The sequence below is a fragment of the Notamacropus eugenii genome, chromosome 6 (assembly GCF_028372415.1).
Source record: "Notamacropus eugenii isolate mMacEug1 chromosome 6, mMacEug1.pri_v2, whole genome shotgun sequence".
Classification (NCBI taxonomy): domain Eukaryota; kingdom Metazoa; phylum Chordata; class Mammalia; order Diprotodontia; family Macropodidae; genus Notamacropus; species Notamacropus eugenii.
The window spans coordinates 216,905,283-216,974,327 of record NC_092877.1 but is presented as its reverse complement, the minus strand read 5'-3'; the positions used below and the strand labels follow the sequence as shown (position 1 = coordinate 216,974,327).

The window sequence follows — 69,045 nt, the reverse complement described above, 5'->3', positions numbered from 1 at the left end:
TTATTAGTGATTCGGAGCATCCCTTCTCCCCTCGCCCCACTCCAACATGGCTATTGACAGTTTACATTTCCTCCTTAGAAAACTACTTGTTCATTGGCTATTTCTCAATTAGGGGATGGCTCTTATTCTTAGAAATTGGAATCAGTTCCTTGTACAGCTTAGAAATGAGATCCTTATCATGAGGTTAAAAAAATAAAAACAAAACAAAACTTGTTGCAAAGATTTTCCCCCGGTTACAAGTTTCCTTTCTAATTTTATCCACACTGATCTTTTCATTTTACGTAATCAAAATTGTCCATTTCATCTTCTATGTTCATTTATCATTTATTGCAGTATGAGCTTTTATCTTATATATAATATATATTTGAAAAATTATTTATTCTTTGTTCTAATATATTTATGAAGCTATGCTTTAAATCTGTTATTTATATACTTGGTGGAGCTCTTGATATGCAGTATGATATGCTCATCTATATCTTATTTGTGCTTTTTAACTTACCTCGTAGTTTTTGTCAAATAGTGAGATTTTGATCCACAGTCTTTGAATTTGTCAAACACTAATTACTGAGCTTTGTTTCCTTTTATATGTTGTGTTCCTAACACTGATTAACTTCCCTGTTTCTTAACCACTACTAAATTATTTTGATGATTTCTGTTTTAGGTGTAACTTGATATTTGCTACTGCTAAGCCCCCCTCCCCTACTTCCATTATTTCTCCTGAGATTCTTGACCTTTTGTTCTTTCAAATGAATTTGACTAAGTTTTTTTCTTGCTCTATAAAGTAATTTTTTAGTAGCTTGATTGGTATGGCACGTATTGAATAAGTTAGTAATGTTATTTTTTCGTATTGACTTGGCCAAACTATGAAAAATAAATATTCCCCAATGATTTATGTCTATTTTTATTTACATAACAAGTGTTTTGTATTTGTTTTTAGATGGTTCCTGTGTATGTTTTAGTTGGTGTACTTACAAGTATTTTGTATTTTCTCTAATTATTTAAAATAAAATTTCCCTTTCTGTCTCTCCGCTAAGAGTTTGTTGGTAAATATAAAAATGCTGATTTTTTTCTTTGTCTTCACAACACCCAGTATGGTATCTTACAAAATGGTGAAAATGTGGAACAGATTTTTGTCCAGTTGAATTGTAACACATGTCCTTTGTGACTGAGAATATCTGAGTCATGCTACTTCGCTTGGGAGATAATTTTGATTGGACTTTAGCAACAAAAGCTTATGTTTATTTCACATTGTATGTGTTGTCAAGTATATCTTTCTCTGAGAGGCATTAAATGCTTTGGCCAAGTTTATCTACATAACTCATTTGATAGACTTAATACTTCAGATCAGGCCTTTGGACTCTAAGCCCATTAGCACATCACTTCTGTACTAGCCTCTGGCCTCAAACAAATTTTTTGTAGGTAGTATCTCTTCTATTCTCCATGCTTCCTTAACTACCTTATCAAACATACTACAGTGGTTCCACTTTTGAAGTTTGGTATTTACTGATGCTTCATTTTTGTTACCGTTATTGTTAAAACACTTCCTTCTTAAGCCCTGGAACTTTTTCAGCCAACTTCTTATTCACAGAAACTGTTTGTCCTCTGTACATTAAACACACACACACACACACACACACACATACATGCACACACACACACAAAAGTTCTTGAACAGTGTAAGGTCCAATTTCCTTGACCCACCCACTTTCTGGAGATAAGAAGAGGTCCTTCAGTCATTTTGTGACTCTGAGGTTTGATTAACTTGGTTGAAGATCAGAAAACTTTTGTCCTAATAGTAGCATTGGAGAAAAAATACCTATACTTTAGGAAAAGGGAGGTAATCTTGCTATCAGAAGATGACCACTGCTTCTTTTCATGTACTATACTATGGGGTCGGGGAAGACTTAGCTACAGGGAAACAGGGCTGTCACGACTGTGGCTGGTTTCTGAACAACTAGAGTAATTGTAAACATCCTGGGTGCATGACCCACATCTGTGGCAATGCTTCAATAATGATCTTTCGTTCACTCATTAGTTCGTTCATTCAAAAAGCATTAATTAAGCACCCATCATGTGCTAAGCATTTTCCTAAGTATTGCCAACAGTGTTTAACCACTTTTAAAAGTGAACTTAAAACACCATTCTGTGCTGACTCTAGAATCTGGCCACTTTTCAAACTAATACAGCCATGTGCAGAACTGTATCTCTGAGTGATAAAGTGTTAGGGATCTCATATTTGCTTTTTTTTTTTAAACTGTGAAGCTGGACCCTCCCAATGTTCTGTGGCCAGGCCCCCTTCTGTGTTATGAGTTTGTGTGCTTCCTATGACTCACGATTTTGGGCTCTGTTCCAAGGAAGATGAATCTCATCTTTCATATCTCAAGGGAGGAGAAGTTCTTTTACAGGTCAATATTTGTCTGTGAGGATCTGTGTGAGGCCAGGGAGATCTGGTGCCAGATACTTCATGGTTCAAGTTACTGGGGATTGGCAGTGACTCATGACAGGTGCTAGTCCATAGATTTAATAGGTTTCCAGTTGGAAGAAAACTTAGCTATCATCTCATCCAATACCCTCAGTTTTGTTGATGAGAAAACTGATATCCAGAAAGCTTATGTGACTTGTCCAAAGTCGCAGAAGGAGTAAATGGAAGAGTCAGGATTTGAACTTAGGTCCCCTGACAGCAAATTCATTAGATTCTCTAGACCCCACCTGTGGAGAGAATAAATTGGGCAGGGGAGATAAAGTAACCTCACAGGTAGGAAGACTTCCTGTGTTAAGAGAGAAGGTTAAACTGTTATTTTTATATAAAGAATAATAAAAAACCCAGTATTAGACTTCTATTTAAAACATTGTAGGAAAAAAAAAGTTTAGTTCCAAAGCTTTAATTCCATGGAGTTTTTAATATTCACTAGGACTAAAATTCCCCTTTGGGTTATTTTCCTATCTGGCTCAAGGATTTTTCTTTTAGTAATTTTTTTTTTCCTTTCTTATCAGCTTGGCCACCCTTACAGCTATTGTAACTAAAATGTTAAAAAAAAAACCCTCGAAAACAAATTTTAAAAAGTGTTTTTTTTTTTGGCATGTTGCCTTCAAAGGGGTGCAACTCAATTAAACAAAGAGTAACACAACTCTCAAGAGTATAAGCTGTAGCAAAAATTGAAGGAGCTGTATTTATTATTTCTGGAAAAAAATATAATTTTAAGATGACCTAAAACATTTTCAGTGTTATCAAAGAAAATAATAAACTCCATATCTTGCATATCCAGGCTTACTATAGCAATTACTTCTGTAAGCTCTCTTTAAAATGTTTGCCTCAAGAATTTTTGGGAAGGCTCCCAACTTTCCTTATCACTGAGCCTATCCACCTATGCCTCAGTATGTCCTGCTGTTGTCATACTTCAGACAACGCTGTTTAGTGGAAATAGAACTAGACATATTGTCAGGAGACCTGGCGACCTGCTTTATATTCTCGTTCCTCTATGTGATGCAGTGGATAGAGCACCAGTGCAGGAGTCAGGAGGACCTGACTTCAAATCTCACCTCACACACTTGACACTCACTAGCTGTGTGACCTTGGGCAAGTCACTTAACCCCAACTGCCTCGTCCTGGGTCATCTCCAGTCATCCTGATGAACATGTGGTCACTGGATTCAGATGACTGTGGAGAAGTGAGGCTGGTGACCTACACAGCCCTCCCTCACTCAAAACAAAGTCAAGTGCAAGTCATGTCATTATTTCTCTGATGGCATGGTCGTCTTTGGCAACGAAGGATGAACACAAAGCCACAAACACATCTCTTATCCTCTACATCTGTTTCTTGATCTGTCAAATGGGTATTATAAAACTTTTATTACCTAACCCACAATTTGGTTCTGATGAAATCACAATGGGAACCTTATGGTACTTTATAAATGGGAGTTAAGTGGAATGGTGGCTAGAGTGCTAAACATGGCTACAAAAGACCTGAGTTCAAATTCTACCCCATATGCTTTCATCTGTGTGATGCCATCCAAGTCATTAGACCTTTCTCTGTTTGTTTTATCATCTGAAAAAGGATAATACTAGCTCCTATCCCACAGGGTTGTGAGAATCAGATGAGAAGGTGTATATCAAGCAGTTTCTTCAATTTAAAGTCAAGTCAACAAATAATTGTTCACACTTTAACAAGTGTTCCAAGCACCATGTGAAGGTGTAAGGGATGCAAAGAAAGGCAGAACTATTGGTTCTTCTATTCAAAGAACTCACATTCTAATGAAGGAGATAGGTGCTGTATAAATATTAGTCATTATCGATACTAATCTTACCTCATTCATAGCATTGTGTACACTGATGGGAGAAGGCCAAAAGCTTAGGATTATATAAATACTAGGACAGGCTCTTCACCAGGACAGAGGAATTTAGAGGGTCCAAACTCCATTGTCTCAGGGTACATTTCCTCTACCCAGTCTCTGAAACTTGATCTTTTGTCCTTCTGTGCTCAGGCCCTCACCCTCCAAATCTACCCCTCCCTTACCTTAGTCACAGAAATTCATAGACATGGCTCTTTAGAATGGATTTAGCAATATATCTGAGACTATCTTGCATATTATTGTGTATTACCTGGACATCTGAGAATGAGGGAAAAATGTGTTGGCTAAATGCCAGTAGAAGTAGGCCTCATTGTGAAATCTCTTCCAGTTATGACTGAATATTGTTTTTCAAACTAGTAGGAAGCCTTGTCCACACTTTGATTCATTGGTAGAGACTTCCCTGGAGCAAACTGTTGTAGTTGCTCTTTCCTAGGCATAGGCTTTTGTTTTTAATTTTTATTTTTTTAGACCCCACCTATAATTCTATTGGGAATTTCCAATGAGGAAGCTCTCTTGAACAGTGCACACCAGTACCTCTTATATAACATACAGTCTCAGAGAATTTTCTAGGATGCTAAGAGGTTATGGGACTTGCCTAGGGTCACATGGTGAGAATATTTGTATGGGGGTGGGAATCTTCTTGAACCTAAGGTCAATTCTTTATTCACTGTCATAATTATGTATTAAAATGAGAATATTATCTATCTAGAAAATTATGCCATGATATAGACCAGAGTGAGAGCCATGGAATAACCCCAAGGGTTATGTGATCAACGAATGGCAGAAGCTCACATATGAACTTCCCAGTGATAGTGAATTATAAGCATGTATCTCTGACACAACTACATCCATTCATTCCCTAAACTTCTGTTATCTTCCTATTATCCTTTACTAAGACAACACCAGCTATTCCTCCTTCTAACCTAAGTATAAGTGTTGGAATGTAGTTCTAACTTAACTACTCTCCAGGAATCCACAAAGGCAGTTGTACAGGTATACATTGGGAAAATTTCTGAGCCTCAGCATTTCTATTATTTATTCCTCCAGATCAGTTCATAGCTGAGGCAAGTGCCTTTTAGTGGGCAGGCTTTGACCTTCAACACAGAGACTGGTAAAAGACCTTCCTCTCTACTTTTCATTATGGATGGGAAAAAGTGAAATCTGTACAATGAGCATGTGAAGATAAATTATGATGTATGTAGCAGGACTCTACTGTATCTTTTGCCTAAAACATATCCCTTCCCCAAACTTCCATGTTACTATAGAGGGGAACCCTTATCTTTGCAGTCACCAAAGTTCTCAACTCTGGTATTATTTTCACTGCCTTCCTCTCCCTCACTCCACAGATATAGTCAATTACCAATTTTTGTAATTTCTCCCTCCAAGGTATCTCCCTCCCTCTTCCCTCTACTCACGGAGCTGCAACCCTAGTTCAGAACCTTATCACCTATTTCCACCTGGATTATTGTAATAGCCCCTAATTGGCGTGCTTTCCTCAAGTCTTTGCTTTCTCCAATCCATTCTCCATATAGCGACCAATGTGATTTTTATAAAGTGCAGGTCCTCATGTCACTTTTCTACTTGATCAACTCTAGGAGGTCCCTATTGACTCTAGGATCATATGTTATTTCCTCCTCCCATTCTTTTTTGTCATTTTAATTTTTTTGTGTGAGTTTTATACTGTACATAATAATCGTATGTGCATATTTATACATTCACAATAACAATTTTATTATTTTATAAGTAAATGTAAATATATTAGGGTATATGTACCCACAATTTTACTGATAGGGTGAAAAGTAAGGGAACTGAAATATCACGGATATGGAGAATGTTGTGTATTTTGTGTTCTATAACTAGAAGTGGTCATAGTTATGGTTTATAGAAAACATTTTTCTATATTGTATGTATATGAACTCACATATTAGCATACATTGTTTTCTCAAGTTGTGTCTGCTACCTTTGCAAAGTTAAATATGGAAAAGAATCAGATAATCAGGGCCATTAAAAAATAATCAAGTCAAAGGGTTTCATTTTTGTACATTGACATTGTTTTTCAAATTGTTTTGACAATCGTAGTGTGTGCACATGTGTGTGTGTGTGTGCGTGTGTATTCCATGTAACTATTTTGGACAGGGTAAAGCCATTATATAAAAAAAAAAAATCCTACAAAGGATACTCAAATTACACACAGGCAAATTTATTCCAAAATAAAATTGATTTTTTTCCCCTAAAGTTTCAAGTAGGTTTTCCCCCCACCCAAGAAAATGGCATATTAAGTCAGCTGAAAAAAAATTAGACAACTTGAGTTGTTGTTTTGTCCTTGTTTTGAAAGATCACACTATCACTAAGGCGAGTCAAGAAGTTGGCAGACAGCTCGGCTTCTTAGGATCCTTATTTCATTCAAAGTTTGGCTCAAATATCATTGAGACTCAAGAAAGGCTCAAAGGTCTTTCCTGCTTCTTCCAGCTGCTAGTATCTGCCCTCCAAATTACCTGGTATTTCTTTTGTAGATATCCTGTAAACACATATACATTTGTGGGTGTATACACATACGTTGTTTCTCGTTTCATTTTTATAGTTGCATCCAAGATATCCAGCACATTGCCTGACTTGTACGCTTAAGATATTGTTATTTGTGCTTAAGAATTGTTTGTTGATTGATTGCTCTAGACCAGAAGTTTTCAAACTTTTTGTTCTTGGGACCCTTTTATGCTCTTAAAAATTATTAACAATTCTCCTCCCCCAAGAGCTTTTGTTTATTTAGGTTATATCTATTGATATTTATTCAGTTAGAAACAATGAAAGCATCTTAATGTTATTATGAAAATAGTTTTGACCTTGTGGATTTCTATGGTCTCCCAGTTGGAGGGGGAATTGCTTTGAGGACTTTGAGAAAAGCTGCTCCAGGCTGTTTATTGCTGTGTCTATGCAATGCCAAAACAGCTCATCAGCAAATTAAAAAAAAAAAATCCAAATGCTTATTTGACATAGCACAGCGAAAAATAAAGAAAGATTGGTTTGAATTCCATCTCTCTAACCTTCTTTCCTTTGCTGCTGTCCTTGGGCAAACACAAGCACATATCCATCCAAACACAAGTACATATCCATCCAACCTCTTTTGGTATATGTAGACATGGGATGATATTTATAAATGAAGAGGGAGAATCTTAGGCTTCAGATTTGCTTGGAAACTTTTGAAAATCACAAGGAAAAAGTTCAAACCCAAGCTCACAGAGAAAGTCTGTTTCCACTTTTCAATACTGGAGAAAACTGATACAAACAGAATAAGATTGCCACTGGATAGATGTTAGTTAATTATCTTGATTGGCACTTGTTCATATTCTTTCAAAGTATTATTTCATTCCTAAAAATCATCATGATACTGATTGACCAACTATGCTCCTGATGACCTACTATGTGGCAAGAGTTTTACAGTAGCTAATAAGAATGAATGCTTTACAGATATCAATCAAATCTCTGAGGTATAATTTCTCTGACTCATATTTCTATAATCCTTTAAAGTTATAAAATATTTTCTTCACAACAACTCTGTGAGCTAGGTACTACAAGTTTATTGTCCTCATTTCACTGACGATAAGACTGAGGCATAGAAGGGTTAAGCGAATTGGCCATGGTCACCTAGCTGATAAGTGTCAGTCAGGATTTAAGTGATGACCTCTACTAGTAGTAGTCATTTAAACAAAAGGAAATTTAAGCCTTTCATTATGACATGACCAAAGGCACACAAGAAATAAATCAATGGCAGATCTGGAATTGTTAGGCATAGCTCCTGGCAAGCTATTTTCCCTAAAAATCACGAGATAGTTTTATTCCTCTAAACTTTCAGAGTATATACAAGACTGCAAAACTGGCATATGGGTTTTATTTAACCCATATCAGTACTTCCAGATTTTTCTGTACATAGATTTTTCTGTACACATTTTGTGTACAACACAGCAAAAAGATCAACCACAAGCAGCCCATCTGATTAAGTCCTGTCAGGTTTAAATTAAGATTAGGTGCCTCCTACATCCCCACCAAGGTGCTATCACATTTTCCAGACAGAGAAACTTTGCTATTAATAAAACTGTGTTGGGCCCATCAAGCAGCTCATTGAATATTATGATGGCTGCCATATAATTTCACCACATTCTATCTAGCATTCATTGAAAAATCAGTAAGGGAGCAAGGATGAAATGACTTCTGGGGATAGAGTCAATGTTCTATCTGAAGGCTTTGTTCCGTCTGAGGGAAAAGTTGCATTCAGAGCATAAAGACCTAATTCAGAATTCTTTTCTGCTTGCAAAAAGCCCGTGGTGTTTGAAATGCTATCCCTTTCTTTTCCTCCTTTTAGGATTCATTTTATTAACCCTTCTTATCTATTTCATAGCCTAAGAACAGATATCTCACTGTCTTTTGTTTTACAGGTCTGACTGTAATTATATAAGGAAAGGCACGACTTTGGGTTGGTGCATGAGGTTAACAGCTTGTCTTCCCACAAAGGTGAATTTCATTTTTATCTGTATCATTGAATTACATTTAGATGCAGTGCAATCTCTTTAGCTGCTAACTTGGTTAATACACACACACACACACACACACACACACACACGTTGCCTTTTCTGTTGGAATGATACTTATATTAATAACATAACTTCACAATAGGTGAAATCTTATGTATTAAGAGCTGGGGAAGACCTAGGAGACCACCTGCTCCAAACTCATCTTTTAGGGATGCAGAAATTGAAGCTAGAGAGGTTAAGTAAGTTACTTATGGTCACACAGGTAGTAAGTAAGGTGGTATTTGAACTCAAGTCCACTGACTCCAAAATCCACCTTCACACCAATATAGCATTCTCAATTCCTTTTTGATGGTACTTTTCATTCTAATTTCTCCAAAGTCCAAATGAGATCAAAACACAGAGAAGTAGGCCAAAAATCTATTTTTTTTTTTTGATGGAGCATGGAGATGTGATTATCACCAAGGCTGACCTATAAATTTCAGGTTTACCTACGATTTCAGAGGCTTGTTATATATATATATAAGCTACTCTAAATGTCATGTTCTTTGAAAATCCTTCTAGAAAAAAAAAAGATTCTTTTGGATGATGACTGTCATATGAAAACTGTTCTAAGTATCACTTACAGTATTTTAAGACTATGTAAATAACCCTAAGCTTCCCAAGAATAAGTACTGGGAGCTACCTAACATGACTATTTTAGGCCTTGTCCATCAGGATATCTCTATTCCTAACCCCAATGTATGCTATTTTACCTTTCAAAGTGGGACAGCATTATTCTTTTGTGGGCATGGAAAGATAAAGTACTATTTTTATAAAGCTTATCTCTTTGTGAAGGAAGGTAGTGCTGTGATTATGGACAGACCTACAACAATTTGGTCTAAATTGGGCTCAAGTAGAAACCCTGGCCCAAATCCTGAGGGCCATTTGCAAACACAACAATCCACAGCTTATGTGTATCTGCAGACTATCTAATGTGGGCTGTCTGTTTACAAAACATACTTAGTTCCTTCTTAAGACTTCCTGAAGTCTTTGCATGGTGTTGGATTTCCAAGTCAGTGCAGACAATGCCTAGGAATTTTAAAAGTACCAGATTATCCATCCAGTTAAGCAAAAAGATATTGGTTACAACATAAGTAGAAAGAAAAAAATAATTTCAAGAGGTATCACTTTGGTTATCTGTATCCAGTATTTCTAGGAGGGAGAGGCTCCTACCTTTCATTTATTTTCATGGGAATGTCTATTCCAAGTAGGCTCTTTAAAAAGATATTGAACTAAATTACCTGCAGAGGTTAAAGGTCACAGTTTCCCCTAATACTTTCAATTCTAAGACTAGTCACTGATACCAACTGATCTCTTGAGAAAGTCCCTTGCTACCAGTTTCAAAACCGAGTTTTATTTTCAACTTGTTTGGGGTGACTAGATCACCCAGTACAGATACTACACTGCCTAAGGTAAAATTGGTTTCATTCAAATTTTTAAAGTTTGTTATCCTTAACAGGATGGTTTTAGTCAGTAAAACTTAAGATTTCCTTTTATACAACTTTCTTATTTGGAAATATTTGGATTTTTAGCTCTAATGTAAATACTCATAATGTTTTAATTCTTACCTAAGATTTTTCCTCATTAAGAAATTTTTAGTATATGGTCTCTGGGGAAAAAAATTTTGAGATAGGGTTTTATTTTTAAAAAATGGTTTTGCTTTAAAAATGTAGACACATTCACAGCAACTAATTGAAAAACTAAAAAAGAAATAAGGAGGTCACAGAAATCAATTAAAAACTCTTACCAACTACATTCTTTCACTTGTTCCTTCTTCACCAATACAGAAAGGAAATTGAAGGAAAAAAGGATAAATGTGTATTTTTTTCTTTTTTCAAAATCTTATTAAGGTCTTTATCACAAATCTCTTTTTGAGTCTATAAATTGTGCATAGGAAAAGTGAACAATTCAACATTCATCCATCCGTCTATCCACTGTATAAGTTCCTTAAGGGCAAGATCTTTTTCTTGCTTTTGCCTTTGTGTTACCTGTGCTTTGCACAGTGCCTAGCACATAGAAAGTGCTGATGACTGATGATTGATTCTACTAGTATGGACCAGGTACTGGTCCAAGTACTGAGAATATAAAGGCGCAAATGAAATTGTACTTGCTCTCAAGGAGTTTATATTGCTTTAGAGGGGAAAAACTCAAACACAGGTAAGTAAATATAGTCCCCCCACACCCCGCCCTCTCTCTCTTTCATATGCATATATACACACATATAAGATATAATCTGTGTCATCTACCTATCAGTAGATATATATGTATGTGTGTGTGTGCGTGTGTGTGTGTGTGCGTGTAAAATCTATTTATCTATATCTTTTTGAACTACTGAAGTGACTACATATGATTTCCCTGGAAATCACTTGGTGTTTAATATATGCATATGGATTAAATTTCATGTTTATATATGCACACATTAAACACCAAGTGATTTCTAGGAAAATCATATATAGTCACTTCAAAAGTTCAAGGATCTGTCAATTTATTAGCAATTTTATCAGCTCTTTCTATCAATATGACCTCTCCATAACATAGTAGATAGTCTTACAATGCTGCTGTGGTTAAAAAATTCATTATGATGTGACCAACATAGTGAAGAAATTGTCCAGGCTTAGCATGACTGGTCCTCAGCCAATGGGCCTATGGTTTATCCCAAAGCCCATACTCAAACCCTTCACAGCTCACTAGGACATGCCAAGGCAGATGTTCAGCTGGCACAGTATTTGTGCCCCTCTACCAGAGCTCAATTCTTCAGATTTCTTCCTTTGGTGGAGGAAGCAACAAGTATGTTTTAAAATACTTAAATTTTTGGCATCATGTAGCTAAAACACCTGGCTCATTGATGGAATTTCTTAAACAATGTCTGAATATGTGGATACTGTATGGGCTCAGCTTAAATGCGCACAGTGGAATGATACAGTAGCAGAAGTAATTTCTAAGAAGCACACATAAAAATGACCTTTATAGCAGTAACTATTTTACCAGCTTCAAAGTTTGGAGGACATTCTAGAATTAGATTCTATGATCAAGACTGATGTATTATTAAAAACAAAATGTTATAATGAGAAATGCCAGTTTCTATAAAAAATAATAAAATCAAAAAGAGGTTTCCTACTGTCTTACAGTCTGCCAGGTGGTTTTATTCACTTATGTAGGCACATCTGGTATTTGTCCAAAAGAGATGCCCATTATTAGATTTCAAATGTAGCGCCTGAGGGTTCCCCTTAACTAATGGGGTAGGTCTCCTATAGAACTGCTGCCCCAGGTTCAAGGTATTATGTGGGTCTCCATTTCCTAAAACCATAGCTCACCAGTCTCCACCAATATGTTTACTTTTAATGGTGGAGAATGTAATTAGCTCAAAGTTAATGCATTTAATGAAATGGCATAATAGGAAAAATAGCAGCAAAATATTTCCCCCATAAACTTGGGGAGAGAGAAAGGAAGTGCCCACAAATGCAAACAGCATCAGTGGGGAGAATGACTGCCCATAGGGAACACACATGAAGAGGCACACATAGGGAACATGTGAGGCCATGGCCCACACACAGAAGAGCACATTGAATGAGAACATGTGCCTTGGGCACATATGTGGAAGAGTGTGCATGGAGGAACACGTATGGCCAAGGCACAAGAAGGGAGGTAAAATTTACTCCTCTGACATCTTCTAGGAATAACATCATGTTGCTCCCCTTGGTCCTGTTCCCTTTAAGTTGACTTTTAAGTTTGACTTTTAAGTTGACTTTTAAGTTTGCCTTTAAAGTTCCCTTTAATTGACTTCATAGTCTTCATAGGATGCTGCAGGTACTGACACACTTGAGTATCAATCTTCTGGAAGCTGTACCACCAGAGTTTCTGTTGGACCTTGCTTGGCTACAGTCTCTACTGCCTACAATTTCTGGTCCACTTAAAATTCATGACTATGTCTTCCTTAGGAAAGAGGGAGGTTCTGCCATATTTAATTTTTTTTAAGCTTACATCCCACAGGTAAGCTTATTCTTGCTCTTTCATTAAAAGGCAAAAATATTTTCCTGTGAAAAAGCAAAAACAGCTTCTGCTCAGAGTTCAGTGATTCTCTGAAGAGCAAGGTTTTCCCACCTAGGTAATGCCCTTAGGCTAAATCTTTCCTTTGGACTCTTTTTGGTTTAGCTAGACTATAAACTAGATAATGGTTATTTGCCCAGTAATTACCAAATAGTCCTGCAGTTTGGGGTTCCCCAATTTTTATGCTCTAAGTTCAATTCTTCTGTGCAGTTTAGTGGGCAGGGAAAAGGTACAGAGATAATACCAAGCCTCAGGGAGTAAGGTCATTGTCTCTTCTACAACTCCCAGGAGCCACATTACTGGTCATTTCATATGTAGTTACATCTAGCCCTCAAAACTTGGTTGGGCTTTGAATGACACACCCTTATACAAAGATTCCAAATTTAATATTTCCAGGAAGTAGAAAAACGCTAGTTTGGCATAATGGCTAGAGAAGGTAGATCTTGGAGTCAGGAAGACTTGGTCCTGAATTCGATGCGTACCAGTTTGGTGATCATGGGTAAGTTACTTAACTTAATATCACAGATAGTTTGTAATACTTTAGCTGCAGGCAGATTGTCAGGATGCTTTGTTAGACTGAGTTTCCACATTGACAATGTGGGACCATAAGCCTAGATCAAAAATTAAAATGAAGGAAAAGAAAATAAAGAGCAACAAATTTCAAATATGAAAGCCTAAATATAATCATTTTCCCTCTTCCTTATTCAATTCTTCTCTATCAATTCCATAGGTTGAAAAAATTATCCCTGTAATTACAGAAAAAAGGATTGAGGAGAGTGTAGGGGGAAGGAGAGTTCTTTTTCCATGTCCTTCTCTACCAATTTCATTCAATTGGACTTATGACTCTTTCTCCTTTTTCCCTGCCTGAGGTAAACCCACAGAAGAATGCTCTCCACAAAATTTATGTGAACATGTCTTCCATCTCATGGGTCAGAAAATTGGGCTCAGTATGTTATATAAAGCTTCAGTAGTATTTTTGATTATATATATGTGGCTATAAAACTAAAGTATATACATGTGGTGAGGCAAAATTACAACTAGAAGTTCAATTTTAGTATTTCCTGACTTTGGTTGTTCAGATTTACAATCTCACCACAAGTTTTCAATTAAATTTTATGCTTTTTTTTAATAGAAAACAAAAGGGACAAGAAAAATCAGGGGGAAAGTCCATGAGTCCTTGCTAGGGGAATTATGAGTCATCAGTACAAGCCTTATGCCTTCTTTAAGTATATAAAGGTACATAAGCAACATGCATGAATTGCAAGAAATACATAGAAAAATAGTCTGAGAAAACACATCTGCAAATGTGTCTAAAGTATTCTCAAAAAATTGAATGAATTTACTAAACAGTGAGAGGTAAGACCTTACAATTTTTAAAAAGTACTCTACATGACAAAAAAATACTTTCAAATCAGTCTTCATTCCCCTTTTCATGGGGTCACCCTCTAAAGAGTTGAGGACCACTCTACTGTATCCCCTTAAGTTTCTTTTCTACAGTTCTTTGACATGACATGAGTTCCAGACAGAGTATAATGAATCTGGCTCAAATTGGCTCAAGAGAGCTGACTGTTAAATTTTCAGTGTATTTAAACCTCAGAAATTGGCAAGTGCTACAAATCAGGGCTTGATGTATTGTTTTGTTGATTGTCTAGACTTAAAAAAATATGGAGGAAAAGTTTATAATGGAGTTTAAACTTCAAAAGTATGTTGTGCACATATGTCCCCCTTCTCCCCCAAGAGCTAGTTGTAAGACATTTGCAAGTATCCCACTGCTTCTAGACCTCTCAGCAGCCTGATTACTTGATCTCCTATTCTCCTCTAAAAATATGACGTTTAGATTATAACATGAAGATCACATATATCAATGTACAGTGGGTCCATAACCTCCCATCATAGCATTCTATGCTGCCTATGATTGGATTAGCTTTTTGGCCATTGCCCTCCCTCAAACCTTTTGCCACTATGCTGACTCACATTGAACTCACACGACAGCTCTCTCCCCCTGTCCCGTCTCTTCCCCACATGAATCAGTGTCAAGCAAGCTATTAACACAACAGAGAAGTAGGAATGGTCTGTGGAAATTGGCAGGTGGAAAGGAGTTGGATCGAAGTTGTGAGGAAGGTGTCAAGTGCTCTCCCGTACCAGTTTGGTAATCACCCTGACTATTTAGGATGTAGGTAGAAACTCGAAATGTAGGTAAATATCTGGTCAGGAAATTAGCTTCCTCTCCATCTGGCAGGGTACCAGCATGAATGAGGGAAGTACCTTATTAGGGCCTGGATGCAATGGGAGGTATTTTTTTTAAGGAAAGGTAACAAGATTGACTCAGGAATTCAAGAGTTTCTTCTTTTTGTGACTGTGCTGCACCCCACCTAGATGTCTTGGGAAGAGTTTCTGCTTCTTCTGTTTAACTCTGAATTCCTGTTGAGGGGTAACTTGGGACCATGGACATGAAGCATGCCTTAGAGATCTCACTAGAGTGAAACCTTTCAGTAAGGTCAGGAAAAGCCATGTCCTTTGTACTTCATTCTGTCATGTCTATTTTTTTTCTTTTTTTTCTTTTTTGATTTTTTAAATTTATTTTTTGCTTATTTATCCACTCATTAATTTACTATTCACCTTCCTTTGTAATGTGTGCTTAGTGCTTTGTCAAATATGATAACAGCTTTCTCCCATCCTATATTTGTATAAATTATTTTTTAATATAAATAAAGGATTTTACATTTATCTTTTTTTTAAGATAAAAAGTTTAATTAGCAACAGTTCTTGGGCAGGTTGCCAGGAGGCTAGCAACTCCCCATTTATCTTTATTAAATTTCACCTTTTTGGTTTTAGCCTAGGATTCTACCCTGCTGAGATAATGGGGGATCTTTAGACTCTCATTTACTTTACAAGCAATCCTTCCCAGTTTTGCTCATCCTCAAATTGAAAAAGCATGCCTTCTATGTCTTTAGTCAAGTCATTGCTAAAAAATGTGTAGTGAGACAGAAGAGAGAACCTTATTAGAAACCACTATAATCTCCCCTCTAACATATTAAATTAACACATACTCTTTGGATAGTTTTTTAACTATCCACCTAATTGTACTGTCCTCTGGTCCAAATTTCTCCAACTTGTCAAATGATAAGATCTAGATATGTCATATTTGTGATATATCTCTGATTTACTTGCCTACTCTATCAAAAATAGAAATTTGGTTAGTTTGTCATACCTTGTTCTTAGTGGACACATACTGGTTCCTTGTAATCATAGAATTATTTTCTAGATGGTTACAAATCAATTTTTCTCCATCCATATCCAAGTAATTCTTTAAAGTTTACTTAATGAAACCAATCTCTCAAAAGACAACATGGAATTCCTTGTTGTTAAGTCAGTGGCATTTCTGAAATCATTTTTTCTCTGGATCTTGGGTCACTAAGCTTTGATTATTTTAGAACATTAAGCTGTGAGACTATCATGCTGACATGCCTTATTGAAAGGACTTTAGTCATAGACTGACCTTGTTACTTGATAATTTATTTAATCAGTGACCACTATCATTTTCCATATAGTTTCACAGAAATCTTCACCTGGATGCTTTCCAGTTCTGGCTTTCTCTTTTTTCCTCTGAAATGCTTCTGGTTGATTCCTTTCCTCTGATTTGACTTATCTTGGACTCATCTTTGTCTATCCTGAAAATGATCCTTTCTAGTAACTTCCCCATAATACACACATTCATACATGCTTATATACATACATACATACAAACACTCAGCTCCCTATTTGGTCCGTATTTGCCTTCAAAAGCTAAATTCCAGTCCCAGATCTCCAACTACTTACTGAATATTTCCACTTGGATATGTCATTGTCAACTGAAATTCAATAAGACTAGCATAGAATTTATTTCTTCTTCTTTGCCCCCAAAAAGAATTGAATCGATGATACCACTATTGGATCAAGCACACCATGGTCCCCAATACTTACTTCAAATCATCTTTGAATCATTGCTCCTCCAAATCCAGTCTGGCATCAAATGTTGTCAATTTTCCTTTCATGCATTCAACCTGAGTTCTCATATCTAGGTTTCTCTCTGTTCTCGTTGCCACCATCCTAGATGATGCTTTCCCCATTTCATTCCTAAATTAGTGCATTACTACTGAATCCAATCTTCTCCCCCTCCAATTCATCTTGGGTTTCACCGTCAAGTTAATTTTTCTGAAGTATACCTTTTGTCCAGTTGTCGCACTGTGGAAAAAAAATGATCACCCTTTCCTACCATGTTTTCAGTCTGTCATCCATGTTCAGCTCTCTGCAAGTCTATAGTTCTAAAACCTGATGATTCTGTGATACTTATCCAGCTTTATTCCTCATAATTCCTCAATACTGTTTCTGTTTTTCAGTAATTGTTACATCTTTTGTCTGCGATGTTCTTCCCTCTCTTCTCTGTATTACACCCATACTTTGAGAACCAGTCTCATTTCCAGAATTCCAATTAGTCTTCTTCATCACTGATTATTTTCCTTTTTTAAAATAAGTTCCTATATTTCCAGTCTGTTTCATACAATCTGGTAATTAATTCTAAGTCCTCTTGTTATGGCTATGATTTCATATGCGTGAACATTATATCTTCAATGGAATTATAAATTTCCAAAGGGCAGACAAAAATCTTCTATGTCTCCTGTATTCCTCACCATATCTAATGCAGTATTGAGCATATAGTAGAGTCTGAATATTTACGAAGTTTTTGATAACATGATATGCTAGCTTTTCATCATTTCAAATAGTATGAGAAAGCTTTATCATGCATTGCCTTATCTCCAAATCCCACAAACAACTAAACAACTGCAATGTCACTAGCACCGAGCTGGTGAGGGACATTTAAAGAAAAAGAGTAAGTCCAAGAGTTTCCATTCTTGAAGTATTGGCAATCTCTTTGGAAAAACTAGATGTGTATTTGCAACTCAAGGTCATAATTAGAGTGAATTCATGTATTTGTTTTGGGGAACTATGGAATTATCACATGTTGCTATGAATCTCCATTTGGATATAAAACTCTAGTGTAATAGGAACCTATGATAAGAGAAATTTGAGGTTGATTCTGTGTCTCTTGGGTACCTATGTTCAAACTCCACTGAAAGTGATGGGCTTTTCACTGCAACACATTAGGAAGGAAGGCTTGTTTGGGAGGTACGAAAACAAATTCTGAGACAAGAGTCAGTGAAACTTGTGGGCTTTGTCTTATTGAGGAGATAAGAGGTGTCAAGGAGCCTATAAGAACAGCTGTTAGACTAAGATAGCAGCAGCAGACAATGGACTGTTTGCAGAGGTTAGAACACAGAGGAGTGACTTACTTGTACGTGGAGTCAGTCCATTACGGGCTATTCAAGAAGAGAAGAGATGTCCAAATACTAGCAGCAATTTAATGAACCACCATCAGGCAGAACACAGGGTTAAGGAAAATCCAAGTCTGAGGAGGCCATGTCCCACACAATAAGTCTCCCTAGGAAGAAGTTCGTGATGAATTTCAAATTTTCCACATGCTCAATGAAAATTGCTCACATATTTGACTTATGGGTTTTAAAACTATTTTCAATAATTTCTCTTCTTTTCCCAGTATTCATGACTTCACTGTTGTAGTAAGGCAGTGAAGAAGACAGATATGTCCTCTGGTCAGAATTATCATTAACATATAAAACCACATTTAGGAAATTTCATCTCCAAATTATATATAAAAAGAAGCTGTTTTAAGAAGAAAAAATGAAGTTGTAAATGACAGAAAACATGGGTGGATCACGCAAAGCATTTTTTAAAAATCTGTACATGTAGTATTTGCTGCCACAAACACCATAATACATACTGCTCCCGGGCAGACTGAGTCTGAGCATAGTGTTGTGGAAATACTTATCACTCAACTTTATTCTTGGTTATAGTCTGGGTTTTTTTAAAGCATTTGAATTCAAGCTAAATTTAAGAAAATAGAATAGGTTTGTTTTTTTAAACAAATGCTTTCTATAGTGGCTTCTTTTCTTCTTTCTTTCTTTCTTTCTTTCTTTCTTTCTTTCTTTCTTTCTTTCTTTCTTTCTTTCTTTCTTTCTTTCTTTCCTTCTTTCTCCCTTTCTCTCTTTCCTGCCCCCTCAAGTATCTGTGGAGGCAAATTAATTAACATATAAAATGATAAATTTAATGTGGAAAATACCTTTTTGTTTAACAAGCATCTCTAGTCTGTTTTTAAAAAAACTGGCTGATTCCTCCTATTATCCCATGAGATGGGAAATCCTTATTTGACCCCCAGGTAAACTGGAGCACAGAGAGATTGCTTTAAAAATGTACCTTGAAAATCAATGGCAAAAATATTGAACTCATGCCTGGTCCCCCTGAAGAAATCCTTTTGTATTTTTAAAATAATTGTTCCTTCTCAGCTGTAGGGTACAAGAGAGCATTCCTTCTTATTTTTCAACTGGTTCCCCAAATGGTTAACCACTCCAATTGAGATATCTGTATCTGTTTAGATCTTATAACTACTGTGAATGAATGTCAACATTTTTCTGATCCTGTACATCAAGCAAATTAAGAGAAATAAACTCAACCTGTGGTCTTAAATATTTCCCAGCTGAGAAAATGAGTGACGCAGCATGGGGCTAATGGAGTGATATGTGAACTGATGATCTGGACCAGTCAGTTCACTCCATTTATCTAAACAATCATTAGTGAGTACACATAGCAGATAATTTCACAGCAACAAAATACATCCCTCCATTTCCCTCTGTGTCTTCTCTTTGTAATGTTATCCTGTATTACTGAGGGATATGTCTAAATGAGTCTTTTCCTGTGGATTTGTCCTTGTAGTTGTTACCTGTAATCATTTAGGGCTTATTTACCTACTTCCTTTACAAAGGTTTGTTTTAATATACATGGTTATCAGCAGCAACTATTATTCAAATGTAATTAGTAATTGTAGGAAATCCACTTAATGAACAGTGTAAGAGAAGGAAGAGATATTCACAACAACATTTATGACTTAAGTCACTAAGAGAAGTGTATACATACTTTTCTGGCATTGGGAAAAAACTGCAATGGAACTAGGAGATCCAGATTCTAATCCTATTTCAGTCACTCATGACCTTCAGTCACTATATGACCTTGGACAAATAATTTCACCTATCTGGACCTCAACCTTCTACTCTATAAAAAGAAGGGATTGGATTAAATGATCCAATTCATTCTAAATCAAATTCCCAGATCCACCAAGAAATCAGAACTTCTGTCACAAGAGCATCCTACCATCTGTTCTACTGGTGGCCCTCTTTTCACTAGATATAGTGGTCCTGTGATACTGGACCTAGAATACCATTCCCTGGACTTCCAGAAAACAAACCCACCAAGTGTGTCAGTTGGTGAGTAAGAACTCATCTTTCTAGTATATCTCCTTGGCCTCAACCTACGTATGCTTCACAACCCAGATATCCAGCTACCAGAAAACTAAGCTTTTCTAAAATAGGTATCTTTCCATCTAGTCATTCCTATGTGTAGCATCATCTCATAGTCCTTTTCACTTCTTGCTCTGGGAATATTAATCAAATAAATGCTATGAAAGCTATTGGCAAGGGTGTGATAGTTGAGTGTCCTATATGGCTCTACTCACAATCCCTGACACCCTGGACCAAAACTTCCTGTCCTTCAATTGCTTATATTTTTATTGCATTTCCCTATTAAAATATAAGTGCCTTGAAGAGAAAGACTTTAGTATCCTTGGTGCTTAGCACATTGCCTGAAATTTAGAAGAGACATTTCATTTGTTCAGTGGCTAGATGTTTTTTTAACGTTCTTTATAGTTTAACATTTAACAGTCATGATTCTAGCTATGTGTGTGTAGTAATGCAAATATCATAAGTATATATTTCATGGATAATGAAGATCATAATCCCTTCACATCCTAAGAGAAAATTTAGTGATTGTGAGATGTTGTGGCTGAAAAGAAAATCATGTAGTTGCTGACATTCTGGAAATGAGTCTTTCCGAACTTAGCAAGGTTAGTTCTTGTAAATGTCTTAGGAGAGCTGATCCATCTTGAAAGATGGCGGGTCTCCCTTCACTATAGACCTCCAATTTGGTCCATCTTGAAAATGGTGCATTCCCCCTCATGGGAAGTCTTCAGGTAGAGACTAGATTATCATTTGTCAGGTATGGCATGAAGGAAATTCCTTTTGGGTTAGCCACCAAAGTCCCTTTCAGCTCCAAAATTCTGTGATTCTGATCTCCAGACCTAGCAGAGCTCTGCTAGTTTTGGTAGAACTTGGTAGTGAGTGTGGTCTACAGAATATTTACTCCCTACCAGGTCATACTTATTATGTAATCTAGATATAAACTTTCCCTGGTTGAAAGGGGGTTTGCTAAATCTCTTGGACCATGATATTGATTTAATGATGTTTCATAAGAGCACTGCCTTGCAACCTCCAAATACCAACCCTGAAGCTTTTCTTGTACATTAAGCACATGATCATCAGCTCTGAAAACAGTTTTAAATATAATTAAGCTCATAAAAATTCCATCTGTTCTAAAACTTTGGCATTAGCCAACTCACATTTATTAATGCTGCTTTCTTATAAGGGAATCAGGCCCCTTAAGCCTGCTTACAGGAACTGGTAAGAGTTGATATGAGGGCTGGTAGGATGCTGAAATAACTAATTTAGTTTTGGTTTGAATTAAACTGGTGTCTAAGTGATTCCTTTCTTTGCAGAGTATACCAACTCAATCTACTTTTATTACTCTCTGTATTATCAGGCTAAATGAGCATATGTAACTCTTTTGCAAAGACAATTAGAATTCTCTTACAAACATGAGTTCTCAGGAAAGGCAAACAAAGTAACATAGAAGGACAAAGTTTTTGTGTGATATAGTGGAATTGATATGAATCAGAAATCTTGGGACCTAAGTTTTAATAACACCACTAACTTGCTAGGTAAGCTTTACTAAGTCATTTGACTTCTCTCTACCTCTCTTCATCTGTATATATAAACATTTTTTTGTTTACAAAGCACAATGCTTTTGCATGTCATTAATGCTTAATAAATGTGTTAACATGATTTTTTCATTTTTTGTTGATTTTTATGTTTTAATACCAAATAAATGTCCAATTAGATAAGTTATCCTTAAAGAAGAAAAAAATCAAAATAAAAAAATTCAGAAAAAACTAATCAAAAACATGATATAAATCTGACCATATATGCAGGATTCCATACTCATATTTCTCCAAGAAGGGAATATGTATTCCCATGCCTTTTTTTCATGGCCAGGCTTGGTTATTGTAATTACACATTGTTCAGTTTCTATTTTTTTTGTTTGTTCTGTGTCATTTGCATTGTACTTGTCATACTTTATATTGTTTTCTTGGCCCTGTTTACTTAACTCTGAATTAGATTATACATCCTCCCTCTTCCCTGTATTCATCATATTCATCTTTTCTCACAATATATTAATATTCAATTATCCTCACATAAAATAATTTGTTTAACCATTTCCCATCTTATGGGTATCTGTTTTATTTGCATTTCATTGTCACTATGGAAAAGGGCTGATAATTTCTTTTCTTGTCATTCTACATGGCTCCTTTCTTCATATATTTGATCTTTTGGGGATTATGTGTAAAGATGGGATCTCTAGGTCAAAGACTATGTATATTTTAATCACTTTCTTATCATAATTCCACAGGGCTTTTTTAGAGAGGGGTTGTACCATTTTCAAGTTTCACCAACAGTATTTCTGTTTCTTTTGTTATCATTGTCAATTTCCTAGACGTGTGGTAAAACCCAAAGTTGTTTGGATTTGCATTTCTCTTACAAGTGACTTGAGAACATGTTTTGTATTTTTGTTCAGTATTCTTCTTTTGAGAGCTCTTTGTGTTTAGTGCAAAGGAGGCACTAAATAAGGGCTTTATTTCCTCCCGTTCCATTAGAAATGGCTTTTAGTCATTCATATTTATTTTAGTTCTTTATATATCTTATATAAGGATAGTTTTTAAAACTGTGATTTCATTGCTATAGTATGCTCTCCATGAGAAACTTCTACTTTGTTATCTCTGTAACTTAGAGAATTGAACAATTAGAGATTAAGTGATTTGCCTTGTGTCACAGAGACAGTATAGATAAAATGCAGGACTTGAATCCAGCGCCTTCTGGTTTCAAGGTCAGTTTTCTGTCTACTATTCTATGTTGTAGCTCTGTTATGTAGATCCTTAACAGAGATTTTTGATGAAGGATTTTTCCCCCCAGTCAGTTACTTCCTTTCTTAGTATAGTTTCTTTAATTTTTTTCCTGTAGTTTAAAAAAAAATCATGTAATTTAAATTAATTTTCTTTTTGTAATCACCTATATCCCTTATTTAGTTAAGAATTCTCTCCTTAATGATAACTGCTAAAGGTGCTTAAACTGATTCTCTCCTATTTTTTTTAAAAAAAGATATGAACTTTAATGAACAGATAATGTATCCAATTTGAGTTTATTGTAGCATAGCATACAAGATGCTCTTCTAAATCTAATATTTGCAAAAGTCGTTTTCTTGTTTTTCCTATAATTCTTACCGCATAAAGAATTACTTACTAAGTAGTTTATATTGTATGGTTTACTGAACATTGGATTAGTGAGTTCAATTACTTTTGATTCTTCCTTATCAAGTCTGTTTCACTAGTTAACTTTTCTATTTTCTAATCAGCACTAAATAACTTTGATGATTACTGTTTGATAGTGTAATTTGAAGTCTAGAAATGCCATTCCCTGTTCAGTCTTACATTTTCCCATCATGTGACTTGAGATTCTAAACCTTCTGTTCTTCTGGATCAATTTTGTTATTATTTTGTTTAACTCCATAAAGGAATCCCTTGGTAGTTGGACTGATGTAACACTAAATATGCACATTGATTTAGGTAGTAGCATCAACTTTTATGTTATATTGGTGAAATTCACCCATGAGCTTTGAACCTCTTGCTAAATTTTCAAGTTGTTCTGTATTTCTTTAAAAAAATGTTTTAAAAATGTATCTACGCCAATTGGAGAGTGCCTTGGTAGATTGACTCTCAGATATTCTGTGTATTTTAAACTTATTTTAAAGCTTTTTTTTTTTTTTTTTAGAATTTTCTCCTGTGCTCTTCTACTGATATATAGAAATATTTTTCACTTTTGTGGGTTTATTTTGCATCCTGCTACTATACTGAAGACATTGTCTCAATTTTTCCCTCAAACTTCTGAGGTTTTAAAAGTAAAACATTATGTTACCAGCAAACATAGATAGTTTTTTCTCTTTGCATTGATGTTGTTAGCATTCCTAGAACTATGTCAAGTAACTGCAAGAATAGTGCCATCCTTACTTTACTCTTGTAATTACTGAGAGACTTTCTAGTATTTCTCACTGTAAATAATTTTAGCTTTTCGTTTCAGATATATACTTTTTAATCATTGAGAAATATAGGTTTCTCTATGATCTAGAGGATTTCTGGAATAAATGTCATGCTTTTCCTTCATCAATCATCATAATTATGAGGTTAAGGTCTTTTTGTTTTTAATATAATTAATTATGTTATTGTTTTCCTAATAATTCCAATGTCTTTGGCATAAAGCCAACTCAAATAAGTGATTTTTTTTTTATTGCTGTAGTTTTTTTTTTTTTGCCAGACTTTCACTTAAAATGTTTGTATCAATATTCCTTACTTACATTGATTTGTTAATCCCTGGTTAGCTATATTTGTCTCATTAAAGGAACTTGGTAGAGTGTTTGTATTCTCAATTTTTCCAGGAATACATGATCTTGAAGGGTCTCCTCTAGCTATAAAATCCTATGATTAAATATTTCTTTGATTTTTTTATCTGATTTCATAGGAACAACAATATAGAGTTAGAACAGACCTCAGAGGCATTGGTTAATCCCTTTATTTTGCATCTGAGAAAATTGAAGCCCAGGGAGTTGAAGAAGCTTGCCCAAATTCACACAGATAGTAAATGTCAGAGGCAAAATTTGCACTTTGATTCTCTAACTCCAGAACTAGTATTTCTTTACAAGGTATGCCACTGCCTCTAGTGTTTTCCTCATAGTAATAAGACAAGTATTATTCTCTCAGTTTTATAGATGTGCAAAGTAAGGTACAGGGACTCATCACCTGAGTGATTAGCAATTGGCAAAATTGACACTCTACCTTGTCTTAATTTTAACTTTAGCTCCTCAAAAATGCACCTAGATTTGGAACTAGATTTAGACTTTGGAGGTCATCTAAACAAGATGAAAAAACTAAGGAAAAGAAAGATTGAGTGATTTACTCAAAGAAAGGAAATTTGTGGTTTGTTACAAAGGTAGACCAATGGTAGACCAATATGGTAGACCAATATTTGAACCAAGTCCTCTGATTCCAAATTCTGTTCACTTTACATATGCTCTCTGCTTCAAGTACTGTCTTCATAATAATGCTGTGAGGTAGATACTACTCATAGATAGTATTATTATAATCCTTATATTCCAGATGAGAAAATGGAGGCTCTAAGAGATTAAATGACTTGTCCTGAGTCTTGGTTCATGTATTTAGAGCTTTAAGGGCCCTAAGAGGTGTCCTAGTCTAATTTTCTATTATTTTTTTACAGATAAAGAAACTGAGGCTTAAATAGCTGATGTGATTTGCCTAAGGTCACAAAAGTAGTAAGTGGCAGACACAGGGGCTATATACCCCATTCCTCTTACTCTGAATCTAGCAAGACCTTGGATGTGTAAAACTAATGTAAATGTTAAAAAAAGCTGATTTAAACTATAGTTATATAAATTCTGATTAGTTCCACATTTCTCTGGTACTAACTCTGCTCTTCCAGGCTTCAAAGTTCCTCAGCGTATTCATTTCCTTGAGGTTGAACCAATTGCCATGCATTTCTTAGAACGCTGGTCAGGTCACAGCTTACATATTAGTAAAGATATACCTTCTTTGCAGATAGCTCAATAAGTATGTGTGTGTGTGTGTGTGTGTGTGTGTGTGTATGCAAGATGAGAATTTCTTCTCCATAATATGATGGCTTGTAATGGTTCTCTATAGAGAGGCATACTTCCCATAAATACATCTACTTCTCTGACATATAGAAGCATTAGCTCATCCTAGGACATTTTCTTATGGGCGGTTAGGATTTGCCAAATTATTTTTTCTGCACATTTCCAAGGGATGAGTTGAGAAGTGTCAGAGATTGTAGCATTATAAATAGCTAGATCCAAGAGGGCAGTTCTGCCCTGAAGCTGAAAATATCTTTCATTAGTTCTCCATCAGAATATTGCTGCAAACACAAAGGGTGCTATTCCCTCTCGATCACAGAGGGCGCTATTCCTTCGCGGCACTGGAGAGCAGCCTGAGGAAGACAGCAGAACATGTTCTCTTTGTCAATAACTTGGCCTGGCATTAATGTTTCACAGTCATGTTTTGGAATAATTCTCATTTTGAAGCTTTTGCTCTACACTGGGTTTCTGAGCCTGAAGATGTTAAGAGATAATTTTGAAAATGGAGAGCTTAACATTTAGCCTCCAAGTTCCATTTTGACTATATAATGTGAGAAAGGTTGTTCTGTTTTTCTTTTGTTGTTTTAGAGAGAAGCTGGAAAAAAGGACTCATGGCAACCGAATGAGAGAACTGGTAAATGTAGTGAGAAGAATACTGAAATAAAAACATCTGTTCAGAGAACACTATGGATAATTCAATCACAAGAACAAAAGTGAGTCTGAGGCAGCCAAGCTAGAATGTCAAATTTATACTAGATCTTTGTAAAAATAATAGTGACTTTATTTCCTAAATACTCTATGTTCACACCTAATTTTTCTGTAATACCAAGGCTTTAGGCTAAATTTATATTTCTTTTATAGGTTTCATCCCCCCTTCCCCACTCCCCACCAGTCAAAGCCTGGGAAAGAGTATAAAGTGAAGTGAGGAAAATTGTTTTTCTCACAGGCTAGACACAATCAGCTTGACATTATCCTTCCTAATGGCAAAGGTAGTAGAATAGGGAAATCAAACTCTAGAATGCACATATTATTAAAAGAATATTTACCTGAATAATTAAGGTTCTTTTTTTAGTCAAATAGTTTGTATTCCCTGAGCACACACACCAACTGTGGCAGAATAGGAAGGCAATTAAGAAGTATGTTGAGATTAAGCATTTGCTGTGGGTGATCTACAAAATCCAAACACATGATGGTTTATTTAATTATATTAGTTTGAAAAGACATTTATTAAGCATGATTACATGAGATCCCTATGAGAGATGCTAAAGATACAAAGAAAAAAAATATTACACAGTTGCTACCCTTAAAAATTTTATGCAGGGATATAGGCAGAGTTAACATTTACACAAATAAATATGGTAGAAGGGAAAATTTGGTAGGGAACAGGAGAACAACAACGTACTCTTCAAAAAAAAATTAAGGAAGAAGAAATTTCTTTTAGATTGAAGCTAGAGAAAGGTTCATGGAAGGAGGTGGCACCTGGGTTTTGCCTTGAAATCAGAGAAGGTTTTCAACAAGTGGCAATGGACAGGAAGTGTATTCCAGACATGAGAAATGAACTGAGTACTGAGATGGGAAAGTGTAAGTCAGGGTACCATGTGACTAAAACAACCATGAACATCAGTCCATGAAAGGGAACAGTGTGAAAAAGGCTAAAAAGTTAGGTTGTATTCGGGTTTTGTAGGTTCCTTTAAAGCCTGACTGAAGAGTATTTTATTTTATAGGCAATTGGAATCCTTGGAAGTTTTTGAGTATGGAATTGACATGATCAGATCTGTTCATTAGAAGGATTATTTTGGCAGCCCTGTAAGGAATTTTGAGGTAGAAGAATAAATTAGTAGGTTGTTACAATAGTCCATGTGGGCAGTAATAAGCAACTGAAATAGGATATTGATATTATGGTTGAAAATGAAGGAATAGATGCTACAGATATGACTGGAGAATTGATAAGACTTGATATTGAGAGGTTATGATGGGAGAAGAATTGGGAAGAGTTGAGTATGACTTTGAGGTTGTGATAAAATTGAAGGATTGGAAGAAATAGGATAATTTGGAGAAGTGGTGGGTTGGAGGAAAGGGAGGTAAAGAATTCCCCTTTGTATGTGTTTCATTTGGGAAGCTAATCATACCTCCTAGTGGAAATGTCCAATACCTAGTTAGCAATTCAGAAATGAGTTTGAAGAGAGATATTAAAACTTGATGTACAGATGTGTAAGTCTTGGGAACTGAATAATTACTCAGAAAATGCACAGAGAGAGAGGAGAGTCCAGAATGGTGCCCTGGAGCACAATGGTACTTACTAAGTGTTTGGAAAATGGATAGTTCATCAAAGCAGATTAAGTAATATTTAGATAAATATGAGAACTGATGTCTTGGAAGGCAAGGGGGAATATCCAACAAGATAGAGTGATCAATAAAAACTCCAGAGAGATCAAGTGGAATTGGGACTAAGAAAAATATATCAGATTAAGTAAGTACTTAGGGCATTATTAGCAAACTGGGAGAGAAAAGTTATAGTTGAGTGATGGGGTTGAAATGTTGATGATAAGGGGTTGAGAAGTGAATGGGAACTAAGAAAATAGAAGCAATGATCAGTGGTTTTAATATCACTAAAGCATAAGGAAAAATTCATTTGCTGAGATTTGTAGTAGATTAGGAATGGGTTTAAGCTTTGAGAAGAGAGGGAAAGATTTGTAAGAACACCTGTGAGAGGAGTGTGATATGGATAAGGATATGGATTTCTGCTACTGTAGAAATCTGCACATAAAAGATCTTTCCAACATCAGTTTTCCTACTTAGGAAAGCAATATATAGTGTTACAAAATCCAGTATTATCCCTTGCAGTTCATTGCAATAAGATCTGAACTATTTGAGTCAGATCCTTTTATTCAACATTTATTTGAGGAAAGAGAACACTCTCTCTTCTAGGTGAAGTCAGTTATTACCCTCTTGATCCACAAACTGTGGATCTACACAGTCATAAGGGCTCAGTTGTATTTGAGTATAATGGATTTGGATTAGAAACAGTGCGTGTAGTTTTATGATTTACTCCAGCAACACTCAGATACTCAGTAGAGGGTAGAGGCAATATGTAGAGCATGTAAATAATCAAAGGCAGGAAAAGCATAGGGTTGATGGAGTCCAGGGCTGGAATGGAGAATAGTACCTGGTTCAAATACATGACTATAGGGTGATGACTGAGAAAAAAATGACATGAAAACCAAAGAAGAGTGATGGATTAGGAGAATAGAGAGGTATTGTGGAATGAGAGCTCACCATGAGGGTAAGAGCAGCTTAAGGAAGAGGTAGTTTCTTGGGGAACCTTGAAAGTAGTGTCATTTTGCTCCTGAATATGGGAATATTTTTCCCTAGAGATTATTTTTCTTTTAGATTACAATGAATTGAATATAGATGCCATTGAGAATGCAGCTAACTCGTGAGGTCCTTCCTTGCTTTTATGGCATCTTGAGTCACCTAGTCATCAGAAGAAAGGTAGATTACCAAAGCAAACATGCTGTTGTTAGTCTTTAGAGACATATCTGCCAGGGGGATCATAACTAAATGATAGCTGGATAAACAATGAAAGTCCTCTGACAGAAGGGAAATCTCTACTTGAGTTTGGTCTTTTGCTTTAAAATTATTTATTTATTTTTAGTTTACAACATTCAGTTCTACAAGCTTTTGAGGTTTAAATTTTCTCTCCTTCCCCCCCATTCCTTCCACAGCCGCATACAATTTGATATAGATGTAATGACAAGTAAAATAGGATTTTTTGCTGTTTTTGTTAAGTGTAATGCCTCTATTTGAATATGAATAAGGTGGATCTTTCCCACCCATAGTCAGGCTAGGGGAGATTTGTGAGAAAGTCCAAGCCTTTTATTAATGAGGCACTGGTTCTCAAGGGGTATGATGCCCTCTGGCTCTAAAAAGTGTATAAATTCTCTAAGGTGCCAGTTTTACTTGGGGGCTTATTGACTGAAACTGTTTGTTTGGCCAGATGCAGACACTGGGAAGCCTCTAAAGACCATTGAATTCAGAGAGAGGAATCTATGTCTATTGACTTTTAATTTCTTTGTTTTTTTTCTCTGAAGTTCAGGGTGCTGACTTTCCCCCCTGAACTAACTGAATGATATATGTGCTTGGTTAAAGGAATGATACATGTGTTTGATTAAAGTGATTGTTAGGGTAGAGCCAAGATGGCAGAGTAGAAAGACGCACATATTATAGGTCTTCCCATAGCCCATAAAATACCTCTAAAAAATGACTTTCAACAAATTCTAGAGCAGCAGAAGCCACAAAACGACAGAGTGAAAGAGATTTCCAGCCAAACGTAACCTGGAAGGCTGACAGAAAAGGTCTATCCCATGGGATGCTGAGTGGAGCAGAGTCTAGCCTGGGCACGTGGCACTGGGAGGAACAGCACTGGAACAGGCCTCTGGGGCAGAATCCCCATGAGGGAAGGTCTCAGATTCCTCAACCCACAAACACCAAAGAAAGCTTCAAAGGTCAGTGAGAGGGCTTTCCCAGCTGGCCAAGAGGGGAGCAGGGTCCCCCCCCCCCCCAGCACAGGCACCAGGTGGCAGCAGCAGTAGTGACTGCTGCTATGCAGCATCCATTTGTGAAGCACTTCACCTAAAGCTCCTGAGGGAATTGAGCAGCTGACCTGAACCTCAGTCCTGAGTACGGTCCTGGGGTGAGGAGGAGCACTAGGACCCTCCCCATGACAGAGGATTCAGAAGTCAAGTAATTGGCTGGGAAAATGCCCCCAAAAGGGAAAGAAAATAAGACCTTAGAAGGTTACTTTCATGATGAGCAGGCATTTTCTTCCATCCTTTCAGATGAGGAAGAACAAAGCATAATGTCAGAGGAAGTCAAGGCTTCTGCATCCAATACCACCAAAATGAATATGCAATGGGCTTAGGCCATGGAAGAGCTTGAAAAGGGAGTCAACAGCTTGCTAAAGGAGACCCCAAAAAATGCTAAAGAAAATAACACCTTTAAAAATAGGTTAACTCAATTGGAAAAAGAGGTCCAAAAAGCCAATGAGGAGAAGAAGGCTTTAAAAAGCAGAATCAGCCAAGTGGTAAAGAAGGTTCAAAAGCTCACTGAAGAAAACAGTTCTTTAAAATGAGAGTGGAGTTCAGGGAAGCTAATGGCTATACAATAAACCAAGAAGTTGTGAAAGAAAACCAAAAGAATGAAAAAATAGAAGATAATGTGAAATATCTCATTGGAAAAACAACTGACCTGGAAAATAGATTCAGGAGAGACAATTTAAAAATTATGGGACTACCTGAAAGCCATGATCAAAAAAAGAGCCTAGACATTATCTGCCAAGAAATTATCAAGGAAAACTGCCCTGATATTCTAGAACCAGAGGGAAAAATAAATATTGAAAGAATCCTCTGATCACCTCCTGAAAGAGACCTGAAAAGAGAAACTCCTACGAATATTGTGGACAAATTTCAGAGTTCCCAGGTCAAGGAGAAAATATTGCAAACAGCTAGAGGGAAACAATTCAAGTATTGTGGAAATATAATCAGCATGATGCAAGATCTGGCAGCTTCTACATTAAGAGATCAAAAAGCTTGGAATAGGATATTCTAGAAGTCAAAGGAACTGGGATTAAAACCAAGAATCACCTACCCAGCAAAACTGAGTATAATACTTCAAGGGAAAAAATGGTCATTCAATGTCATAGAAGACTTTCAAGCATTCTTGATGAAAAGACCAGAGCTGAAAAGAAAATTTGACTTTCAAACACAAGAATCAAGAGAAGAATGAAAAGGTAAACAGGAAAGAGAAATCATAAAGGACTTTGTAAAGTTTATATTCCTACATGGAGAGATAATATTTGTAACTCTTGTGACTTTTCTCAGTATTTTGATAGGTGGAGGGATTATACACACACACACACACACACACACACACACACACACAGCACAGCTTGAGTTGATTCAGAAGGGATAATATCTATAAAAAAAATAAAATTAAAGAGTGAGAGAGGAATACATTGGGAGGAGAAAGGGAGAAATGGAATGGGGTAAATTATCTCTCCTAAAAGAGATAAGAAAAATCTTTTTCAATGGAGGAGAAAAGGGAGGAGGTGAGAGGGGAAAAGTGAAGCTTACTCTCTTCACATTTGGCTTAAGGAGGAAATAACATGCTCACTCAATTTGGTATGAAAATCTAGCTTACACTACAGGAAAGTAGGAAAGAAGGGGACAAGTGGGGTAAGGGGGATGATTGAAAGGAGGGCAAATGAGAGAAGCGAGCAATTAGAAGTAAACACTTTTGGGGAGGGACAAGGTCTAAAGAGAGAATGGAATAAATAGGGGGAAGGACAGGATGGAGGGAAATATAGTTAGTCTTACACAACATGGCTATTATGGAAGTCTTTTGCAAAATGACACATATATAGCCTTCTCAGTGGGAATGGGTGGGGAGGGAGGAAGGGAGAGAAGTTGGAATTCAAAGTATTAGAAACAAATGTTGAGAATTGTTATTGCGTATAACTGGGAAATAGGAAATACAGGTAATGGGAAGTAGAAATCTATCTTGCCCTACAAGAAAAGAGAGAAGATGGGGATAAGTGAAAGGTGTGGTGTGATAGAAGGGAGGGCACATTGAGGGAAGGGATAATCAGAATGCACGGTGTTATGGGGTAGGGGAAGGGGAAGAGATGGAGAGAAAAACTGGAACTCAAAATTTTGTGGAAATGAATGTCATAATCTAAAAATAAATAAATAAAAAATAAAGTCGTTGACCCCTCAAAAGTTGCCTTCCCTTTTATGAATGCAGATCTAAGAAACTGTGAGAACAGGTCCCCCATGTATCTTAGGTGCTTACTAATACAATAGGTTCTACATAAACATCCATATTAAATATATTTTCACACTTGTCACGTTGTAAAGAAGAATTATAACCAATGAAATGAACCATAAGAAAGAAGAAACAAAATTAAAACGAGAGAAAGCCAATAGTGTGCTTTGATCTGCATTCAGACTCATAATTCTTTCTCTGGATGTGGATGGCATTTTCCATCATGAGCCTTTTGAAGTTATCTTAGAACCTTGCATTGCTGAGAAGAGCCAAGTCTATCAAAGTTACTCATCACAAAATGTGGCTGTAACTGTGTACAATGTATTCCTGGTTCTGCTCCCCTTACTTAGCACCAGTTCATATAAGTTTTTCCAGATTTTTCTGGTCTACCTGTTGAACTTAGTCTTAAAGGAAACCAGGGATTCTGAGACAAAAAGGTGAGGGAGGAGAGTATTCCAAGAATGTGAAAAAGTTGAAACTAAGGGTGGAAACAGGAGATGGAGTATCATGTGTAAAGACCAATATGAAAGCCAAGTATAGCTGGAGTACAGAGGGAAATAATGAGTAAGAAAACTGGAAGGGAAAGATGGGGCTAGTTTGTAAAGAGCTCTAAATGCCAACCAAAAAAGTTTGTGTTAGATTCTAGAGATAATTTTGTAAACATAATTTCTGTAATGACTATACTAACCTGTTGAATATGTTGGAGGAGCTTCCATTACCATAGAGAAGCATGACAATAGAGTAACACAGCACTAGACAATCAGAAGGAATTCTTGAAGCCCAGGGCTTCTTCACATATCAATGATTCTTTGCAAATGAAGTCTAGCTGAATTGGGAAATGCCTGTAGCTGCCAGAAATCATAGATCCAGCTGTGATGGCTTAAAAACAACCTTGAACAATAGTATTAGATTCAGGACTTTTCAAACTTCTTGTTCTCTGGCTTTCTGGGTTCTACAGACATCTCCCATTAACCTCTGCTCTTCACCTGAAGGCCACTAGAAATCATAAATATCTTACAGTTTTTATACTTTCCTTTGACCTGCTATGAACTTTTTTTCTCTCTCTCTCTCCATTGCCTTGTAAGCTCTTCTGTCCCTTGCAAGTTCCTCTCAGACAATAAATGCTTTTGTAATCTTTGGTTGGCCTCTCTTCCATTCCAGGTTTATTTTTTGGAGACCCGAGGGGGGTCTTCCATCAACGATACTGAGTCACTACAGTTTACTGAGCAGAGAAGTGTCATAGTTCAATCAGAACTTTGGAAAATCATTTTGGTAGCAGAGTAAAAAGTTAGAATGGAGAAGTTACAAGTGCAGAGATTTGAGACAGAGAGGCTAATAAAGTTGATATTACAGTAGTCCAGGTGACGGGCTAAGCTAAAGTGGTAGTTATGTGATTGAAAAGAAGAGAAACTATGAAAAATATAGAGACAGAAACAACAAGATCCACCCACTGAGGAGAGAGACAGAGACACAGAAAAAGACAGGCACACACACAAAAAACATGGAAAACATAATGAGTTCTATTTTATATATATTGGGTGTAAGGGACGTAGAGAATACCCTGTTTGAAATATCTAAGAACCTGGAGCTCAAGAAAGAGACCAATGCTGACTATAGATTAGGGACCACTCTGCAAAGAGATAACAATGGAGAGTCTAGGGAATAAAGGTGAGAGCTGTTGAAGTCACTGAGTCAGAAACCATAGAGAGAGAGAGAAGAGGAATCAGAATACAGTCCAAGGAACTTACCAGTTAGCAATTGTACATTAGCCTTGTGGGGAAATTACATTTGAAGAGAGCAGTAATTACATAAAGGATTTATTAAGAGATATCCAGCATCAGAAAGCTGATGTCAGAATAAAAGCCTTCTCAGTTGGTATGAAAATGAGGGAGAAGAAAGGTCTCAGAATAGGGTGCAGACATAGCCCATAGGGATCAGAAAGCCCTAACTCTAATGTGGGTATCACTATGGCTTCCTAGGCAGTTGGCCATTGACTTGTATAGATGTTCCCTTGAGAGCAAGTTCTGGAAGCTTCACTAGTATTATTTTTCTGAGGTATCAGGTTGGCAGATTGAAGATAGGGGGGATATAATCACAGATATATCATTGACAAAAAAGAGTTGCCCTTCAGGGCTAACTATTTTCCTTTCCCATTTCCTAGAGGGTAACCACAATAGAAGAGCTTTACTATCTGATAAATAAGCTGTTTTTTTCCCCTTCTGGCTGCCTTGACTAGTTGAGATTGTTCATTGTATTGGAAATGAGTCTGAATTGTATTCAAAATATAATTATGAAGGAATACTGTAACATCTGAAGGACATCTGTTCCTTAGCTATAGATGACCTATCTCTTTTCACCTATTGTGTAACTTTTACTTACCTTGCTCTAGGTCAGGGGCTTTGATCACTGATTTTAGATAGGACTGTCCTGTTGCACAGTAGATAAGGCATTGAATTTGGGGCCAAACTCTGCCTTAGACCCTGATTGTGATACCTTGGGCAAGTCATTTACCCTCTCTAAGCCCCAGTTCATCTATAACATGGGGATGATTGCTAGCAGTAGCTAGTAAGTACTTCAGAAGATTGTTGTGAAGACCAGATTATACATATATATATATATATCATGTATAAACACACATATACACACTTATGTAATGTGTATATGTATATAAGTATATGTGTAAGTATATATATGTGTATGTATGTATATGTGAAGTGCTTTCCAAAATTTAAAGCACTTTAAAAGTGTTAGATATTTATAATGGTAAACATGATGATGTTGATCATGGTAGTAATTTCAATTTGTGGCCCCTGCATGCCTACATGTGTATACAGGGGCATGTGGTCATTCAGATGTCTGAAAATGTAGAGTTTATCAGTGGAGCCATTGGCCAGATGGTGATCTGCAATGAAGTCTGCTTTGGCTGAAAGGGAGAGCTCTGAAAACCACTCTTTATTTGGCAATGACTGGGAATAGAGCAGGGGAAACACATAGAGTAAAAGCCCCTTGAAAATCACCAAAGGGTGGAAAATGAGAGGTTTTTTTCTTTCAAAGTTCAATATCCTAATGCTTTATAATTTTAAGAAAGACTTATGGTTGGAATTGGAAAATTTTTTTTTATTAGGCTGGAAGTCAGGAGAAATAACTGTATTTCAGTTTTGATTAACTTAATTGTGTCTCCAGACAAGTAATTAAAATCTTTTTTGTTCCTTAGCTCCTTGTCTGTGGAGAGGGGATAATACTGCAAGGCTAGGCAACTTATAGTTCTAGACCAATTGAGGTTACCAACCAGAAATTAGGAAAAGGAGAAAACCAATTATCAAATTCTGAAGATGGTCGTATTGTGAATTATGCTGAGGAATGAGGAAATAAATGCAAAGTTTAATTGCTTCTCCCGTCTTTGTATTTCTGAGACTATACAGTTCTAGCCACACCCTTGTAATTAGGACAAGGAAATGGAAGTCTTAGACAAGCTGTCCTTTGAGGGAGATTGTGTGTTCATGGCACTTGGGTATGGGGTGATTCCCCCCCCCCATGTTCTGTTGCCTCTGGGATCAAAGTTAATTCACAGATCATCCTAGAGCAGAGTGATGACCTAAATGTTTTTTCATTAAGGACCACTTAAGCTCTAGGATCCCATTCCATGTCTCTTTATTTGTGAGAACTTACTGGGTTATTCAAAATTAACAATACATTTCTAGAAACATTTACAGAGCAGGATGTCATTTAAAATAGCCACTATGTTGAAATTTCAGTTACTGTGAGAGAGAAATCAGCCATAATCTTTCATTTAATGTTGTAAAATGGTTGCAAGCAGTTATGTTGCTATATAGACAATAGAATCAAACATTGGTGCTACCCTTTGTTACCAGACCAGGTTTCTAAGCCAAGCATAAATATGTAATCAAGTGGGTAAAAAGAAAAAAAAGATATTTGATTAAAAAAAAAACATGTATAAAGTATCTTAGTTTCACTTTTTTTTTTTAGCTATAAATGTTTCCAATCATAGGCAATATTGCTGTTCAATATATTCTTCCTTTGTGTTAATATGTGTACAGATACAAATATAAGAGTTTTATATTTTTCTTCTCTCTTTGTTATTGACTTCTATAGATTTCTTCTTTAAAACTGTAGCCATTGCTGGCATTAATATTAATATTTAATAAAAACTTGGCTAATATTATCAATTGAATGCTTTTATGCAATAATAGTCTTGCATTTATAGAGCTCCTTTCTTCCAAGGACTTTGGAGTGATGCATGAACATTAAGCCAGATTCTTGATAGGGCCTCAGTTATTCTCTGCCTTTTAGGGGCGCATTAACCTTTTTGGGTCAAACATCTTGTGACTTGTGGCTGAGATAAGATGAGTGGAGCCCTAGTGGCCCAGAAGAGTTATGGTCTTCATTAAAGTCAGCATGACTACCAAGCAGAAGAATGCTCATTTATTTCCTCAACTTTCAAAAAAGTTTTGGAGTGACTGTGTCTCTGGAATCCCAGTCATTTTACCACTGAAAAATTGTTCACTGAGAAATGTGAAGTTCAGGAACTTTGGATGAACATAAAACCCAGGTCTCCTTCAGACTGGTGTTTTTCAATAACATATGGAGACCAGGGAGTGGAGTCTGGTGATACCATCTATTCTTTTATAATACATTTTAAGCTTTACAACTAGGTCAAGTAATATGCTATTCAAAAGCTGCTTGTGGGGAATCCATTTTTTTCCACCATTTTCCATCAGATCAAGAAGATTTTAATCTATGGCTTCTAGATAGAGAACATTATAGTGATAAAAGCAGGGAAAAAGAAGATAGATATTTTCTTCTACTAAGCAATAAAAGAAGATCATATAGTTGAAGACTGAGGAGAGAAGGAGATTGGGATGCCAAATGAATATTATGATCAATTGCCTTTTTCCTGCCTTAAAAACATCTGGGCTATATTTTAGAAAGACTATACTTAGGGTTATCCTTTCCTTTCTTAGATGCCCATCATCAGGTACTCAAAACATTAAATACACTGGATTTGAAGGTGGAAGACCTGGATTTGAGTTCCCACTTATAGGTGAGCATAGACTCATTTCATTGACCTTTCTCTCAGAACAAGGGCCAATGGAAATGATTCCCTAGGCTTTGCTGACATGCCTAATTCATGCTCTATGAATGGCTATGTCCTTACTACCTATGTGGCTTAAATGAATCATTTAACCACTTTGATGCTCAAGTTTTCCCTCTGTAGAATCTTACTATTAGCATTTTTTCTTTTAGAGGGTTATTATGAGGAAAGTCTTTTGAAAACTATGATATAAAGCATCGTTTTCTTCTTCTTCACCACCAGCATCAGTTGAGCTAGAGCTCTTTATAAACTTCAATGAGTTCTGAGGGATATTTTTCCACATTCTTCTCACTTTGTGTGATATCATGTAAGTGTTGGCTGGAGTCCATGAGAACCATGTTATCGCACCAAAAAGTGCAGTAATGGTGGTGAAACGTCCTCCAAATGTCTCTCCAGAGAGGGAGAGCTATTTCTTTTACTGAGCATAGCGAGAAAGGAATGATATGGATGTACAGTAGTACATAAGGAGAGATTGACATACTTCCTATGATGATGTAAATAAAGTTAAGTGTAGGATATTAGGGAGTATAGCCAGTGACAGCCAGTATCCACTGGGGACAACTGCATCTATTTCATCCTTAGCACCATTAAAAGTAGGGTTATATAAGATAGCATTGGAACACTGGATGATAATATTGATTTTAGGTGGTATAGTGGTTTGTTGACTCGGAGGAGCAGTTGTAGCAACAGCAGTGCTAGTATGTTTAAACTGGTCCACTTAGTTCTTGAGAAGCAGATCAAGCATATACAGTAATATGGATTTATGGCTCAGAACCTTGTGACACAAAAGACCTCATGCAGGAGACAGCTGGACCGTTGTCTTAAAGGAAACTAATGTTGGTAATGGATGATTGCATTCTATAAGGAGAGGGACAGTCTTTGCAAGGGTACAGAGATGGGTAAAAGTCCATTACTATGAAAGCACTGAGAGATCTGTTTCCTTTCACATCTATTTGTTATCTTTCTCCCATTTCATCTATAAATGCCCTTTAATCTTAAGCCAAGCACTCCATGTGCTTTGTTTTTTTATTTACCTGCTTTTTTTATTGTATTGTGAGTATATATTAGGTTGCTTTATGTCTTTCATATATGTTATTTCCCACTACTGGTCATCCACTCAGTAGAAGAAGGATTGTGATAAAGTCACTGATGGTCAGATTGACAGTTTTAGACTGTATCTGTCACACATATTTTGGCATCCAGCAGATCAACTTTTTGATACTGTTTGGAAAGGCAATGTGACGCAGTGGAGAGAATGTTGGAATTAGAAGGTAAGTGACTGGTTCAAATAATACTTTTGACACTTCCTAACCACAAGGCTATGAGGAAATCACTTCTCTCTGACCTTCTGCTTTCTTGGATAATAAAACTATCTACCTCTCCAGGTTGTTGTGAGGATCGAATGACATCATTAAAGCAAACGTTCAAATAAATGCAAGAAGAAAAGTTAAAGATAAAAAAGTCAGTATGCAAAGAAAGCATTTTACAAACATTATCTAAAGGTCAGTTATTGTGTATTTTGCAGCTGATCTCCTGAGAAGCACAAGATATAATTTGTGACCATCACTGTGGGCAGCAGACTGTACCTGCTGCCTCTCTCAGTCTGCATTCATGGACATTTACCTGGAGCAAACAGAAGAGAGAAGTACCAGATCACTGAAGCCAAGCTTTATGTGGACATTAAGCCCAGTACTCACACATATTATTGCAGGACAAAATCTGTTAAAGTTGAGCTGCCTTCATGACTATAGTGTCAACTAACTATCTTTTATCTGTATAGAGCCACTGGAACTCATTCCTAGGGAGCAGGCTCACTTGTGTACTTTCACCACTTGATATCTACCATGAATAAGGTCATTTTCCTTAGAGTTTTAAAAATGAGTGCATATTCTAAACCATTGTTGTCCTTGCTTCATCTGGGAGGGTGACTGGCCAGGGGAGGTCCCATCCCCAAAGCATGTGGCTTTGGCAAGTCTTTCTCTAAGCCTAGGATGACAAGGGTTGGAGAGATACAGCTCCCCATTTCAGTGCTTGCTTAGACATTCTGTAACTATCTTCTGTTTACATGCTGCACAAACAAAATCACAAAACAATCACGATCCCTTGATTCACCACATAGTAACCAGATAGGAAACAGTTGCAAGATGCCTATACATCTGCTTAAAATCCAGAGCGGGGTGGCCCTGGGTGTGCTGGCAAATTTTTTGGTAGTCAATATGGGGGCAGAGCGGGAAGGGAGAAGAGAAAATGTATAAACAAGACACATTTTTAAGTTTAATTTTCATTATTAACATTTTCTCCTTTACTTTCTAAGTGTAGACAATCAACAAAACAAATAAATCAATCCTTGTTTTGTTGTAGATTTGCCCATTTCCAAGGTGTTAATGTTCACACTGAAAATTTAACAACCTTGGAAGCAATATGAGCTGACTCCCCTGCACCCTTGGCTGGGCCCCTCCATTCTTAGCCATGATGGATTTCCAGAAGCAATCTCATTAAATACATGTGCAGCCAGGACTGGGACTCCATTAGTTAGTTGTATCCCCCCACCCAACCACTGACATTTCTTTCAGGGCAAGGAGACAAAGTGTTTACAAACCAATATAGCTCCTAAACTCTTTCAGTTTTATCACTATGATGACTTTTTTATCTGTTAATCTCTAAGAAACGATTGTTTAGCATCAATGTCTTTTTGTCTAGTTCCCATTTTTGGAGATGGCAGTTCACCTAAACAAGGTTGATTAGAGGTATAACTGCTCATACTGTCTTTTCATCTCGACCCTTTCTTCTGTATGCGCTTACTTAGACATATGTACAGGCAGTCTGACTGCAAATAGAAAGCTAATTCAGAAATAAATCACCAAACACTTCCTTTCTGCTATCATAGTGTTAATTTCATTTTTAAAAATTATGTAAGTGACATCACTATTTACAGTTACCTTCTGATTTAATTCTTGAAGAAAATATTCTAAATGCATAGACATGAGGCTTTAAGATGAGTCTGCAAGCCTTTGGTCTCTTCTACTTCTTTATTTTGAATTATATTTATTTCACGCTGTGCCCCCAGCGTCACTTTGGATTTGAACTATCAAAGTATGTGATAATTTAATTTGAAAAAACTTGTCACGTCCTTCACAGAACTTTATTTATCCTTTGAAATGAATGATGCCACCTAAGCACCAATTAGCTTCGTGGTACTCTGTTTGCTTATGAGCATTGCAAAGTGAGATGATCAAGCTTCCTGCGAAATTAGGCTTACAAGATCAGAGGTCACAGGCTTCAAGTCTGACAGTGACTTGGCGTCCCCTCCCTTTAGAGATAAGGAAACTGAGATCCACTGTGCCTTGTGTTAGGTCAAAAAGGTAGTAAAGGGAGCAAAGTGAGGATTCTATCCCAGGTCCAACATTCTTTCCACAGTATTACACTGAATCATTCTGTCATATCACGCTGACCTAATATTATCACACTATCTAACCTGGGCAGCAGTTCCATCCTTTCCTCCATCTTCCTTTCACCCCAAACACAAATCAGCTCTCTCATTTTACAGAGGAGGAAATCAAAGTCCCAGCAGGTTGTGTGGCAGAGCAGGTCCCATAGGTCATATTAGTAAGAGAGCTGGGATTGGTCTTTGCGCCTTTGACTGAATGAAGAAACCAATTATGAAAATTCATTTCTCCATGAAGACTGTCAAACCATGCTTCCATTTAACTGGGACTTAGATTCAGAGTGAGAGGGGACTTTAGAGGACATCTAAAGCATGAAGTATCAAATATGCAAAGACATCCCCTGGTGGAATGGATGGATGAGAACAATTTGTTCCAACAGCCATGAAGGTGCCTGAAGTAGGCTCTGTGGAGGGCTTAGAGCATAGTTTGACACTGAAAACGTCAAGGTCATCCACTGCGTCCTGGGCCATCGCCAGTCATCTTGATTCAGAAATCTTGTCACTCAGATCTTGTCACTGAACTTTGATGACTCTGGAAGAGAGTGATGCAGATGACTTGGTACAACTCTGCCCCATTTAAATCCAGTTCACACACATCAAGACATCACCTCACAATGTCATTTGTCCTGTTTTAAACTTATGAACAAGCAACAAAAAGACTCAGAGCTAGAAGCAGCTTTAGAGAACATTAGTATAGCACCTTCATTTTACAGAGGTAGAAACTGAGACTCAGGGAGGTTAAATGACTTTCCCAGGGTCACTAGGATCATAAATGCAGTGTTTAAGGTTTTTCTTCCTCTTTTTTGGATATAAGAAAACCTAGAATATCCACATGGATGTATTTTGATTTCTTCAATGATATGATGACTCAGTTTTTGGGCAAAGACTTTATGTTAAGTGAAATTAATATTTGTAGCACGTCTAAGAATTCTGTGATTCTTAGTGCTCTTTCTGTCACTACTGGAAGATTGGGGACCATTTTGTGTTTTTTGTCAAATTTATGAGTTACCAAGGGCAGGAAGAAATCATCACTTAGTGGCCTAACTTTTCATGATGAACATCTCCAAACTTAAGACAAGCTGTTTCTCAGGCAATAATTATTATCTGATCTTCTCCTGCACTCATACTTAAAATCTTTCCAACTTGGTAAAACCCATCAGACCATAGACTCCTCTACAGCAGTCTTTGAGAACTCCGCTTCCTCTCTGCATTGCCCTGAGACATCTAAGCAAGATTTATTTTGAGGACTGTTTTAAAATGTTTTCATATTTCCTCAAGGAAAAATCTTTTTATAAATTCATTAACTTATCTGATAATTATTATGAACTTAGCACCAGGGTACCTATATCCTAGATTGTATGACTCAGAATTTATGTTCAACAAATCAGATCCTGAGTTTCGTTTTTTTCCTGTGTCCTTGCTTTATCTCCAGTGACCTATTCACATCTGCAAAGCTACATTATTAAGAGTTTTATCTGCTACTTTGGAAACCCTCTGTGACTTTTGACATTTTTGACCATTAGCTTTAATTACAGTCTATCTTTCTTTTCATTTGCTCTATATTGCTTTGAGGTCCCCTATCTCCAATGTCATCTTTTGTCCCTTGATGATATATTCTGAAACCTATTCTTTGTGTATGGAGTATGTTCCTATTAGTCAGAATAACCTGCACTCATCACCTATACTGTCATGCAAATGGCATTCAGTTATATTTATGGCTCTTTATAGACACCACAATGGCTTCTGCTGCAATGCATGATTGTTTTTCTGATACTAATGTTTGGATGTTGGCTAATTTTCTTAAGCATAATGCTGACAAAATGGAGCTATTACAGAACAGACCTCCCCGCAGAGAGATCTATTAGATATTCTCTCATCCTGCATGGTTTCTTGATTCTTCCTCTTTGCAAACTTTCTAATCTTTGAATTATCTTTGACTTTGCATTTCCTTGTAAGACTTATTTAAAACAAATCATTGTCTTCATAAGTATCTGGCAAGCAATATCTCATTTGAATGATTGCCGTTATCTGCTAAGAAAGCAGACAAGACAGAAACATACACATAAATACAGTTAACTATTCCATCATACAGATGCCTCTGAATTAAGTAGTGATCAGTAAATTTTTACTTTGATCATAATTTGTGAGTTATTGCTATCTACCCACTGGTTCCCCATCATTCTCTGCATGGTTCTCTACCCATAGATTTAAACAATCCCAAAGGCCATCAAGTATTTCTGATTTCTGATCTCTTCCCACTCTAAATCTGATCCTAAAATCTCTCTGCTAACATTCCACTAAGGCAAATCACCCCTTTTATTGATTTCTCTTCTCCATGTGAAACTTCTGTTAAGAATAGTGGACTGGGGTTCAGTACTTATGTTCCAAAGTGGCTGTATGGCCTCTCTCTGTCTCCATTTACTCATAAATAAAACAGAGTGGTCTGATCAGATAATTTAAATGATGCTTTCCAACTCTATATTCAATAATCCTACGCTATGCTCCTCTTCCACTTGCCTGTTGTACCAAACCCAACAAGCTTGACAAGAATCTCATTAATTAATATTCTACAAATTCAGAATTTGCATTAATTCAAAAAAGTTCTAAGTTAATTTTCACTGTTACTCCGAGGGGAGAGGGTGAAATCCTCTGAGTCAACAGCAGAAATAATATTGCAGAGAAAATGTATTTTTATCACTAGAAGTTTCTGTGTATGTATGAACAATGCATATGCTGAGAGTAAATTATCTTGAAATATTGGTTAAAGCAGGTTCCTGAGGGTCTGCCTAAGTGCTGTGTATTGGAATGTAATAAAACTTCCTCTCTTTAGAAATATTTAGACTTTTTACTGCACTTCAATCAAATATCCTCTAATTTTCCAGAATGTAATGTAAGAAATTGAATTTCCCAACCAGATATGTGGCAAACGAACAATTTCTTTTGAGGCCTTGCTGGTCATTTGGAGAACCCCCTGCAGCTAGTTAATGAAGACAGACTAAAAGGTTATGAGCAATTTATTTCTTTAGATCCTTTCTGTAAAACTTTTTGAAGAACTGGATTCATAAATAAGAATAGGAATTGTGAGATAATATGGTCATTATAGTCAGAACCTATCCAGAATACTGTGCCTGCTTGTCCAATTCCATGCTAAGAGATGTATGTGGAAAACTTGATCACATGTCAGCAGGTAGCAAATGATTTAGTTGGAAAGTAAGAGTATGTAAAAAAAGTCACAGAACTTTGGAGGAGAGAAAGCTGAGATGTAACTTAATGGTTAAGTATGCAATGTATCATGGCACTGAAGACAGTGGCCATATTGCCATGAAAGAATAAGAAGCACTCATTATTCTAAGACATCAGGGACTAGGTTAGTAAGAAAAAATTGCTAGAAAATAAGGGCATTGTTATGTTTTGAAGTGGTAATGGGGTCTATGGAAATCGTCTTTTTCAAAGGTCTTTGAACTTACAACTCAATTTCAAATCAGTTCAGATCACCCAAGGCTTATTAAGTGCTTACTGCTGATGAGACACTTAAAGGCAGCAAGGCTTGTTGGATAGAGTGCTGGGCTTGGAGTTAATTGGACCTGGGTTCAAATCTTATTTTTGACATTTATTAGTGAAGTATCCTTGGGCAAGCCATTTAAAATTTAAGTGACTCAGACTACTCCTTATTAATTATAAAGCAAGTGATAGCCAAGATGCCAGACTCAGTGATAGAGTGGAAGTCCATACTGAAAGTTCTCCATGGTAAAAAAAATTGTATCCTCTATGCACTCAAATGCGTACAAGGCACTGTACTTAACGCTGGAAATTTTTTAAAAAATCCATGTTTCTGAGATGGCTTGTGTATTTCAATTAAAACTGAAATAGAAGAAGGAGAGGGAATAGTAGACCCCAAAGAGATTATTTGGACTTCACATATCACATTATTCATTAGTTAGTTTAGTTTTTTGCTTTTTAAAGATGTATGTGTCTATAAAAAGTGGACACAAACACAGATTCCTATTCTAGAACCATGTGTTCCTTTAAAAAGAATGAAATATCTAAACTGTTCCTTTTTAATAATATTAAATATTTTGAATGTACTGTATATCCATAAAGAATCCATTGTGTAATCGTTGACCTTACACCATTATTTTTGAATGAAAAGTACCAAATATCCTTAGGGAAAAACCTTCAGTTGTTCATGCCCAATGCCTGGGGAGTTCAGTGGGAGATGCAGCTGCTTGAGAGCAGACCTTTTCTCTTTATAATACAATTAATTCAGAAAGTCTTGCCCACTCATTACTCAAATTACCAAGGGCTTACTCACCACAGATGAAATTGATTGACTGGTGCTTTCGCAGTTATATAATACTTTTCTAAGTTCTCCCACTTTGGTTCATACACTAACATTAGTCAAGACTGTTGGATCTTTATCCTTTCTTTGAAATGCTTAACCTAGCCTTCCTTTCATGTTTTTGGGGCTCCTGTTATTGTTCACATTGTTAGCAAGCTACTTTTTTTTCTTGAGAAAATAATACATATCTAATGTTTAAGACCTTTGCTTTCATTGTTAAAGGAAAAGAAAAAAAATATGATAAGGACCAGGAAACAAGAGATATGAATAGGAGAGGAGGGGCTGGAATTGGAACAGGTCACAGAGAAGAATGAATTTAAAAGCTGGTGCCAACACACAAAGTTATTAATTCAATTCCATTTTTTATGAAATTGAAGGAAACAGTGGTTATCTTAAAGGGGGAGGGAGGAAGAGAGGTAATGAAGGGAAGACCAAATAAATCCATGAAATTCATATCTTGGAACAGGAAAGGAGACCCAGGAAGCAGGGACTGAGTCCAGCCCTAAATTCTATTTTTAATTTCAATGACTATTAAAAGATACAAGAGACCCAGAGGAGTGTATGCTAGAGACATGACTTTATTTGGGGTTCAGGGCTTCCGCTCAGACCTTTTCCTCTGGAAGGAATTCTCTGGTGAGTAAAATCTCTCCCCCTCATCCCCTCCCTGATATCAGGTAGTACTGGTGTGAAGGAAGAAGGAAAGGTAGAGGAGGGAGATACAGAAAAGGTGGATTGTGGGAAGAGAACACTTCATAGTCTAGTGCAGGGACAAACATGTAAAGTCAGGCTAAAAAGCCTCTGTAGGAAAAGCCAAACTGGGCATCCTCTAGTGGAAGCACTTTGGCAGCAGGCTGCTGCTAATGCTTGTTAACGTTTATTGAAAGCTAACAGCACGCTAGATTTTATACAGCAAACAGACACAGACATTGTTGCTACTCTGTGGGATTCTAGTGTAAATTAAACAGACAACTGAGATGACGAAGGGAGTCCCTACTTTTATCCTATTTATGTGCAAAATGGAAAAAAAATAAAAATCGAAACAAAAAATCAACACTCTATGAAGGTTAAGGGTTAGGCCTTCAGGGAACTACCCCTAAAACCTATTATGCTTTCTCAGAAGAAAGTTACAGTCTTCATCTCTAATTTTACAATGAACATTGCAGAAGGCATATTTGGTTTTTTGGTCAGAGACAAACAACATGGTTCTGGCTATCAGACTGAATAGTTTTTCACTCCCACTAATAGCATTTAACTTCTAAATTAACTTAAGGCTCAGAATTTATACTGTTACATGCTGCCCTCTTCTGGTAACAGTGATTGCCATTGCAAAATTCTAACAGCTTGGATGCTTAAGGATGTGCTTTGATTAGTCTAAACAGAAAGAAAAAAAATCTATCATTTTTCTGTCCTTCTGGGCAACTGTATTAAATCTCTAGAAAATCACTGAATTTCCAATAATGAGAAAAATATCCAGTTATTTTCATTTCTAACATTTAGAGTTATTTTCCTAAAGGATTTAGTATAAAATTCTAATTTGAAAGTAATGACAAGTAGTCTGGCTCTCCAACATATTGCCTTTGATGGCATATTGGTTCTTGTGGAATATAACCACAAAATAGTTCCACATATAAGAAAAGTGATTTTTTAAAAAAATATGGAAACTTCTATTTTTGAACCAGAGCATGAACTAGTTCCTCCTTTAAAAATTTGTTCATAACAGGAATGTAAGACTTCAAAATTCTTGAGTCATTTTATGTCTTAAGGAACTTGGTGATAACACTTTCCAAAATGTTAAAAACTATGTGAGTTTGCTGGTGTCTAAATATCTGCCTCCCCTTTCTCTACGCACCACTTGAAAGTTCTTTTAAAACAACTGAATTTTTAATACACCAGATTCTAAAGCAAATCATTCAAATCTACCCAAAGGTAAAACCAGATTCCACTGGAAATATGTCTACTGAACAGTAATTTAGACCTTTTAAAAATCCATTTCTTATTATCCATTTTAAAACACCTTATGCTTTAAAATAATTTTAGTTTGTTCTTTATGGTTAGGAAGCAGGAGGGCAGTTTTATTGAAAAGAAACTGAGATTGTGAAAGTCAGCAGAAGATCCAGGGTTGGAACTCAGTGTTAGAAAAATCTGTTTATGAATTGCTTCATCCTTCGGACAATAACACTGCTCCTTTAATAAATATAGAGAAAAATAATGCAGTTCCACAGTTTATTTTGAAAACCAATTTTTATAAAGATTCATGGGACCTATAAAAAGTTTTGTTTTGTTTTGTTTTTGGAAAGAAAAAAAAGACTCCCCCAAAGAGAAATCATTTCAGTATTTTAATTATTTAGCTTGAGTATGCTCAGGATTCACGCTCCACTGTTTATAGTTATTTGGGGCCCTCGGAGGAACCTCATGTGGCTTTGTGGTACAGACCTTTAAATTAAGTAACTGAGTTTAACACATCTCCATTTGGTTCCGGTTGAGTGAGTGTCTTCAGTGTATTGGGGTATCACATCACTTCCTGGACGAACAGTTGGTTTGGGAGAGCAGGTTTATTTAAAGCGAGAGATACTTTTCAATAAGTCTTTGGTCACGCTGGACAGGGGTCTGCTAATGCACTGTGAACAACAACCCTACAGGAGTGGGCAAGTTGGGGGGGAGCGGGGGAATCACTGATGCTCTATTGGCACAGGCATGAAAAAAGGCTGTTAATAAACCCGGCATTTTATCTGAATTTTAGTGCACATAGCCCTAACTGGAACCTGGGAAGGATTTGTTTAAAAAATGGCTCCAGGGTAGAAATCAAATGCACTTCTCTTTCAATGCCTGTGCTTTTTGTTTTAATTTATTCACTTGTCACTCTTCTGAATGCTTCACGAGCGCCAGTCATTGATTTCAGTGGCCAATGCTATTTTTACTGCTGATTAGAATATATTGTCTCATTGTTGCCTGCAGTTTGCGCTCGGTGAAATTTCCCACACAGTGCACAGGAAGCAGCCCCATGGCATCAGGCTTCCTGAAATTGATTCTCCCAGGGCTTGGGAGGGACCTGCCTGCCTCCTTGGTCTTTGTGCTGGAGGCTGCTGGAGAGCCCGGGTACGCTGGCCGTGCGGAGACTTCCTTCCGAGCACCTAGCACAGACGCTAGCCTAATCATGTCTGCTCCCACTGGAGGCTCTCCCACGCAGCCCCTGGGAAAAGGCTGCCCTTATCAGTGTTTAAAATTATGTCATCGCTTTCTTCCATACGGTGTTTATTGTCCTGAGAGCCCGCCTCTGTGGGAATGTGCTTTTCAAGGGCGACAATGGGGAACCACAGAACAAAACTAGGGAAATCACCCAGTCTGGAGCTTCATGCCTCCCAGTCTTGCCTCCTAATGAGAAAACAAAGCAGCCGGCACCAATGTAAACGATATCTCCTCTCTCTTACGGGACTGAATGATTTATGAATAAAGCCTGCCCCGCTAGCAAATTTAGTATCAGCCACCCTCAATAGATATATAGGTCACACCAAACACCAAGAAGCAGGGATGGGGAGAAAAACCTGAAGAGCTGTTTCAACATTCCTAACTTCTTTGTTTCTATTTCGAATTTGCGTAAATACTCTAAAGCTTCCCTAGACCAGCATTCGGCACATTCCTCAGTCAGACCCCATCCAACAAACATTGAATTTAGCTTTTGGTTTAGAGCACCCATGAGAGCATCATTTTATTCAAAGCATAGTAGGTCTCTCCCATTAAAATGAGGTCATTGATATAATCACTCCATTGCTTATATATATCAGAAGAAAGTTTTTTTTTAAATGAAAAAATATGAATACATGGGGAACCAAGGGCATTGGGAAACATAACAAATTAAACATGGTTAAAAATACTTTTAAAACTCAGGCACCAACTCTTTTAAAAGTGATTATTAATTTTCACTCATATTCTCCCCCCAAGGAGCTTATTATCAATTAGAATGAGGTGGTTGACAGATGAAGCCAATTTTACATCTACTTCTATAAATCCATTGAGGCATCTGCTGTATGTCCACAGAGTGTTTTCAAGTGTAGAAAATCATAGTAGCTGTGGGGAGGAAGACAAGAATTCTGTGGGGTGTGTACCCAGGGAACTTGGTTGGTGTTATCAACAAGGATGATCCTGCAGGGAAAAAACTTCAATTTCTATTTCAGACTTGTAATTATACAGCATGAATCTTTTCCAACTGCTGAACTTGTTGGCTAATTTATGGATCTAATGAGCAAATTAATGAATTAGATCAGTTGAAAACCAAATCTTGTTCATTTGCATTAACAATGGACAATCCCCATGGGGTCTGACTGAGTCCTGTTAAATTACTGCCTTGTTTTGAGGTCTCTCTGAAGTATTCCCAGTGTGCTGAGTAGAGCAGTTAGGCCTGCTACAGTTCCATTTCACAGATCGGCAAATTAAGAAAGCAAGGGGATGGATATATTTCCCTGATTTCCTACTGCTCGCTATAGAGGAGGAGAAAATTCTTTTTTCTTATTCTTCTGGCAGACAATTCTGTCTTTGCCTCTTGCTTCCATTTATTAAACTTATAGAGTTACTAGATACAGGATTACATTTCCTGTGGCTGTAGGTATGTGTTTGGGGAAATTCTCTTCCCTGAAGTAATACTTGTGAGGACTTTTTTGAAAGCGCTTGTGCAGTACAATAGCTAGACATTCTTTCTTTCCAGCCTTGCTCTGGAGTGCAGTGTTTGGTTTGTTTTTACTGACAGGCCCTGACCAGAATCTTTGAAGGCAGTCTTTCATTTTGTCTTTGTAACTCCAGTGCCTAGCAGAGGGTCTGGTATAGAGTAAGCATTACTGATAAATGCTTAGTTTACTGAACAGTGCTCCAGCTTCTACTTTCAATGTCCTTTTTACTAACTTTTCACAGGCAAAGAGAAGTCATATCCCATAGGATGGCTTTTAATTCCAACCATAAATCTGTGATAATGGTCTTGTTGATGAGATTCCTGGACTTTCTTGTCTCGGACTCTAAATGTACCCTCAAATAAGCTTTCCCCTTGATCCCCTCAGTTTCTTCCCCTATTTCATCCTCACCATGACATGGTTTGTAAAGGTTCTCCTGTAGAAAAGACATTTAGAATCAGTCAGGTGCCCAGGTCCCTCCATCTGACAGGGATCGTCCAAATATTTGATGACCTATACTTAGTGAAATGTTCCAGGCAGGCTCTCCTCTAGAGACTGCAAAGTTCTATGTAAACACAAGCTATTATTATTATCATTAATACTATATGGAATCCAAGTTGGTGAAAGAGAGTGCAAAGGGTAAATCACATGCTTCACAGTTTGTAGCCAGAGCCTTTCTGCAGCATTTGACTTTTGACCCTCACTTCCTTCTCGAAATTCTCTTCTCCTTTGGTTTTTGATGTACTGTCCCAGATCTCTGGTTGTCCCTTCCTTGTCTGTCCTGCCAAATCTTCTTCCTTTTCCTATCCCCAAATGGAAGTATTTTCCAAGGTTTAATACCGAATGTTCTGCTTCTCTCTCTCTAAAATATAGAATTAACAAAATCTTGGAATTAGAAGGGAGTTCAGGGGCCAACCAGTCCAACCAATACCTGCATAGTTATCTATTCTGTAACTTTCCTGGAAAGTGGTCACGTATTCACTTCCAGTGATGGTCCATGTCTCCCCAAGGCAACCTGTTCCATTTTAAGATAACTCTAATATTATAATAAGTTTTCCTTACAACAGTTGGAATTCTTTTTCTTTGCAACCTTCCCCCATTACTCTTTTATATCCTAGGATACCAATTCAATTCCTCTTCCACATGAAAACCTTAATTCCTTCAACCATTCTTTTTATGGAATAGTTTCAAGTCCCTTCAAGAACCTGGAGAGGATTCTTCTGGAATCCCTCCAGCTTGTCAATTGTTCTTCCTGAATGTGATGTCCAGAAAGGATATCATAGTCCAAATATAATCTGACCAGGGCACAAGTACAGTAGTTACGATCTGCCTCATTTTAAACACTACACTTTTATTAATGCAGCCTAATGTTATGTTGAGAGACAGCCTGGCATGATGGACATAGAACTACTCAGGGAGTCAGAAAGAACTGGGTTTAGGGCCGGCCTCTAACACACACTGCCTGGGACAACTATTTCACACTATAAATTGTAGCTGACAAAGTAGCTTGGAAAGTAGAAGGGATTTCCTTGCTGGAATGTTCCTTAATCAATGTAATTCCAGGTCTGGACCGAAACAATCAAGAAAACAAACAAAATTGTGTAAACTTTTTTGAGTATTGTATTACACTATTGACACATATCTCCCCCTATTCTTTTACCTAAATCCTCTACTCCAGCCTGCCTTCCTCCAAAATGTCATGAACATTTCTATCTTTGTACTTTTGCGTCTAACTTTTCCCTTTCTTAAATTCCCTGACCTCTCAATTCTGCTTATTCAAATCCTTTTTAGCCTTCAAGGCAGATTTAAATTCCACATCCTTCTTACATAATCATTTTGGTAGGTTTAGATATTCCTGGAATTGATCTCCTTCTACCTCTTTTTTAGCTCTTGGGGTATTTATTTCTTGTATCATGTGCTAGATAGAGTTAGCCATTCAGTGGCTCAATGCATAGAGTGCTAGGCCTGGAGTCAGGAAGACCTGAGTTCAAATCTGGCCTTAGACACTTACCAGCTGTGTGACCCTGTAGAAATTCCTTAACTTTCCTTTGTCTTAATCCATTGGAGAAGGAAATGGCAAACCGCTCCAGTATTCTTGTGAAGAAATCCTTGTGGACAGCACTGACATGCTGTAGTCCACAATATGCCTGGACAGCAACATATATCCACCTTGTCCACTGTCATGCCTGCAGCTATGATCAGATCTCCTAAGCTTCTCCCTTGATAAGGCTACCTTCCCTAACTACCTTCTAATTTTCCTCCTTGTCTTCATGTGTAAGCTTCTTAAAATGATCATAGGATTATAGAATCTGGGAGTTAGAACTAGAAGAGACCTTTGCAAGTCATCTAAGGCCAGCCCTCTTATTTTACATATGATGAAACCTAGGAGTTAGTAACTTGTCCGTTGTCCTAAAAGTGGTATTACAGACTAGTTTTCTATCCACATTCTTTAAATACCCTAGCCATCCCTCCACTCATTGAATTCTTACCCATCTATTTAAACTCAACTGAAAATGCTACTTAATTAACTTACCAACCTAGGATCTTACATACATACTTAGTAGAACAGGGGGTATAAACGTATAATGTGATATTGTGAGATCTTAGTATGAGAGGAAACTTGGAATAGCCTACTGGTCTTCTGGATCCTGGAAGGTCAAGTAATTATATTACTATCGGGCATAATTGTTACCCTGGTCTGTTGTCTCAAAGAGCTTCTGCCTGTAGGTAGCAAGCATCATTACTGCAGGCAGAGGGCAGTATGCTGAGTTAGAACTAGGGGACGAAATAGTGGTAATCGAAGGTGAAGAGGAAAGCCTGACCTTCCCTTTCCCTAGTGACCTATGCTAGGTTGTATTGTGAGTAATATAGATTGTACAGGCTTCTTGGTTTAGAAAAGGGCAGGTCCATTAAAAGAAAGAAAAGGAAAAAAAAGAGGGAAACACTCTTTGGGCTTGTAAACATATGTTTTTGGAGTCACTTACTGTATAAATAAGATTTGTTTTTTTCTTTGGTCCCTTTGCATCCTAAGGAAAGTTCAATTTTCTAACGAGTGAGGGACAGATATTAAAGTTCCTGGATCTTTCCTGGGAAGGAGAAAATGGGTCAGATACACTAGGGGACCACAAAAGATAGTAGAGTTACATAAGAATTTCAATTGTTTCATTATTATGTGATTGATTTTTAAAAAGTGCTCTATTGGGTAACATAAATCATAAAATGTTAAAGAACTGGAAGGTGCCCTACAGATGATCAAATTCAATATTCTTACTTTATAGATGAGGAAACAAAAACTAAAATAACTGAAATGACTCACGGTTATAGAGGTACAGAGCGATGACTAGCACCCAGATCTCCTGATTTAGTATGAGTGAGAATTCCATTTTATGACTCTGGGCAAGTCATTTGGTCTCACTGAGTTGATTTCCTTATCTACAAAATGAGGATAGTAAACACACACACACACACACATACATACATAATATATACCAGGCAGAGGAACCTGTGGCTTCAAAGCCACGTGTGGCCCTGTACGTCCTCAAGTGCGGCCCTTTGACTGAATCCAAACTTTACAGAACAAATTCCCTTAACAAAAGAATTTGTTCTATAAAACTTGGACTCAGTCAAAAGGCCACAGGAGGTCACATGTGGCTCTGAGGCTGCTGATACACGCCCTCATGCGTATGTTTGTTCATGTATATGTTTATAGCCTCTGTCTAAGGATCAGATAAGAAAGTGTATATGGAGAGCTTTGTAAACTAGAAATTGTTATCTAAATATAAGCCATTGAAAAAGTATTGTTATTCCATTAAATAACTGCCTCTCTACTTCACATTAATTTACCGGTATTAACCCAAAAATTAGATTGATAGAATCATAGAATATAAAATGTTTTAAGATATCTAAGAAATTGTCTACTACCTGTATAAAGCAGGAAGCTCCCCTAAACCATTTCTGACAAGTAATCTTCCAGCCTCCATTTGACTATTTCCAATGATAAGGAACTCGCTATTTCATGAGGTAACACATTCCATTTTGGATAGTTCTAAGTATTAGGAGGGACAGCTAGGTGGTGCAGTGGATAGACTATTGGGCCTGGAGAGGGAAAGAACTGAATTCAAATCTGGCTTCAGACACTTACTAGCTGTGTGACCCTGGGTAAGTCACTTAACCCTGTTTGCCTCAGTTTCTTCATCTGTAAATTGAGCTGGAGAAGGAAATGACAAGCCGCTCCAGTATCATTGCCAAAAAGAATGGGGCCATGAAGAGTTTGACATGACTGAACTACAAAATTGCTAGGAAGCTTTTTCTCATAATGAACCCAATCCATTTTCTTGTTGCTCCTAATTCTGCTTTCTGATACACAGAATACGTCCTCTCCTTCTTCCATATTTTCCCTTTCAAATATTTAAGATAATTATCATGCCATTCCAATGTTCAAATCCTCTCTTATTTGGCCTAAATGTATTCAGTTCCTTCACTTAGTAATCTTCTGTAACGAGGTTTTCAGGTTCCTTTATCATCATGTTCATTCTCTTTTGGACAAAACTTCAGCTTCTCAATGTCACTTATAAAGATTCAGTCTTTGCCCTTAACATTGCTTCTCTCTATCTCTGAAGAGCCATAAGCATTAGGAAATTTTAGAAAACATTAAATTGCTTTTATAAAAGAAAAAGAAGGAAATTAGCCTTGTTATTTATAATGGCCTTTCTGAGTCCATAAACAGAGTTTCAATTCACTGCTTAGCCATCTTCAGGTTGATTAATGAGTTGGTGGTTTTACATCCACAAGCCTTGGACTTGTGGTCTTCACCTGGGAAGGGTGTTCCAAATCAATTAGACCAAAGCCCATAGACATATGGACATTTAGCACTCTGGCACTTTGTAGCATTGGCACACTGGCCCTTCATTCTATGTTAATGTGTCCAACTCTTAAAATCGTGCAACACATCGCAAAAGTACTTTTGAAAAGCCAGTATTATGTGCACAGATGTTCAGAAGCTGAAATAAAAGCATGTATTTCTAATGGCTAAAAAAGCATAATAAAATTTTTAGATATTTTATACCTTGTTGTCTGACATTGGGTTTAGTTTTCCAAACCTTTGAAATATGTTCAGTGCTAGGTTTGTTTAAAAACATGGTGTATTGAAATTATAACACGTTACATTGTAAATTTCTTGAGGACAGGGTCTGCATTTTTTTTCATCTTTCTATCCCTTCTCTTGCTCCCTCTTGCAACCTAAGAGCTCTGAAAATAGAAGATGCTTGATGGATATTTGTTCAGTGAATGAAATGAATATTATAACCATGAATAGTGAGTCTTCATAATACCATTACCTTTATTCAAAACCATATGTATAAAATCACCCACATTTCAAAGTATATTATTATGGTACTCATAGAACTTTAATTTTTTTTGAATGCACTCAGTTTTCTAACATGATTAAAAATACTTAGGAGTTTTGTATTTTCCTACTTGAATTGAATACAAAACAAGAAAAAATAATTTTTCAACCAAGAGAAATATTGTGTCAAATCATTTTTAAAAATATACCCCATAAGCAGTTTTCTTAATTTGGTTTTTAGATGTTTTAAGTATTAATATAGAGTATGGTTAACCCTATGCCTCCTGTTCTGACCCTGACTTTGTTCTTAGACTATTATTTATGCCCCTATTTTAGGCATTAATCCCTAATAGCATTCTAGATTCTTCTTTTAAAAAACAGGTTTAAGCAAAAGTCAGTTTTCTATGAATGGGCAATTATTGTGCCCCCCCCCCCACAATTACTTGACAAAGATTAAATTTTCCCTATCAGGAATTGAAGGATACCTTTGTGATTCAAGAATTTTGCCAAGGTTAGATGTCAAACTGACTCAGATATAGTTTCTGATGTGAATGTATTTTGCCTAACTCTAGTCCTTTAATACTATCCTTTTTCAAGAAATCCTCAAAAATTACTTTTGTAAATTCTTTTAGTCTTCAGGGACTCAGCTCATCCAGATAACGTTTAGTGAACTAGGTCAGGGAACCGAATGCCCTCCTGTCATCTTATTTATTTTGGATTAAAATCCTATGTCAGCCATTTACATTCTGTCTTCTTTATAATCAAGTTTTTATTTCTTGACAGAGAAGAAAGAAGAAAAATTGGAAATCTGTCATTCTCCTTTTTTGCTCTGTCATCATTGTCATTGGTTCATTTACCTCACACCATGTGTTTGTCCCTTCATCGTCTCCCTTCTTGCTCCCAACATAACTAACAAACCAAATAAACTTTCTCCTCCCACCACTGCCTCCACACCAATTACTTATCACAGCGCCTTATTGCTTGGTACAACATAGTAAGTACATAGTAGGTGCTTAATCAATATTGATTGATTGATTTCTCAGCATCTTCGAAAGTCTTAGCTAAATCTGTGATTTCCCCTTTCTAACACTCTTGTTATGGGCTCCAAACAATTTTCCTCCTGTTTCTTCTCTTGTTATATGTTCTTTCTTCCATTTTTTTTTTAAAGAAAAGTTTAGTAATTCCATTGGTTTAGGTAACTCTTCTTTTGTTCGTTTTATGAGGCAATTGGGGTTAAATGACTAGACCAGGATCACACAGCTGGTAACTGCCAAGGGTCTGAGGCTGGGTTTGTACTTAGATCCTCTTGAGTCCAGAGCCCTTGCTCTATCCACTTACCTGTCCCTAGGTAACTCTTGTTGAGGAGACTGTCTCTACCTATATACAATGCCTATTATGCAATGTATAGCATGTTAATTGCCTTAGGCAGTTGTACATGCCTTAAAATTGATTTTTTTTGAGTTCCTTGTGTAGAATTTCTACCTCCTCAAGATGCCTTCCTCTACCTTCTTCTTCAATAGGATCATTTATGATTGTACCATTAAAGTTTTATTTTTGAGATTCTCCTAAACCTCTTTAGACTGTTTTTCTTTTTTGAGTGTTAGGCTGTGGGATCATTTCAATATATTTTAATCTCCTAATTTAGTTTCATAGAACTCAAATAAGATATTCTTTACCTCTCAGCAGCCTTTAATCCTTTGATGTACTTACAGACAAATCAGACAAAGCCATGAAACATTCACTCTGTGATCCCCATGGTGCCATAGAATACTAGGAATAATATTTCTGTATCCCTTGTATAAGGAATTGTGGTGAATCACACAGAACAAACATTCTGATCCCTTTGGATAAAGTTGTTCTCATCTACATATGGATCATATATTAAGAGATTTCATTTTTTGCTGTATTTCTGCTAATGACTAACTTGGCCTTCTTGGTAAATCATATTTTCTTTATTAATAATTAAAAAGATTCATTAATTGACAAGGAGGCACTCCCTTTACTAATGTTTATCATAATCACTCAATCGTTTAGCAGATGGTTTAATTAGAGGTTGGATAGTTCTGTTTTTGAGTTACAAAACAAAACAAAACCTTGTGGACTTCTTTTCATATTCTCCCTGAACTTAGCTAACTGTCCTTGTATAAGAGTGACTTGCCAAGGCCATATGCAATATTTGTTAGAATCCAGTCGATCTGGTCCTCCACTGGGATGGCTTTTGGAAACACAAGTTTGTCCACAACTCAGTGATTTGCTGCAGTACAACTTTAGATTGAGTTGTGCTCAACAAATATTTTTATTGACAAATGACTATGGGTAAATGATTGTGCTAGGCATTAGGAAAGATGAGCTAGTCACAGTCCCTGGCTTGAAGGAACATACAGTGTAGAAATGGGGATATGAGAAGTATACACATAATTATTCTGGAAAACAGAATATGTATGATAAAGGCCATAAGACAAGTACAAATAAAATGCTTTGGTGATTATTCAGAGGAAAGATAGCATTGATTTGGGAAGATCAGTTAAGGCTGCATAAAAAGAAGTTCTATCTGAGATGGACTTTGAATTATGATTTCAATGATGAAAATATGGAGAAAAATGTATTCCAGGAAGAAAGTGCTGAGAGACCTGTTTGCAAAAATAGTGAATAGTTCAGTTTAACTGGAACATAAGTTACTTTCATGTAGGGGAGCAGTGAAAAAGAAGGCCAGGCAGACAGATGGGTTCACTGTCCTGGAGGGCCTCACACGTCATTTGGCCTATGTCTCCACAGTAATTATTTTTTTTAATTTAACTGAACCAGCCCAGTTAACTCATTCAAAATATTCGGTGTCCATGTTGCATGTAGATGCTGCTTATAACATACTCTTTAAATCTAAAGGAGAGCTAGTTTCTCATTGCTTATTGTAAAAATGAAAGAAAGTATATATGCAGCATAGTGAGCTCTTTGAAATATGATTGCTCTGTAAATTCAAAATGTTATTACCACTTTTCAGGTGTGAATGGCTCTTCTCATACCTCGAGAGTGTGTGGTGAGCCAAACCTTTGCATTTCCTTCCTTTAGTAACAATAGGATTCTAAATGAAGATCATTATGGGACAGAGAGATACACATAGATGGAGACAGATGGACCAATATAGGATAGCAGCGGGATTAAAGATCCGGTCCAAGTGAGAGGAAGGCGTGGGTTCTCATGCTGCCTCTGATACATATAACTACGTGACACGCATCAAGTTAATCTCTCAATGCCCAGACAACATACATACACACATATATACAGCATAAAATGCGTATATGTTTATATGCACACACAAACATGCATATAAGGATACATATACGTGCTTATATGTATTAATGCGAACATGCATAAACTCAATGTGATTCATGATATATAACACACATTTCATGTATACATAAGAATGCATGTACATATGGACACATATAAAGTACATATAAAGACTAATGTATATATACATGATATATTTGCATGGACATGCATGGATATGCATGCATACATACATGCATAGATGTGTCTGTTTTCGCAGGATGTCTTTCCCTCTGAGTTAGGAAACAGGCACTAATGAAATACTTTGTTATTCATGTTTATACCCAGTTCTGACTAATCTCTTAGTAGTTCTGTTTATTTGTTTGGTATTTTTTTTTAATAAAGCCTTTTTCACTTAAAAAACTCCAATAACGTCTTTCTTGCTTCTGTTACTATTAGTAACCTTTCTCGTGTTTTAGCAATGGCTACAAAAGAGACAATAACTGCTAGATACTCTCTAAGGCGACAGAAAATCTAAGCCCAATTGGGTTTTGTTGTTAAGGCAGGGTTATCTGAGAATTCTTAACAGTAATGTGCTGATAATATTCCCTCTTTCAAATGCAATATTGTGTGCCCATATGAAAGATAAAAAATCCGGGCTTTGTCAAAACAATGAACCAACTTTTAAAAATGTGGTAGCAAGATGTGACTTTGGGGATTGGTCCTTGCTAGAGGCTCTGAAAAAGAAATCACTGTCACATTGGATACTTAGAGAAGAAAAATGTGAATGCTGTCAAGAGAACTGAAAATACTGAAGCAACAGATGTACTGCAATGTCATTTTAAAGACATACAGTATGTATGCGTGTGTTTTAAATAGAAGTGGGCAATAATACTGTGGAAAGAGTAGCCAATTCTCCACCTTTCTTTATCTTTCACGTTAATTAGCTAAAATCTGTGTTCAAAGCATGTTTCTGAGACATGTCTTCTTATTCTTGTAAAGTGAGGGAACCATTCTTATGAAAATCATGAAAATCTGTAATTGTTCCCTTATTAGCACTTTCCTTCTAATAACCTCCTCAAAAACATCCTTAATGCATGTGAAGATTGTTCTCATAAAATTGTTTATACATGTCATGAGGAACTGGCCAATGAGCCCAATCGGTACAAACATGCACAGAGTGCTGCTGATGCAATTCCCCATGTGGAAAAGGTTATCCATTATCTAGGAGAGATGTGATGGTGTTTAATGGAATTCCCTTGGAGAGACTTTGGAGCATGTGTAGACATTCTGTAACAGGTTCTGGCTTGCATATTAAAGCATAGTTTCTTTCATCAGCAGCAGTTGTGGAATTGGAACTGGGGATCCTTCCAAAAGATATTCGTCAGTTTCAACCTTGGTTGAAGACCCAACCTCTACCTTGGTTGGGCCTCTCCTCTCAATGAGGACCTCTTTGAATGGCTGATTTCTTTGTCCTAGGTGGCATTTAATGACAAATAAGGCTGTCAGTGGAGAGGTCTTGGACCTTCTCCCCATATTAAAGTAGATGTGGACTTCTGAATGATGACTTTGGTTGTTGACTTCTGCATTTGTTATTTTTTGTTTGGGTGAAGGAAATTAAAGGCAACATCTTGTGGGTTTCAAAAGATGAGGAGAGTATACTATCTGGAGTTTTATAGTCTAGGAACTGAGTTTAGGCTAAATTTTGCAGCCAGACCAGTATCAATGCTATAGAATGAAAAGTAACCTTTGGCACTCAGATCAGTGGTAGAAGAGATAAGGACTCATCCTGTAGCAATGCCACATTGGATATGAACTTGGCAGGACCAGTTCTATATATGAAGTGTGCTAAATCTAAGACCACTCTCCCCACACAACAAAGCGATATAAGGGAGAGTGTTTTCCCAAGGTGTTGGGAGTGGAGAGGAAAGTTTATATTTTTGTTCTTGCTCTATCTTCAAAGTTGTTAAGTGGCTAAATGGAATTGGGGTGTCTGACACTTGTGCTAATAGTGGAACACCCAGAATAGGGACTCAGTTGGTGGCTTTAGAGAAGAGATGCCTCAACGTCTCAGAGATCCACCCCTGGAACGCTGAAAGAAAGTGAGACTGCTATCTCTCTTAGTGAGTGAGGTCAGAGTGTACTCACTACAGGTAAATGGAAAACAGGAATGGGATGTTATTGATGGTTATTGATATTCTCTTGGCTGCTCTTTTGTCCGTAGTAATGACGTCTGAGATTTTTCTCCACCTTTGGAATCTTCCATTCCTTTGTGCTCTACAGAATTGATGTCTCAACATGCTCTAAATTGTGTCACTGACAGCATGGATCTCCTTTTGGTATAAAGGGCTTCACGTAGCTGTTTTCCATCTCTGTTCTTCAGAGATATTTATACTTCCTCTGGAAACACATCTGGGACCATCATGTTGGAGTCAAAATATAATGGCTCCTCTGTCCTTGGTGGTGAAAGGAATCAAGCGTTCACAAGCCGCATTCCATAATAGACTGTATCTTTAGCATCACACAAATGATTAAAAGATTTAGAGAGGTAAGATCTCATTGTGCTAATTTATTTTCTTTTTATATTATAAGCAAAACAAATTTAGTGGAGCAAAATTCTGCCCAAGGTGGGGAAGGGGTCTCCTCCAAAAAGAAGTCTCTTATAAATATGCCAGATTCAAAGAATATTACTTGAAAATTGGCAGCAAAGTATAGTGGCTAGAAAGTTGGTCCCAGAATCAGGAAGCTCTGGGTTCAAGTTTTCCTTTGGCATGTATTGGCTGTGTGATCAGGGATATGTACATTAATCTCTCAGTGCCCCAAACAACTCTCTAGTACTGTAAGGCACAGAACAGATACTGGTTGTTGTTGTTGTTTTTTTTTTTTTTGGTAGCAGAAGTTTTCCCATCAGGAGTTTATTATGTCAATGAAATTGTAGGCCTAGTTCCATCCTCCTTTAAAGTATATGATCAGAGAGATGGACTTTTTCTGTAACTCTCTTATTAGAAATATAACAATAATAGCTTGTATTTGCACAGATAGCTCCTTAAGGTTTGCAAAGCATTTTATATGTTATTTCCCTGGATCTTTACAAAAGCCTATCAGATGGGAACTGTTATTATCCCCATGTTACAGATAAGGAATTGAGGCTTAACTGATTTGAGAGAGGTTAACTGATTTGCCCAGGACTGCATGGTCAGTAATTGTCTGAGGCAGGATTTCAATTCAGATCTTCCTGATTACAGCCAGCACTATCTACAGGGCCACCAGGCAGACTGAAATATCATGCAAAGAATAAATAAAATTGGGAGAAGGTGCTCACTTTTGTCATGGAGAAGATTCAAAGGTGAATCAAAATCAAACAAGGATTTTCTATCTGAATCCTTAACTTGAGATCCCTGAACTTTAAAAATATATATTTTGAAAATTATATCTCAATATAGTTGCTTTATTTTATATACCATATATTTGATTTTTTCATGTAAAAGTAATATGCTAAGGTGGGGTTCCGTAGGCTCCAATGCCAAAGAGGGCTGTGACATTTAAAAAAAAGAAGAAAATTAAGGACCCCTAATAGAGGTGATGAATTGTCCCACATATTCCTCTTTGTGGATGAAGTGCTGATTGTATCAAGCTCCAGAACACAGTTGAGTCTCCTGAATGGTATACATAATACATGAAAAAGAGTTGAGCCTAACTATACAACCAAACACTAAGTGGATCAAGAATGCTCAGACAACTTATGGAGTCATATACATATATGGCATATGACTATATATTTCATATGCATATATAGATATATATGCTACATATTTTATGGGTATACATACACAAATATATGCATATACCATCACATATGTAACATACATAATACATAGCACAAGTCAATGCTATAATATATTATGATCGTGTGTGATATATATCACATAGCATGTGCTATACCACACACATACATATATACATATATGTGTATTAGAGAATTAGGTAAGGTTCTCTCTAGGTTGTCCAAGATTTCTTGGCAACATATATGTGAATACACATTTTTAAATGTACATTATCTGATACAGGAACTATAAATAGAGAGCAAATTGGGTCCAGAAATGAGTAAGAAAACAAGAGTTGCCTGGATTGCTTTGGAAAATTGAAGATTTTTTTATCTGATCCAGGGCTTCTCTCTGAAACAAAGACCTACCTTCTTGATCACAAAATTCTTACGGTGATGTCATATGGCTAGGAGTAATGAAACCCTACTGCTTCTAAAAATGTGACATTTGAAGGTGGATGGATAAAGATCAGTGGAAAGGGGCATGTCCATCATAAGTAGATTACAACACCCTACAGAGAAGTGGAAATGTATGACCAAATGGGTTGATCATATGATAAGAAGGAGGTAAAATTGGTAACCAGTTGATTTGTTCTATTGGCATTTTTATGATATCAAGAAAACTCCTGAGGGCACCCACCACATTAGAAGGAACTCTCTGGTGTTAATTTATGGGAGTATATAGACAGGAACAGCTAAGTAGTGTAATGGATAGAATGGCAGGTATGGAGGAAAACTGAGTTCAAATCTGACCTCATACCAATAACTATGTGACCCTTTGCAAGTCACTTAACTCCTGTTTGACTCAGTTTCCTCATCTGCAAAATGAGGAGAACAATAGTCCAATTTAATAACAGCTTCCAAAGAGGTTACATTGTAAGATTTAGTATTTTCTGTAATCACTTTAAAATGTGAATAACACATGCCAAGTGGAGTCAACAAGCATCTATTAAGGACATGCTATGTGCCAGGTCCTGTGCTAAACATTAAAGAGACAAAGAAAGGGAAGAAATATACCTTGCTCGCAAACAGCCTATGGTTCATTGGAAGAGACAACATGTAAACAATCATGTACAAAAATGGTATATGTGGAAAAGAGGAGATAATAACAGAGGGATTATTGAAGGTTATTGAGTTGGTCAGACTTGCAACTTAGGAAGATAAATTTGAAAATTGAATGGAGAATAGACTGGAGTGGGGAGAAAATTGAAGCAGAGAGACCAATCAGAAGGCCATTGCCATCAAGGTGATAGGTAATAATGGTCTATACCAGGATAATGGGAGTGTTGGAGAAAAGAAGAAGGTGTATACAAGAGATGTTATGGAGCCAAAATAGGAAGAAAATGACAAATTATTGTTTGTGATGGGATGAGAGGAAATGAAGCACTGGGGAGTGTTTTATGCTACAGAACTTTGCCAATAACTAGGTTATACTTGAATTAATACTTCATTACACCATGATTGAAATAATAGTGAAGGAATAGGAAGTCACCAGGAAGAATATACTATATGACTAAAGGGAAGAAGAGTGAGATGCATCAGAAAAGGTCAATGAGTTGGTACGGACTAATTACCAGCAAGTGATTTGTGTTTAGTCAATAAAAGAAACTTATTACTGAACAAAACCATAACTTTCCATTCTCCCCTTATGATGAACCTAATTTATCTAAATGACAGGAATTTGTTCAACTTTTGTCCAAAGGAATGTTGCTCAATTTCATCTGAAAGCATCTTTGGCTCAAAAGCTAGAAATTTTCTTATGGAATGAACATTCTTTTGTGTGTCCTGCTGATTTAGTGTAAGGGTCAAAATCAATAAAATTTGATAATCATTGAAGAGGCACCTTTCCTGTTCACTTTTTGATGGAAGAACAAAAAAATTTATCCTTACTCCACACAGCACATCCACTGCGGTACTGTTCTTTGCAACTAATCACAAGGGATTTATTTCATTTCTGCTGTCCCCATAGTCAAAGTGGTCTGGAACTTAAAGATTTGTCTGGTGAAACCTAGACTAATTAGACTCATCTTTTCTTGTTGTACTAGAAGGTATGGTTGGATGAGCCTCAGCTGCCCTGTGGTGATGGAAATGTAGTTCCAGCTGACTGCAGATGTTTTCACAGTTGTCCTTCTTCGGTTTAAAATCCTCAAAACAAATAAAGTTTGGTCTCACAGTCTTTTTTTGTTTATCCTTTGACTAGAATTCATGTTATTTGGCTCTTCTTAATGCATATCACTGATTAATTTTTTAGTTTAAGAATTGAAAATATTATTTCCGAAGAGTAGTCCAGATAGTATTCTATAACTCCAAATTCAATTTTTAAGCATCTACTACCTAGAAAATCGTATTTTTAGGGATATATTTTTCTTTTTATTATTACTTTCCTTTATTTTATCATTCCTTTCCTTTCTTTTTATATTAGGCCTCAACTGTTGAAATCTATTTGAGGAAGACATATGTATTGGGGAAAATAAGAAGGAATTAGAATGAGAGAATATATTTGAACTGAGCTATTGGGATTTGGTTTTGGACTCTGTAAAGTCTGAATTTGGGTCCTGCCTCTGACAAATGCTAGTTATGTGAACATGGGTAAGTTGAGTAACTTTCCAGTTCTTCTAAGGAACGATCAAAGGCCATAAATTGCAGTTGACTTGACTACCTTCATTAGCGATGTTTCCTTAATAGGAGTTCCCACATGGATTAAAGCAAAGCACGTCTGGACCAAAAAAAAAAAAAAAAAAAAAAAAAAGGAAAAGAAAAAAAATCAGTTGAGAAATGTTACTTACGAAAAGGAGATATGCCAAAAAAAGGAACTTAGAGAGGAAGTCAGAAAGGCATAAGTCTAAGCTCTAGCTTCATTTTACTCTTAACTTTGAAGATTTCCTTTTTGTAGAATACTAGCTTCAACCAAATGTTGTAGAGAAACACACAGTCCCTCCAATAAGATCAAAAGTTGAAATTTCTAAACAGTCAGAAAAGTCAGAGAAATAAATAACACACACTCCAATAAGATGATAAGGAGGCAAAGTTATATAAATATTTCCAGAAGGTCAGATTGTCTTTAGTATACATTTCCCAACTGAGAAAACTCTTCATTAACAAGGCCATTGGATGTAATGTAGATGGTCAAGGTGCTAAGGGATATAGTGAGGAGAGCCAAAAGTTCTCTACTTACAGTCAGAAAACCTAGGTTTGATGGCTGATTCTTCCATTTACTCTCTATACAACCTTGACTAAGTTGACTGAGCCTCTGTACAATGAGGAGACTGGAGAATATTGGTGGTGTTAAATTCAAATTGGGGGATGGTGGTGTAAGGGGCACAAAACTGAGTAGAGTGCCTAGTAGGGTGACTTTGAAAACCATACAATAATATGGTCTGTGTTCTATTGCATCTTTCTTTATTTAGTTAAATATTTCTCAGTTATATTTTAATCTAGTTGTCCAGGCATGGAATAGGCAGATGTTTGATATCTCTGAATTATATACTCTCAACAGTAAGTTTTAAATCTAAATTCCAATCTTTTGACTTAACAGACTGGGTTGTTATTATGGTGGGTGAAGGTTGAAATGACTGAAGAAATAGAAGTTTGAGCTTCTGTTTTGTGGTAACTGAGAGAAAAATTTATTGTGTTATTTGATCCTTTCCTTGCATGGCTGGGAGGCTAGATCATTACTATTTGCTGTTTAGAGACCCTTAATTAAGGGCTGTGCTGACCAGAAACTCAGATCCAAAGACTGATGCAAGAAATTTTCTCAAAATTGTATATCTCATATATCTTATCTGAAAATTGGCCCCATATTGATCAATTAGTTATTGTTTCCATGTACCTTTGATTGTTTATAGAAGCTGGGGGGAGTGGGACACCTCTTTTTTGAAACTCAGGAAACTGCATCTCTTCACTCTTCCCCTCCCAAGTTGGAAACTCCCTAATCTTTCCTCCAATTAGAAATCAGATTACCTGATAATGTATTGTTTTCTTTTAACTAATTGCTTTTAATGTATGAAAGTCTGTCTCCCCCTGTATTTGGGGTTCAGCCCTAAACTGAGTAAAGGGCCTTGTTCCAATCTATTAGGCAATTGACATGTATTGATTAATAAATCCATATGCTTGGAAGTTCAAACTTTTGTTTCCTCGGTCATTTCCTCTTTCACCTGACACATTATTTACCTCATAGCCTTCAGCTGGAGAAGCAAGGTGGCACAGTAGATAGAGTGCTGGTTTGGAATGAAGAAGACTCACCTTCCTGAGTTCAAATCTAGCTTCAGATGCTTATTAGCTTTGTAATAACCCTGGGCAAGTCACTTAAACCTGTTTGCCTCAGTTGCTTCATCTGTGAAATGAGAAGTGAATGGCAAACTACTCGGGTATTTTTGCCAAGTAAACCCCAAACGAGGTCATGAAGAGTCAGACATGACTGAAATGACTGAAAAACAAATCCTTCAGTTGCAAATAGTAGCCCTAAGGTACTGATGACAGTCACTTCCATCCTCCTTGCAGGACATCACAGAATTAGGGAAAGTAGGACAGTCTGGGGATGTTCTTACTTTTTTATGCCTTTGGGCATTTATCGGAGCTGCTCTGAGAGCCACTCAATTCTATTCAACTCAACAAATATTCTAGTGCCTGCCAAATTTAATGTTAGAATGGGAAAAAAAAAACACTATACCATGCCAAAAAAGTAGCATTTCTGCACTGTAGAAAACTGAAATTTTTATATAATCATTTGAAAAATAATCACAAAATCACAGAATCCAAGCATTGGAAAGGACTTCCAAAACCATTTACTCTAGCCTAGACCTGGCTGATGATTCCATTTCCAACATTACCAAATGGCTATCCACTTGCCATGAAGATCTCTAGTGATGGGGCTGAATGGCTGAAATCCATAGAAAACTTTTCTTCACATCAAGACTAAATTAATCTTTCTGCTATTTCCACCTGTTGCTACCAGTTCTGCCTTATGTGGGGCAGGGTCAAGCAAAACTAGTTGAATTGCCCTCCACGTGATAACCCTTCAAATGCATGAAGACAGCTAAGTCTTCTTTTTGGACAAAACCAACACAATTCTATCCATTGATAGAACGCACTGTATGGTATGTTCTTCAATTCTCTCACTATTCTCAACTCTTTCTGTACATGCTGTTGCTACAGTTTCTTAAAATGTAGTGCTCAGAACAAGATACAATGCAAGAGACACGGACCTGACAAGGATAGTGTCACTGTTACCTCCTTCATTCTTGGCACTGTATTATCTCAGTGTAGCTAAGGATAGTAACAGCTTTTTGTCTGTCATGTCATATCCTTGGTTCGTTGACCACCCATTGAGTTCATAGCCTACTAAATGCCCCAGGTCTCCTTCATAGGCCAGAATCTAGACATAGTTCCCCCATCTTGTACTTGTGAAGCTAATTTTTTAACCTAAGTGTAGACATTGACATTTACCCTTAATAAAATTCTTATTGGTCTAGCCCATTGTCCCAGCCCACAAGTCAGTAACTTATGGTTCATGGGCTAAATCCACCTTGCCACCTGTTTTTGTAGAGCATTAAAAATGTAAACACAATTCTTAGCTCACAAGCCATACAAAAACAGACCGTGGGATGAATCTGGCTTGTGGGCTATAGTTTGCTGACCCCTGATTCTAGTCCATTGACATCTTCTCTGTTACTGACACCAACCTAAAAGGCTAGCTGGCTCTTTAAATTATATTGATGTTCAAAAATCTGATGAGCATAGTATCTATGGCTTCAGCCAAGTAACTATTAAAAATGTTGGACAGCAGAGGGCCGATGAGAGATTCTTGGACTGCTCCATTAGAGACTTCCTTCCATCAAGCCATTAATGACTGTTCTTTTTGGGTTCAGTTATTTAACCAATTTTAGATCCACCTAAATATAGATAATCATTTTAGAGCTGGAAAAGTACCTGAGAGGTCTTCTAGACCAGTCTTCTTATTTTAATGATGAGGAAACAGACCCAGAGACGATATGTAATTGCACTGTCATATTTTTGTTTTATATTTCCCCTTCATTATAAGTATAGAATGAAAGATTTTTTTTTTATCAAATCCTTTGACAAAATCTGAGTAAACAGTCTGCTACATTCTTTTATTCCACCAGTCTACTTACTCTCCCCAAAAAAATCAAACAGGTAGCACAGTGGATTAAGCATAAACTCAGAATCAGAAGACCAGAGATTGAATTCTTCCTCAGTACTTACTTGCTGAGTGACTCTGGGCAAGTCATTTAACCTCTCTGTACCTCAGTTTCTTAATCTTTAA

General features: G+C 36.7%; 1 long non-coding RNA gene across 1 annotated transcript; it reads left to right on the top strand.

Moving 5' to 3' along the window:
- Window positions 1–8,777: 8,777 nt before the first annotated feature.
- LOC140512680 (uncharacterized) lies at window positions 8,778–39,772 on the top strand. Its single transcript, XR_011969874.1, has 3 exons — window positions 8,778–8,855; window positions 26,540–26,664; window positions 39,412–39,772. It is a non-coding gene; the product is annotated as an uncharacterized lncRNA (long non-coding RNA).
- The last annotated feature ends 29,273 nt before the right edge of the window (window positions 39,773–69,045 follow it).